At 37.0% G+C, this 57,191-nt stretch overlaps 4 protein-coding genes and 1 long non-coding RNA gene across 5 annotated transcripts; 2 read left to right on the top strand and 3 right to left on the bottom strand.

The window, feature by feature from the left end:
• Window positions 1-2,530: 2,530 nt before the first annotated feature.
• LOC111608409 lies at window positions 2,531-8,014 on the bottom strand. The gene is made up of 5 exons (XR_002752642.1): window positions 7,975-8,014; window positions 6,743-6,859; window positions 6,510-6,662; window positions 3,081-3,182; window positions 2,531-2,977 (listed from the first exon to the last, which is right to left on the bottom strand). It is a non-coding gene; the product is annotated as an uncharacterized LOC111608409 (long non-coding RNA).
• A 17,459-nt stretch (window positions 8,015-25,473) lies between these two features.
• LOC111608401 (phospholipase A2 inhibitor and Ly6/PLAUR domain-containing protein-like) lies at window positions 25,474-27,823 on the bottom strand. Its single transcript, XM_023332369.1, has 6 exons — window positions 27,744-27,823; window positions 27,246-27,378; window positions 26,844-26,960; window positions 26,611-26,763; window positions 26,267-26,368; window positions 25,474-26,163 (listed from the first exon to the last, which is right to left on the bottom strand). The coding sequence occupies exons 2-6, from the start codon at window positions 27,289-27,291 to the stop codon at window positions 25,913-25,915; spliced, it is 669 nt and encodes a 222-aa protein (XP_023188137.1). The 5' UTR covers window positions 27,292-27,378; window positions 27,744-27,823; the 3' UTR covers window positions 25,474-25,912.
• Window positions 27,824-32,272: 4,449 nt separating this feature from the next.
• On the bottom strand, window positions 32,273-33,837 carry LOC111608405 (phospholipase A2 inhibitor and Ly6/PLAUR domain-containing protein-like). The gene is made up of 5 exons (XM_023332374.1): window positions 33,792-33,837; window positions 33,381-33,497; window positions 33,145-33,300; window positions 32,799-32,900; window positions 32,273-32,695 (listed from the first exon to the last, which is right to left on the bottom strand). Exons 1-5 carry the CDS (start codon window positions 33,835-33,837, stop codon window positions 32,463-32,465), a joined length of 654 nt encoding a protein of 217 aa, XP_023188142.1. The 3' UTR covers window positions 32,273-32,462.
• Window positions 33,838-48,711: 14,874 nt separating this feature from the next.
• On the top strand, window positions 48,712-51,130 carry LOC106700227 (cationic trypsin-like). The gene is made up of 7 exons (XM_023332337.1): window positions 48,712-48,742; window positions 48,955-49,147; window positions 49,230-49,406; window positions 49,718-49,779; window positions 49,881-50,014; window positions 50,179-50,303; window positions 51,013-51,130. The coding sequence occupies exons 1-7, from the start codon at window positions 48,712-48,714 to the stop codon at window positions 51,128-51,130; spliced, it is 840 nt and encodes a 279-aa protein (XP_023188105.1).
• A 2,726-nt stretch (window positions 51,131-53,856) lies between these two features.
• On the top strand, window positions 53,857-55,629 carry LOC102225405 (anionic trypsin-like). Its single transcript, XM_005815825.2, has 6 exons — window positions 53,857-53,893; window positions 54,124-54,316; window positions 54,399-54,584; window positions 54,896-54,957; window positions 55,059-55,186; window positions 55,279-55,629. The coding sequence occupies exons 1-6, from the start codon at window positions 53,857-53,859 to the stop codon at window positions 55,426-55,428; spliced, it is 756 nt and encodes a 251-aa protein (XP_005815882.1). The 3' UTR covers window positions 55,429-55,629.
• The last annotated feature ends 1,562 nt before the right edge of the window (window positions 55,630-57,191 follow it).

Genomic DNA, 57,191 nt, shown 5'->3' with positions numbered 1-57,191 from the left:
GCACATTCCTCTGTTATCAGTTCCATATGTAACTGATTAGTTGTGGTCAGCCATGCCCTTATAAGGGCATGCCCACAGAAGGTTCCAGAGCACCCTGTAGAAAAAGGTCATTGGTCAAATTCTTGAATGCAGCAGGAGATGGATCTATTAGATGCAGAACAGTTTAGCTGTTGCCAGGACGACTACTGCAACAGGACCAGCAGTGCCAGTACGCCCCCTGCTGGTCCTGTTGCTGTCACTGTTATTTTCTGTCTCATGTTCGTAGCTTATAGAAACAACAGCATTGCTGCCATGTTTTCTTTTTAAGCATATTTCATTTAATAAGTCTGCTCTTTTTCTATGAGCTGATTCTCTATAAATTTAGTAAACAAAGACCAAAATATATATAAAAAAATCTGATTCTAAATGTTTATTAGCAAAAATATATTTTGTGAAAGATAACATTGAAGCAACATGTGTCAGAGGTATGAATAAACGCAGAAGTTTTTGATCCGTGCCGAATTTATAAAGTGTGAAAATGTGGAGTTAAAGAGTTGTTAGTGCCCCCTGATGGTGGCTACATCTTAAAGCACCTGGTATTACTATATCAGGTGCTTTTGTCACCACCAGGGGGCACTAAAGACTTTTGGATTTTCACACTCTTTAACTCACCACTGACCACTTCTACATGTATTCTTACCTCTGCTGTGATACATTTTTGCTTTAGTATCATCTTTCACATTTTAGCGAAAGAGCCAGTAAAAGCTTCCAGCACCTGGTATTCCCAGGCAGTCTCCCATTCAAGTATTAACCAGGCCCGACCCAGACGAGATCGGCGTAGATGGGAAGGAGGCGCATGATGCGGTGATTGACTGAGCAGATGAAAAGAAAAGCATCTTCCAGTTTGAATTTACACCAAGGTTCATCACAGTGCATTTTATGCTTTATGCTTTAATTTTAAAGACTGATGATTACAGCTCACAGATTTTTAAATGAACATGATTCATTGTTGGTCCTTTAGTCTTGCAGAAGAGGAAATCTTGTGTCCAGTGAAACCAGTTTCCAGCACTTTGCTGCAGTTAGAGAATAAAGCAGAGGTGTGAGCCAAGAGCCATTTCAAGACATTTGTGACTTTAAGCACAAATAATCTGTTTGATCCCCAAAAAAACAAAACGATCTGATTTTACAGGAAAAACTGATATAGTTTGAATATTTATTAGCAGAGTTCCATGATTACATCTTGCCATGTAGTCTGGTTGTTTATAACAAACTACTAACCTTGATAGCTCAAACTACTAACCTTGCCAGCTCAAGGTTAGTAGTTTGAACCTTGAATTAACCAAAACGTATAGAAACAGCAAGTTATTCAATATTCTGTTTAATTAAAGAGATCAAACAGAAAATGATAATAGTTTTTACACATTTTAACATAAAATGCTTCAAAATTAAATAAATGTGCATCATCAGAAGCTTTGGACCAATAAGCTGAGGACAAAGCCAGATAGTGTGGATCAACTTGCCTGGAGAATGTTGGCCTCTATCACAGGCAGGAGAAACGTTGGTGTAAAACTTGGCCAGACGTGTTTATATAATAAGTGCAATAAACAAGTTTGCATTGAATTAGATTATGTCTGGCACAAATAGAGGACTTATGCACTAATGACAGGATTAGTGTCCAAAGATCCTCTGAACATTTGGATAAGACATATTTGATAAATTAATCTATTTAAATTGAGTAAATGCAAAACATTATGTATTTGAAAGTGGTGAGAGTTTTAGATTGTAAAAGGTTAAAGCTGGACGATATTCCCCAAATATTTTCCTGTTGGTATGAAACTCATACCTTTAGCTCAGAGAACAGGTGATTATGCAGAAAAAGCTATTTCACTCTTAACTCTTTATTTCTTCATGTTTGAGGAGGGATGCATTTTTTGACAAAGCAAATTATTCATGTGGCAACAGCCATTCAGTTATCTTAAAAAAATCCTTCACTCACACCTAATTTTATTCCCTCTCTCCTTTTACCCCCAGCCTTTCAGTTCATGTTTTTAAATCATTTCAGTCAATCTTCCTCAGTTGCATCAGATTAAAAAATAAACATTTAGAATCAGAAAAGTACACAGAATTATTTATTAATGCATTTATTCAGCAAAATTTGTTTTTAGAGAACAACAGCAGTGAAGTATTGAGGATGTTTACAGAATTTTGCTTGGTCTTATCTTAGTGAATTTATAGAGAATCAATGAAAAGAAAAAACAGATTTATTAAATGAATTATGCATAAAAAGAAAACCTGGTAGCAATGCAATTATTTCTATCAGCTAAGAAAGTAAGACAACTACTTTCTCTCTGAGTCTCTCCAGGTTGAATTTTACATTCATGTTGGTTAGTTTTCCATTCAAACTCTACAATCTTGGGCTCTGAAAGCTTTTAACTTTGATTAAAACAAGTTTTAATATTAAATCAAAGAAAATGAAACATGTTTATTCCACATCTATAACTTCAAGTCAATTTATTTTTTCAAAACTAAACATTTAGAATCAGATCGGTACTGGACCCAGAATAAAAAAAAAATTGTGTTTACTGAGGAAGATTATTTTAGTATAGAACAACAAAGTATAGAGGATGTTGTTGATTATAAAATGTTGCTTAGGTAACCAAGCTATAGAATCAAATAAAAAGAACAGGTTTATAAAATGAATTGTGATTAAAAAGAAAACATGGCAGCAATTCAGTAGCTTCTGTGAGCTAAGAAAATAAGTTAGAAAACAACAGAGGCACCAACAGGAGCAGCAGGGTGGGACTGGTGCTGCTGGCGCTGCTTTTGCTTCCTGGGCTGATGGTGCTGCTAGCGCTGTTGCAGTAGTTGCCCCGGCAGCAGCTAATCTTTGCTCCAGGGTGCTGTGAAGTTAACTGACTCATCACTGAAGAAAAATGATCTGAGCACACCGACTTAGAGGCACATCCCTTCATCATGAAACTTACTCCTACTGCATGTCCTGTGAAAATGAAAATAGTTATGATACAAGTAACACATTTGGATCTGGTCTTAATGTTCTTGTGATGATAAATATGAAGCATGCAAACATGTTGGCCTCTTACCTTTTACATCAATGCAGTAGTTTTCATCCCCTACACATTTAACGGTTTTCATGCAGTTTTCTTCATCACAGCTGAAGCACATTTTTCTATTTGGAGTGGAGACTAAAATACAGAGATAGTTATTCAGTTTAAAAGAAATTAAGAATTATTATAATTTTTTCTTAAAAGCTTTAATTTTTTGTCACCAACTTGTTTCTTCTAAAACATGTATATGAAGCTGGAATTACAAAACTAAGTGTATTCTGTTTTTTACTAGAACTACCAAAGATTCCCAAAATGGGAATCTTCATCCAGGTACCAGAGAGGGGCCAGTTTGGCCCTCCAAGAGAGGGTGTGAAGAGGCGCCTTTGTTATGTAAATAAGGCCATTACTACCCTGTTCCAAGGACAATCAGCGTGAAAGTTGATGTAGTGAGTTTGGCTCTCCTCCCCCCTGCTCACCAAATGCAGTATATTTCAAGTCCCATGCATAGTTTCTCTTTGCATGGTAATTCTTACAACAAATCCTGATGTTGTTTTCTAAGTTTTGTCCCTCTAGTATCTTGTCTTGACTCTCAATTTTCTTTTTTAAACAACATGTTAACCAGTTTAATAGCAGATGCGCTCTAAAACTTTGTATATTTTGCGTCCTTTGTTTACGGCTTTTTTTTTGTGCAAACTTTACAACAAAATTAAATGTCTTTTCTTAGTGGTTAAATTATCAGCTAATAAACTGTTCATGATCTACTGCATACGTTTTGTTAGGTCAGTTGTTAACCTAACAAGCAACAACAACTGCACCATTTAATTGATTTTAAATGTGTACTATAGGCAGAAATGTCTGACCACTAGCCTATATTAATTATTTAGTAATAAGCTGTTGTAGTGACTGGTGGATGGTTATGGTCTTTTCTATAATTTCTTCTCTGAAATTGCAATAGAGGACTGGGGTTTCACAGCACACTATGGTGAAAAGTCAATTTAATGATGTCGATGAAAGGATGTTAGCTGCCATCTTCCAGGTGTGTTCAGTTGGAATCAGAGAGTAATTAGCAGGAAAACTAAGAGTACTTGTTCCATGCAGGTCATCTACATCCTTTCAACAATTGTCAACGTCTAAGCCTATCACACTGCATGCATCCTCACCCCCGTCTGTTGACTGCCTCTTCTGCTGTTGGTTTTGTAGGTTTAAATACTCAACAAGCTGTCGATCTTTTACACAGCATCAATGTTATTCTTATCTCTATAAAAAACACAGAAATAACCCCCGGCATTTATGACATGGAACCATAAAGAAATCGAAAAGCAAACTCTGGTCTACCTAATAACCAGGGTTATTAGGTGTGGTTTGAATGCATAAGTATGTGCCAAGCAAAGTGAATACCATTCCAAAAGCAAAACGTGAATTGTAGGTCAAAGCATTCTGGATAAATAAACCAAAGCAAATGTGCATGTCTTGCGCTAGCGGGAGGAATTGCTGGTAGTCTTTTGCCAAAGATAAAAATGAAGTCATACAACTGCTAAAATCTGACGTGACTCTGTTTTTGTTTACATGTCATGATAATCATTACATTCAAAATTGTAACATCTGTTACATTTTAAGTTGATAAGATATGCTTTCACACTGCATTGTGTTAAACAAATGAAACCCCATTAGCAACTTGTTTATCCTCTTGCCTGTGAAAATGCTGCACTAAGAATCACTGAAGGAAATGACAGAACAAAATCTGAACAAGACAGTAAGCACAACTTGATTCTTAAAAATGTAAGCAAAAGTGGGGTGGCCTCAGATTTTAGCTGTTGTTGGATGTTTATTTTGTCTTTGGGTAAATGTGAAAAAACAAACACTGTTCAACAAAATCTGCTCAGCATGAGTCGGGGATGAGGCATCAAACTATGGAGAATGTTGTTTTTCACACAAGTACCCTCTGCTGTAGTGCGTTTCCTGCTTTTGGAGCGGTCTCAGGACCACTTGGCATTCACGTATACATTCAAACCGCACTACAGTTCACTTCAGCTGAACCGAGACCTAGGCTTTTAGGAGGACCAGAGTTCACTTCTTTGGTCCGCATTAGAGTTTGAGTACACATTCACACCTCCCTAAATCAACCAAATTTTCTAGGCAAATGAAAAAGAGTATTAACGTGGGCTAAAGAGGGCTGGTGTGAATTTACCCCAATTCTCCTGAAACTTTGGGAACCTGTGGCAGATGTGTGCAAATCCACTCTCAATATCTTGTACATCACATGCCAATGTGTTATAAGTGGGAAAGGAAATGCAATTTTTTTCAACTTGTGGAGAAGATGAGCTATCTTATGCTGAAGATTGCTGTGTATTTTATCCAATTCACTTGTGAAAAAAAAAATCACAAATGCATTGAACAAAGATACATTTCAAACATTTTTCATGTACAATATCAATAAATACAAAGTTACACAGAAGCAGCACAGCGGTGTGGTAATTACCAATGTCTCCTTGGAAAAAAAGATCTCCAGTTTGAATCGTAGCCTTGGATTTATTCTGTAGAGTTTGCGTTCTCTCGTGCCCTAGTGTTTGGACTTCCTCTAGCAGTGCTAAAGCATAAATATTAATAATATTCAAAATACCTTGTTTTAGTACATCTAAGTAGCCATCTTGGTGTGTTTCTGTGTTAGCCCTGTGTTGAACTTTAAATTCTCCCTAAGATACATTCTGCCTATCATCGACAGATAACTGTATCCAGTTTTTGGGCCTGAATAAGATGTAAGCTGGTACAGTAAAAATGTCAGAAGAACATTTCTGAATTGCTTGGGTAAAGGTATTGGTCTCTGTAACTCAATTCCATTAGGGTTGATAAAAATGTAAATGCAATAAAGAACCTTGGATTTGATGAAAATGTTTACATTAAACACTTTGGTGAGCACACTTGAGTCTATGAAACACAAAATTCTGCCTTTTTCACATGCAAATGGTAAAAATTGAGTAAAAAATCTTAAAAATAAATTATCTTCTATTCCATTTACATAATTATCCACTGAAATGTTTTAAAATTAAGAGAAACAGTGCAACTGCACGTCTGTTTGCAGTCATTTTTATATGTATAAAATGTGAGCATACGCCTAAATGTTGAATTGGGGAGTGGGGAGAAGGTGACTTTAACTGCTGTGTTTTGAGCGTGAAAGTTGATGTAGTGAGTTTGGCTCTCCTCCCCCCTGCTCATCTACAGGGATGCTAATTAGACCATTCAGAGTCGTCAGTTTGGCCACATTTGGATGCTAATAACCCAGTTTGGCCCCTCTCGGTAGCTCTAGGAAGATACCCAATCTGGCCCCTCTTGGTAGAGATAGGAATTTCTCAAAATCCTGGTAGTCCTAGTGTTAATCCAAATCTATAGTTAGTTAAAAAAAGTTAGTGAGCACTGCAAATTCAAATTGTGCAAAGTATTGAAAAACATAATCAATGAATTAATTACCAAGTTTTGTGTAGTTAATCTGGGCGTTGCAGAGATCTTCACTGCAGCACTTGCTGTTTTGTACAATTCTGTAAGCTCCATAGTTGACAGAGAAGCTAATACACAGTTCAGACGTAATGCAACCTTTGGAGTTCCGCTCAGACTTTGCACCACCTGTAATTAAAGAACACAAATTTTAAAATGATGAGTTCCCAAACTAAGAATCATCAACAGGAAACCTCACAAATACGTACCTAAATAATAGCCTTTTGTTGTTACTGAACAACTATAGTTCTTTGAGGAACATTCAGTTGTTTCCTTAGCGCAAGTTCCATATTGGTCAGGTTCACATTTACATTTCAGGTTGTCAGCTAATTAAAACAAGAAGAAAATGAACATTTATTGTCAACAAAAGTATGAAGGAAACTATTATATACAATTATTTCTAAATGCCAAAATCCTTTTCTTAACCAAGACAAAATGGCTGAATCACATCAGCACAAAATAGAGAGAGGAAAGAAAAAGTTTGAAAGGTTTAACAAGAAAAGTAGAAAAGAGATTATTATTGTAATTTTTAATGGGAGAAAATCTAAATATAATGAAATCACACTAAATAATGCAATGTTAGAATAATATTAATCGTAATCAGTGTTGTATAAAGTACTGAAATCTCAGAGTCAAGTAAAAGTACAAGTACCTCTCCAAAATATGACTTTGGTAAAAGTCCAAGTCACTGACTGAAATGTTACTTGAGTTAAAGTCTTAAAGTATCTGAAACTTCTTGTACTTAAGTATGGAAATTACTGTAAAAATGGATGTACTCAAGTAATGTAATGAAAAGTACAAGTAAAAAGTAAAACAAAGCAAATGCAGTTTGAATGACATTTTTTATATTTTGGTAAACTTGTCAAATACACTTAAAATAATGTACCCAACCAAGTGCAGGCAAAATTAAACCTGCTAATAGATATACCTGCAGGCATCATTTAGTTAAGAAAATTAGGTGCTTTACCTATAGCACAAGGTTAACTTAACCTGCTTTACAACTGAACCAGCTTCTTACTCCAGGACAGAAAATACAAAGTTTTTGTAAGCCTTAAGTTTTCCCTTCAAGTAAGGTCAGTGCTGAAAATGAGAAAAAAAAATAGTACAGAAAATGCGGCCAACATGAAGAAAAAGAGCTGTTACGATTACTCTACTTCACAAATCAGTGAATCAGTCAGTAGGTGGTGCACACAACTGGTCATTATGCAAAAGAAAAAAAACCCAGAAAACTTTGGAGCGGGGGGAGTGCTGCCCGCACTGACGCGGCTCAGGGATTACGTGACACGCAGCGCCGTGCGTAGTGCCCTATAATGCACTGTAAGCTATGTAATGTGTTTTGAGGCAATTGACCAAAATCCCGGACAATTTTTAAATTCCCCCCGGACATCTTTTTGGGTCTGAAAAGTAGGACATGTCCGGGAAAAAGAGGACGTCTGGTCACCCTATCACCAGCTGGTGGTTCCCCTGGAGCCGTGTCCGACGTAGTTGCAGTCGTTGTGGTCTCCGTCTCCTGCTCCATGTGGCTGTTCCTGATTGCGAGACTTGCTTTGTGTTTAATGGGAGAAGCGAAACAGGTGTATCCTATTGGTGGTGATGAACAAGCCCAGGCAAGCAGGCTACGGACTTTGTTCGGTAGCCTGCTTGCTACTTGCTAATCAGTAGGTGGGGTCAAAACACTTGCGTTTCTCTCTCTCGCTTTTTTGTAACGAGTAACTAAACCACACATTGAAAATGTATCGGAGTAAAAGTACGCAATTAAGTTCGGAAATATAGTGAAGTAAAAGTGAAAGTCATCAAAAATTTTCATACTCAAGGAAAGTATGAAGTACTCCAAAATATACTTAAGTAAAGTAGTGAAGTATTTTTACTTCGTTACTATACAACACTGATCGTAATCAAAAACTTGCCTTCCGGTAGAAACAGCACCACCAGCACCAAAGTGAAGAGGAACATTTTGCTGATGGATCACAGGATTTCCTTGGAGGGGATCTACTCCCAGTTTTACACCTCCCCTAAATAAGCAGATCCTCCTGTTTGTGACTGGCAGATTTGTAGTGGATGCAAAAAGAAGCACAATGAAAAACAGGCCATTTTTTTATCCAATCACAGCGCTCTAATTGAATACAAGGAAAATGCTGTATGATATGAGCTCTTCTGAAAAAATAATTATCTGGTAAAATCCTTGATGTTTGTCTAGATTGTTTTTTATAAGTCTGAGTATTTAATTATTGCAGCAAAAAATATTAAAAGTGCCCAAGCCCGCCTTAACGCGTTAGCTTAGCCAACACAAATGCTAGTTGCTCCGTTAATTAAAACAAAGTAGCTATAAAAGCAGCCCGCCTTTACGCGGTAGCTGCTTCAAACGCCTGTTTAACTGAAGAAATGTTTCTTTCCAAGCACTTACCGAGCACAGCGCAGGCCTGTCCTGGTACTGCGGTCAGCGGCGTCTTCCTAGGATCGGTTAAGCGGAGCCAAGCTAGCCTGAATGTGCTGAGGGAGCTTAGCTGTAGTTCTTCACACGGGAAGAAACGATAATGAGTTGAGATGTTTTCTCAAGAACAGCCTGCAGACGTTGAACACAAAAACCACATGTGCCGCTCACAGATAAAGAGCTGTTTAGGTGCTAAAAGTCATATTTTATGTATATGTGAGCTTGATGGCTTTCTATAAACTTGGATGCTTTGAACACGTTCATTCTGGACTTCAACGTTAGGAAACTGTGAACTTTATTGAGTTTTTGAAGACAGTTTGTTCATATTTAACTGCAGTTAAAACAATCACCTGTTGAAATCCTGAAAACTCCAAGTGAACAACGGTTCTTTGTGTGATTATGTGCATGTGTACATGCAATGATTGCTATTGAGTATAATAGTATAATTCAAAGCAATTATATGTAGATTTTTGCATTCAGGAGGTCAGAAGGTGTGGAGGGTTTGCATAGCGATAGGAACTTGAATTTAAACCCAAAATTCAACTTCCTATTTTTCATATCAAGGAGCTAAGTGAAGCATATTACGCTCATCATAAGCACTGCAGTTTCCACTTCCTGTTTTTTTTTTTTTTTTTTTGCTGTAATGCGACCTATAGCTGATAGTCTGAATACAGGTCGCATTTTTTCGAAAGCGACCCAGGCAACTTGTGTATTTGATTCGTATCCGATCTTTTCAAATATGACCTGAATCTTAAAGGCCGTGTTCATCAGACGTTAACGTCACTGATACTCAACAAATCTCACTAGTCTTCGTAAGCGAGAAGGAAAATAACAACCATGATGGACAATAATGAGGATTAAGTTGTTAATATGCTGCTCCTGTCGGTCAACAACTTCAAAATAACAAGCTATGCTCCACTGTTAGCATCCATGTTTACTTCCACAAACACTGAGCGCTTTTTCTTATTCTTTATGGCGGTTGGCAAAACAATGAGCTCTCTCTCTATGTGTGACCTTATTGCGCCCTCTACTGGGCATACCGGACACTTTCAGGTCTATTGCGTTCACAGTAGATCAGGTCGCATTAATTGGGAAATGTGAAAGGTCTAGGCCTGTCACGATAGCAAATTTTGCTTAAGGATTAATTGTCTCAAAAAATTATTGCGATAAACGATAATATTGTTTGAAGACCTTTTTACACTGATGTAATGGAAATGACGTAATAATCCATGCGATTTCCTGCCAAAGTTAGATACACTTTATTTTCAAAAGAATATTTAACACTGGAACTGATAAACAAAATAAACAAAACAACCAAAAACAAAATGGATTCTCAGTCTCCATTAACAAAAAATGTACTTGATAAAAACTAAACAACATAAAGCCAAAGTGGAAATAAATACTGCATTCAACCAAAAGATTATGAAGTCTGTGTATTATGTTGCCCTTCAGTAATAATTAGATTTAAATGGAAAAGATGGGCACATCGACTACCTGATGCAATAGTTCACACTAACAACAATCTTAGAAAGTTGGTCTTTCTAAGATTGTGTGGTGTGTTATGGTAGATCGTCGTTGCCGCTCCGATCTAAATCAGGGGTTTTTCCCCGACTGGGATCCTTAACGCAGCCTGTTGAATGTGACAGGTAGCCAATCAGAAAGCGCGGATTCTCCTCCTCGCTTTCTGAGGGGAAATTACGTCGGGGAATCCCAAACAGCTGATACGGCGCAACCAAAGTCCAGCGGACATTGGAGATGATATGTGGAAACAACATTAATGTTTATTCAACATGCAAAGAATATAGAAATGACAAGAGGAGGAGTTGGAGCGAAATTGCTACCGCAGTTGATAAACCCGGTAACTTGTCGCTGTTCTTCCTTAACATGACGTAAATAGGTTCTAATGATTTTCATTCAGTCAGGACTTTACGCTGACACTAGCCATATGCATTGCAGGTAGATTGTAGTAAAGCATTGATTAATGCCTGGTTTTAAAATTAGTTCACTAAACTTGTAGCCATTATTTTGTGCCCATTGTTGGACACCACACGGCAGGAACGAACCCGATCGAACCGTTATAGCTAGGATTTCTGTCGGCTGTGTGGTCTCTCAGGTTTTGAAAATGGGCCTACAATCCGCCGACAGCTCTAAGATCGTGTCGTATGCGCTGGGCTTTACACTAAGGAAATGAGGAAGGAAGGAGTCAGTGGAGAACACCGGAGTTGAGCCTTTTTTCATTCGGTGTCATCAACAGAACGAGAAAAGGGCCGGAAGAGACGATAATGCCGATAATTGAAATGACGTCGATAGTTTTAATTTATCGTACGATTAATTGATTTATCGTTTATCGCGACAGGCCTAGAAAGGTCACAGCAAAAAAAAATCTGATTTGACAAAAAATCAGAATTGGGTCACTTCAGACTGCAGTGTGAACACAGCCTATATTTTAGGCAGATGTTAGATGTAGAGAGACGATGACAGTGACCAGCAGAGCAACCATCATGCACTAGTATATGTGATGTACGTATTTAACTTTATAAAGATGGCTTTAACTGATTAATAACTCTAGTTTTGTCTGATTTGTTTCTGTATGAAATGAATATTTAATATGTAACCTATGTTTTATTATTATTTTTTTACCTTGGTCAATTGGCAGTACTGGAAAATGTATAATACACTTAGTGTTGTGATTCTAGTATGAAGTTAAATAGGGGCCATAAAGTTTGTTCAATAGGAGAAAAAGATTTGAACCTGACAGAAATACTCAAAACTACTTTTCAGATTTAAAAGTTTTTTTTTATTCCAGAGATTTATCATTATTTTTTTTACAGATTCAAACACAATGACTGCAGTTGTCCAGCTGTCAGTCATGTGAGTCCATGTCCTTGTCATCCGAGGTCCAGCCACCCAGGCCAAAACAGGGCCAGAAGTTTGAATCCGAAAAAAATTGACATATCTGAAGCTCAAAAATATCTTAAATCTAAAAAGTAGTTTTGAACATTTTCTTAGTTTCAAATGTTATTTTTTAATTTCAAACGTTTTTCCCAGTTTCATTTTTTTTCTTCTGAAGAACCTTTGCGGTCCCAATTTAGCTCCATACCTATGCAGATATTTTGGGTGAAAGGAGCTGGTGACAATAAAAAAAAAGTGAGAGCTTTGAAGAAAAAATTTTTATGATTCTGCAGTTCTTTAGACTAGAAGTTCAACCCAAATGGAAAAAAGTTCTTCAGCTGTGAAGGAGAAAACTGCATGAAATCCCTCAACTGTGAAGGGAATGAAAACTCCTGCATCACAGTATCAGGAAAGAGAATATCATGTTTTTACATAATGAGTATTTATCCTGCTAAGACCAGAAACAAACATGTTACTGACAACATAACTTTATTTTCATCTTCATAGTGAATTCAGCAGGAGATGGATCTATTAGATGCAGAACAGTTTAGCTGTTGCCAGGGCGACTACTGCAACAGGACCAGCAGTGTCAGTACGCCCCCTGCTGGTCCTGTTGCTGTCACTGTTATTTTCTGTCTCATGTTCGTAGCTTATAGAAACAACAGCATTGCTGCCATGTTTTCTTTTTAAGCATATTTCATTTAATAAGTCTGCTCTTTTTCTTTGAGCTGATTCTCTATAAATTTAGTAAACAAAGACCAAAATATATAAAAAATTCTGATTCTAAATGTTTATTAGCAAAAATATATTTTGTGAAAGATAACATTGAAGCAACATGTGTCAGAGGTATGAATAAACGCAGAGGTTTTTGATCCGTGCCGAATTTATAAAGTGTGAAAATGTGGAGTTAAAGAGTTGTTAGTGCCCCCTGGTGGTGGCTACATCTTACCGCACCTGGTATTACTATATCAGGTGCTTTTGTCACCACCAGGGGGCACTAAAGACTTTTGCATTTTCACACTCTTTAACTCACCACTGACCACTTCTACATGTATTCTTACCTCTGCTGTGATACATTTTTGCTTTAGTATCATCTTTCACATTTTAGCGAAAGAGCCAGTAAAAGCTTCCAGCACCTGGTATTCCCAGGCAGTCTCCCATTCAAGTATTAACCAGGCCCGACCCAGACGAGATCGGCGTAGATGGGAAGGAGGCGCATGATGAGGTGATTGACTGAGCAGATGAAAAGAAAAGCATCTTCCAGTTTGAATTTACACCAAGGTTCATCACAGTGCATTTTATGCTTTATGCTTTAATTTTAAAGACTGATGATTACAGCTCACAGATTTTTAAATGAACATGATTCATTGTTGGTCCTTTAGTCTTGCAGAAGAGGAAATCTTGTGTCCAGTGAAACCAGTTTCCAGCACTTTGCTGCAGTTAGAGAATAAAGCAGAGGTGTGAGCCAAGAGCCATTTCAAGACATTTGTGACTTTAAGCACAAATAATCTGTTTGATCCCCAAAATAACAAAACGATCTGATTTTACAGGAAAAACTGATATAGTTTGAATATTTATTAGCAGAGTTCCATGATTACATCTTGCCATGTAGTCTGGTTGTTTATAACAAACTACTAACCTTGATAGCTCAAGGTTAGTAGTTTGAACCTTGAATTAATCAAAACGTATAGAAACAGCAAGTTATTCAATATTCTGTTTAATTAAAGAGATCAAACGGAAAATGATAATAGTTTTTACACATTTTAACATAAAATGCTTCAAAATTAAATAAATGTGCATCATCAGAAGCTTTGGACCAATAAGCTGAGGACAAAGCCAGATAGTGTGGATCAACTTGCCTGGAGAATGTTGGCCTCTATCACAGGCAGGAGAAACGTTGGTGTAAAACTTGGCCAGACGTGTTTATATAATAAGTGCAATAAACAAGTTTGCATTGAATTAGATTATGTCTGGCACAAATAGAGGACTTATGCACTAATGACAGGATTAGTGTCCAAAGATCCTCTGAACATTTGGATAAAACATGTTTGATAAATTAATCTATTTAAATTGAGTAAATGCAAAACATTATGTATTTGAAAGTGGTGAGAGTTTTAGATTGTAAAAGGTTAAAGCTGGACGATATTCCCCAAATATTTTCCTGTTGGTATGAAACTCCTACATTTAGCTCAGAGAACAGGTGATTATGTAGAAAAAGCTATTTCACTCTTAACTCTTTATTTCTTCATGTTTGAGGAGGGACGCATTTTTTGACAAAGCAAATTATTCATGTGGCAACAGCCATTCAGTTATCTTAAAAAAATCCTTCACTCACACCTAATTTTATTCCCTCTCTCCTTTTACCCCCAGCCTTTCAGTTCATGTGTTTAAATCATTTCAGTCAATCTTCCTCAGTTGCATCGGTTTCAAAAATAAACATTTAGAATCAGAAAAGTACACAGAATTATTTTTTAATGCATTTATTCAGCAGGATTTGTTTTTAGAGCACAACAGCAGTGAAGTATTGAGGATGTTTACAGAATTTTGCTTGGTCTTATCTTAGTGAATTTATAGAGAATCAATGAAAAGAAAAAACAGATTTATTAAATGAATTATGCATAAAAAGAAAACCTGGTAGCATTGCAATTATTTCTATCAGCTAAGAAAGTAAGACAGCTACTTTCTCTCTGAGTCTCTCCAGGTTGAATTTTACATTCATGTTGGTTAGTTTTCCATTCAAACTCTACAATCTTGGGCTCTGAAAGCTTTTAACTTTTCTTTGATTAAAACAAGTTTTAATATTAAATCAAAGAAAATGAAACATGTTTATTCCACATCTGTAACTTCAAATCATTTTATCTTTTCAAAACTAAACATTTAGAATCAGATCGGTACTGGACCCAGAATTAAAAAAAAATTGTTTATTGAGGAAGATTATTTTAGTATAGAACAACAAAGTATAGAGGATGTTGTTGATTATAACATGCTGCTTAGCTAACCAAGCTATAGAATCAAATAAAAAGAACAGGTTTAGAAAATGAATTGTGATTAAAAAGAAAACATGGCAGCGATTCAGTAGCTTCTGTGAGCTAAGAAAATAAGATAGAAAACAACAGAGGCACCAACAGGAGCAGCAGGGTGGGACTGGTGCTGCTGGTGCTGCTTGGGCTGCTGGCGCCGTTGCAGTAGTTGCCCCGGCAGCAGCTAATCTTTGTTCCAGGGGGCCGTGAAGTTAACTGACTCATCACTGAAGAAAATTGATCTGAGCACACCAACTTAGAGGCACATCCTTTGGACATCATAGTTACTCCTACTGCATGTCCTGTGAAAATGAAAATAGTTATGATGCAAGTAACACATTTGTATCTGGTCTTAATGTTCTTGTGATGATAAATATGAAGCATGCAAACATGTTGGCCTTTTACCTTTTACATCAATGCAGTAGTTTTCATCCCCTGCACATTTAAGGGTTTTCATGCAGTTTTCTTCATCACAGCTGAAGCACTTTTTTCTATTTGGAGTGGAGACTAAAATACAGAGATAGTTATTCAGTTGAAAAGAAATTAAGAATTATTATAATTTTTTCTTAAAAGCTTTAATTTTTTGTCACCAACTTGTTTCTTCTAAAACATGTATATGAAGCTGGAATTACAAAACTAAGTGTATTCTGTTTTTTAATCCAAATCTATAGTTAGTTAAAAAACATTTGTGAGCACTGCAAATTCAAATTGTGCAAAGTATTGAAAAACATAATCAATGAATTAATTACCAAGTTTTGTGTAGTTAATCTGGGCGTTGCAGAGATCTTCACTGCAGCACTTGCTGTTTTGTACAATTCTGTAAGCTCCATAGCTGACAGAGTAATTAATACACAGTTCAGACGTAATGCAACCTTTGGAGATGTGCTCAGACTTTGCACCACCTGTAATTAAAGAACACAAATTTTAAACTGATGAGTTCCCAAACTAAGAATCATCAACAGGAAACCTCACAAATACGTACCTAAATAATAGCCTTTTGTTGTTACTGAACAACTATCGTTCTTTGAGGAACATATAGTTGTTTCCTCAGAGCAAGTTCCCTCGGGGCCAGATTCACATTTACATTTCAGGTTGTCAGCTAATTAAAACAAAGAGAAAATGAACATTTATTGTCAACAAAAGTATGAAGGAAACTATTATATAGAATTATTTCTAAATGCCAAAATCCTTTTCTTAACCAAGACAAAATGGCTGAATCACATCAGCACAAAATAGAGAGGAAAGAAAAAGTTTGAAAGGTTTAACAAGAAAAGTAGAAAAGAGATTATTATTGTAATTTTTAATGGGAGAAAATCTAAATTTAATGAAATCACACTAAATAATGCAATGTTAGAATAATATTAATCGTAATCAAAAACTTGCCTTCCGGTAGAAACAGCACCACCAGCACCAAAGTGAAGAGGAACATTTTGCTGATGGATCACAGGATTTCCTTGGAGGGGATCTACTCCCAGTTTTACACCTCCCCTAAATAAGCAGATCCTCCTGTTTGTGACTGGCAGATTTGTAGTGGATGCAAAAAGAAGCACAATGAAAAACAGGCCATTTTTTTTATCCAATCACAGCGCTCTAATTGAATACAAGGAAATTGCTGTATGATATGAGCTCTTCTGAAAAAATAATTATCTGGTAAAATCCTTGATGTTTGTCTAGATTGTTTTTATAAGTCTGAGTATTTAATTATTGCAGCAAAAAATATTAAAAGTGCCCAAGCCCGCCTTAACGCGTTAGCTTAGCCAACACAAATGCTAGTTGCTCCGTTAATTAAAACAAAGTAGCTATAAAAGCAGCCCGCCTTTACGCGGTAGCTGCTTCAAACGCCTGTTTAACTGAAGAAATGTTTCTTTCCAAGCACTTACCGAGCACAGCGCAGGCCTGTCCTGGTACTGCGGTCAGCGGCGTCTTCCTAGGATCGGTTAAGCGGAGCCAAGCTAGCCTGAATGTGCTGAGGGAGCTTAGCTGTAGTTCTTCACACGGGAAGAAACGATAATGAGTTGAGATGTTTTCTCAAGAACAGCCTGCAGACGTTGAACACAAAAACCACATGTGCCGCTCACAGATAAAGAGCTGTTTAGGTGCTAAAAGTCATATTTTATGTATATGTGAGCTTGATGGCTTTCTATAAACTTGGATGCTTTGAACACGTTCATTCTGGACTTCAACGTTAGGAAACTGTGAACTTTATTGAGTTTTTGAAGACAGTTTGTTCATATTTAACTGCAGTTAAAACAATCACCGGTTGAAATCCTGAAAACTCCAAGTGAACAACGGTTCTTTGTGTGATTATGTGCATGTGTACATGCAATGATTGCTATTGAGTATAATAGTATAATTCAAAGCAATTATATGTAGATTTTTGCATACAGGAGGTCAGAAGGTGTGGAGGGTTTGCATAGCGATAGGAACTTGAATTTAAACCCAAAATTCAACTTCCTATTTTTCATATCAAGGAGCTAAGTGAAGCATATTACGCTCATCATAAGCACTGCAGTTTCCACTTCCTGTTTTTTTTTTTTTTTTGCTGTAATGCGACCTATATCTGATAGTCTGAATACAGGTCGCATTTTTCCAAATGTGTTAGCAGAGTCACCCTTCAGCACAGCGTTCAACGTGACAACATGAGACTCATACGGGTTGTGGCTTTCGTGTTGAACCTTCTTTGCATCAAGGACACACCCTTTATTGTACACGAGTGTTTTCAATTAGACAGGTCACGTGATGAGACTCACAATAATCCAATAATGATAAATACAACAACAAATGAGAGCACAAAAACATTCATACAGTCAACACCCCCACTTGCTCACATTTGGGTAACTTCCTCTGTCTCTCAATACTTCTACCAAAATACATTCATGTTCCACCAAACATAAACATTTCATACTTCCTCAACTTAATCTTTGTTGCTGGTTTAGTTAGTACCTCTGCAACCATTTCATTAGTTGGACAGTACTCTAGAAAGACTTTTCCTTCATTTACAACTGATCTGACAAAATGATATTTAATATCAATATGTTTACATCTTTGTCTATACACAGGATTTTTGGCTAAGGATATGGTACCCTGATTATCCTCATAAATATTAGCTGAATAATCCTTACCATCCATGTTGAACAACAGTTGTTTCAAGTATAAGCATTCCTGTACAGTAACAGCTAATGCCATGTACTCTGCTTCACATGTAGATAGAGATACTGTAGGCTGTCTTTTGGTCTTCCACGAGACCAACGGACCATCTCTATTTAGACTCATACAGTAACCTGTTGTACTCCTTCGATCTGTTACATCGCCTGCCCAATCGGCATCACTGTATGCATATATAAGGTTATCACAGGCACCCTTTTTAAAACATAGTACTTTATCTTGTGTGCCTCTCAGATACCTAAAAACATGCTTTACAGTATTCCACTGTTCTGTGGTTGGGTCTGCAAAGTACTGTGACAGTTTGCTTTCAACATAGCTTAAATCTGGTCTTGTACATGTTGACAAATAGATTAAGCTCCCTATTGCCTCCCTGTATTTTCTGACATCATTCATTACTTCAGCATTATCAGCATAGTTAAGTTTCTGCTCACAAGGGGTAGTTTGTGGCTTACAGTTCAGCATGTCAAACTTTTCCAGTATTTTCTTTACATACTTCGACTGTGACATTTTAATACTGTCAGCATCTTTCTCAAAGTCAATGCCAAGAAAATGTGTCAAGTTTCCTAAGTCCTTCATCCTAAATTTGGAGTTAAGTTTTTCTTTTATATCTCTAAGGATATTCGTATCACTGGCAGCAATAATCAAATCATCGACCCATATAATGATAAACACAGTTTCAGTATCAGTAATCTTTGTGTAAACACAATGATCAGCAGGGTTTTGAACAAACTTGATTTCACATAGATAGTCATGCAACATTCTGTTCCAGTTTCTGCTCGACTGTTTAAGTCCATAAAGAGATTTTTGCAGTTTATACACCAGTCTTTTATTTTCTTGAGATTCCTTCTTGTAGCCCTCTGGTTGTTCAATATAAAGTTCACATTCAATTGGGGCATGTAAATATGCTGTCTTTACATCCATCTGGTGAACAAACATGTTCTCCTGTACCACCTTTTGCATCAACACTCTGATGCTCGTCATGCTAGCAGTTGGTGAAAAGGTTTCATCATAGTTCATACCTTTCTTTTGACTGAATCCTTTAGCAACATATCTAGCCTTATATTTGTCTGATCCATCACTATTCTTTTTGATTGCATAAACCCATTTACCCCCCACTACAGTTTTACCCTCAGGTAAACTGGTCAGGGAAAAAGTAACATTGTCGTTTAATGATTGGATTTCCTCATCCATTGCTGTAACCCACTCTTTTGCATTCACAGATGTTACAGCTTCTTTGTAGGTTTGAGGTACTCCACTTATCAGTCTATAACAATAATCAATGTTAGCTATCTGTTCTTCATCATCAATGCCACATACATAGTCATCTAAATAACCTGGTTTCTTTCTTTCTCTGACAGGGTATCGCCTCTCAGGTTCTTCATGTCTTGTTGTGTGACTGGTACTCGCCATTGGTTCTTCTTCTGTGCTCAATTTCTGGTCAGAAACATTTACTGGATCAGCCTCTGAAGTTTTGGTTGCTCTGGGACTAATTCTAATCATATCATCATCATCATCCAAATTTACATCAGTCCCATTTTTCTCTCTGGATACAAATTTCACAAGTCTATGTTTCTGGATTTTCCTGCTGTTTGGAAAATAGACCATATAGGCTGGACTATTCTTGTCATACCCTATAAAAATGCCTTTTTCACACCTTGAATCCAGCTTCCCTTTCTCTCGTTTGTAAGTGTAACAAACACATCCAAACTTGTGCATCCTAGAAATGTTAGGCTGTCTGCCCGTCAACATGAAATAAGGCGTTTGGTTTGTGCGATTATTAAACATTTTTCCAAATGCGACCCAGGCAACTTGAGTATTTGATTCGTATCCGATCTTTTCAAATGTGACCTGAATCTTAAAGGCCGTGTTCATCAGACGTTAACGTCACTGATACTCAACAAATCTCACTAGTCTTCGTAAGCGGGAAGGAAAATAACAACCATGATGGACAATAATGAGGATTAAGTTGTTAATATGCTGCTCCTGTCGGTCAACAACTTCAAAATGTAGCGTCCCGGTTGAATAAGATGGTCTCTTAAACTGATGGTTCACAGTCCTTTATTGAACAGCCTTTTATTGTGAACTCACCGTAAGAGCTACAAAATATACAAATAAAATAACATTAGTACTCAAACAGTGTTGTTCTGACCTTAACATATAAATCTTTTACCTTCTATGCTAAAATTATGTTTTACAATAAATGTATTTATTAAAATCCAAAATCCCTGTCACGAAATAAAATGCAACGTATTTCAACTGTTGACGGTTGACCATAGTAAATCAGCACCATCTAGTGGCAAAACACAACCGTCACACCCAATAGAGAAATACACGTTCCGCAGGAAAAATAAACATATATACATGACAACACACTCACCTTGTTCCCTCATCAACCAAGCGCCAACCAACCGATTGTCACCCTGAATCACACCCCAACTATCTCCCCTTCACTCCGACTCGTTCATGTCAACTTTCTCTGCCCGAACGGCCGCGCTACTTCTACCGTTTTGCGTCAGTCACCTTACCGTTCCAAGCCCTTTCAAAATAAAAGCATCGACTATCATGTCAACAAATACATGACATGAGGAGACACAAAATATTAGAAAAGTCATTTACACAAAATAACAAGCTTTGCTCCACTGTTAGCGTCCATGTTTACGTCCACAAACACTGAGCGCTTCTTCTTCTTCTTCTTTATGGCGGTTGGCAAAACAATGAGCTCTCTCTCTATGTGTGACCTTATTGCGCCCTCTATTGGGCATACGGGACACTTTCAGGTCTATTGCGTTCACAGTAGACCAGGTCGCATTAATTGGGAAATGTGAAAGGTCACAGCAAAAAAATCTGATTTGACAAAAAATCAGAATTGGGTCACTTCAGACTGCAGTGTGAACACAGCCTATATTTTAGGCAGATGTTAGATGTAGAGAGACGATGACAGTGACCAGCAGAGCAACCATCATGCACTAGTATATGTGATGTACATATTTGACTTTATAAAGATGGCTTTAACTGATTAATAACTCTAGTTTTGTCTGATTTGTTTCTGTATGAAATTAATATTTAATATGTAACCCATGTTTTATTATTATTTTTTTACCTTGGTTAATTGGCAGTACTGGAAAATGTATAATACACTTAGTGTTGTGATTCTAGTATGAAGTTAAATTGGGGCCATAAAGTTTGTTCAATAGGAGAAAAAGATTTGAACCTGACAGAAATACTCAAAACTACTTTTCAGATTTAAAGGTTTTTTTGATTCCAGAGATTTATCATTATTTTTTTTTACAGATTCAAACACAATGACTGCAGTTGTCCAGCTGTCAGTCATGAGTCCATGTCCTTGTCATCCGAGGTCCAGCCACCCAGGCCAAAACAGGGCCAGAAGTTTGAATCTGAAAAAAATGGACATATCTGAAGCTCAAAAATACCTTAAATCTGAAAAGTAGTTTTGAATATTTTCTTAGTTTCAAATGTTATTTTTTAATTTCAAACATTTTTCCCAGTTTCATTTTTTTTTTTCTGAAGAACCTTTGCGGTCCCAATTTAGCTCCATACCTATGCAGATATTTTGGGTGAAACAAGCTGGTGACAATAAAAAAAGTGAGAGCTTTGAAGAAAAAAATGTTATGATTCTGCAGTTCTTTAGACTAGAAGTTCAACCCAAATGGAAAAAAGTTCTTCAGCTGTGAAGGAGAAAACTGCATGAAATCCCTCAACTGTGAAGGGAATGAAAACTCCTGCATCACAGTATCAGGAAAGAGAATATCATGTTTTTACATAATGAGTATTTATCCTGCTAAGACCAGAAACAAACATGTTACTGACAACATAACTTTATTTTCATCTTCACAGTGAATGCAGCAGGAGATGGATCTATTAGATGCAAAACAGTTTAACTGTTGCCAGGGCGACTACTACAACAGGACCAGCAGTGCCAGTACGCCCCCTGCTGGTCCTGTTGCTGTCACTGTTATTTTCTGTCTCATGTTCGTAGCTTATAGAAACAACAGCATTGCTGCCATGTTTTCTTTTTAAACATATTTCATTTAATAAGTCTGCTCTTTTTCTTTGAGCTGATTCTCTATAAATTTAGTAAACAAAAACCAAAATATATATATAAAAAATCTGATTCTAAATGTTTATTAGCAAAAATATATTTTGTGAAAGATAACATTGAAGCAACATGTGTCAGAGGTATGAATAAACACAGAGGTTTTTGATCTGTGCCGAATTTATAAAGTGTGAAAATGTGGAGTTAAAGAGTTGTTAGTGCCCCCTGGTGGTGGCTACATCTTACCGCACCTGGTATTACTATATCAGGTGCTTTTGTCACCACCAGGGGGCACTAAAGACTTTTGCATTTTCACACTGTTTAACTCACCACTGACCACTTCTACATGTATTCTTACCTCTGCTGTGATACATTTTTGCTTTAGTATCATCTTTCACATTTTAGCGAAAGAGCCAGTAAAAGCTTCCAGCACCTGGTATTCCCAGGCAGTCTCCCATTCAAGTACTAGAATGGCTTGAGTTAGTCCACTTTGACATATACCTATTTCGGCTTAGATAGTCCAACTGGCCTGAAGGATTTTATCTAGCAGGTGCTTTTGTTCAGTAAATAGGGCCATTACCTTATCAGTACCCTGGTAATGGCCTCAACGCATCTCACAGTTGCACAATAGACTTAGACTTCGACTTCGACTTAGACTGACTTTGTTTACATGTTCTGTAAATAAAGCCATTACTGGCGCACCAAAGCACAATGAAATCATTATAACCTCCTGAGACCCAGATCTCTTTTGCTTACACTTTTTTCATGTTTTTTTGAGGTGGATCCACACAATTAATTTGGTTAGTTTATTTCTAAACTGTCATTTTATACCCTCTTCTTTATTTCAAAGAGAAACATTACTAATTTCCTTTAGAAAAACCTTTGCACATTTCTTGAAACAGATTGTATGTTTTGCAAACTCTATGTACATTTGGCAAAATGACCTGGATAATGCAGCATGGATCAGCTGCAAAAGGTCACATCTCTCCAAAAACACTTCATGTATGCTTCAAAACTGGACTATTCACATTCCTACCTTCTGGCCTGACGGTCAACGGCCACATTTACAATTGAAGAAGGGATGCTAATTTGAGCCATCAGAGTCGTCAGGGTGGACTCCGGCCTTTTGGCCCTGTTGAGCCGATATGGGAAGGACTCGAAAACCGAGTTTTAAAGAGGGGTCACAATCTTAAGCCTCCCTGGCAAGGTCTATTCAGGGCTCCTGGAGAGGAGGGTCCGTCGGATAGTCGAACCTCGGATCCAGGAAGAGCAGTGTGGTTTTCGTCCTGGGCGTGGAACACTGGACCAGCTCTACACCCTCGGCAGGGTCCTGGAGGGTGCATGGGAGTTCGCCCAACCAGTCTACATGTGTTTTGTGGACTTGGAGAAGGCGTTCGACCGTGTCCCTCGGGGAGCCCTGTGGGGGGTTCTCCGGGAGTATGGGGTACTTGGCCCTTTGATACGGGCTGTCAGGTCCCTGTATGACCGGTGTCAGAGTCTGGTCCGCATTGCCGGCAGTAAGTCGGGCTCGTTTCCGGTGAGAGTTGGACTCCGCCAGGGCTGCCCTTTGTCACCGATTCTGTTCATTACTTTCATGGACAGAATTTCTAGGCGCAGCCAAGGTGTTGAGGGGACCGATTTGGTGGCCTTAGGATCTCGTCTCTGCTTTTTGCAGACGATGTGGTCCTACTGGCCTCATCAGGTCATGATCTGCAGCTCTCGCTGGAGCGGTTCGCAGCCGAGTGTGAAGCGGCCGGGATGGGGATCAGTGCCTCCAAATCCGAGGCCATGGTCTTGAGCCGGTAAAGGGTAGAGTGCCTTCTCCGGGTCAAGGGGGGTGTCCTGCCCCAGGTGGAGGAGTTCAAGTATCTCGGGATCTTGTTCACGAATAAGGGAAGAAGGGAGCGGGAGATCGACAGGCAGATTGGCGCAGCGTCTGCTGTCAAGCGGGCGCTGTACCGGTCCGTCGTGGTGAAGAGAGAGCTGAGCCAAAAGGCGAAGCTCTCGATTTACCGGTCGATCTACGTTCCCACCCTCATCTATGGTCATGAGCTTTGGGTCATGACCGAAAGAACGAGATCGCGGATACAAGCGGCCGAAACGGGTTTTCTCCGTAGGGTGGCTGAGCTCTCCCTTAGAGATAGGGTGAGAAGCTCAGTCATCCGGGAGGGACTCAGAGTAGAGCCTCTGCTCCTTCACATCGAGAGGAGCCAGTTGAGGTGGGTCGGGCATCTGGCCAGGATGCCTCCTGGACGCCTCCCTGGTGAGGTGTTCCGGGCACGTCCCACCGGGAGGAGACCCCGGGGAAGACCCAGGACACGCTGGAGGGACTATGTCTCTCGGCTGGCCTGGGAACGCCTCGGGATTTCCCCGGAAGAGCTGGAAGAAGTGGCTGGGGAGAGGGAAGTCTGGGCCTCCCTTCTGAAGCTGCTACCCCCGCGACCCGACCTCGGATAAGCGGAAGAAGATGGATGGATGGATGGATGGATGGATGGATGGATGGATGGATGGATGGATGGATGGATGGCATCATCAGAAACTTTGGACCAATAAGCTGAGGACAAAGCCAGATAGTGTGGATCAACTTGCCTGGAGAATGTTGGCCTCTATCACAGGCAGGAGAAACGTTGGTGTAAAACTTGGCCAGACGTGTTTATATAATAAGTGCAATAAACAAGTTTGCATTGAATTAGATTATGTCTGGCACAAATAGAGGACTTATGCACTAATGACAGGATTAGTGTCCAAAGATCCTCTGAACATTTGGATAAAACATGTTTGATAAATTAATCTATTTAAATTGAGTAAATGTAAAACATTATGTATTTGAAAGTGGTGAGAATTTTAGATTGTAAAAGGTTAAAGCTGGACGATATTCCCCAAATATTTTCCTGTTGGTATGAAACTCATACCTTTAGGTCAGAGAACAGGTGATTATGCAGAAAAAGCTATTTCACTCTTAACTCTTTATTTCTTCATGTTTGAGGAGGGACGCATTTTTTGACAAAGCAAATTATTCATGTGGCAACAGCCATTCAGTTATCTTAAAAAAATCCTTCACTCACACCTAATTTTATTCCCTCTCTCCTTTTACCCCCAGCCTTTCAGTTCATGTTTTTAAATCATTTCAGTCAATCTTCCTCAGTTGCATCAGTTTCAAAAATAAACATTTAGAATCAGAAAAGTACACAGAATTATTTTTTAATGCATTTATTCAGCAGGATTTGTTTTTAGAGAACAACAGCAGTGAAGTATTGAGGATGTTTACAGAATTGTGCTTGGTCTTATCTTAGTGAATTTATAGAGAATCAATGAAAAGAAAAAAACAGATTTATTAAATGAATTATGCATAAAAACAAAAACCTGGTAGCAATGCAATTATTTCTACCAGCTAAGAAAGTAAGACAGCTACTTTCTCTCTGAGTCTCTCCAGGTTGAATTTTACATTCATGTTGGTTAGTTTTCCATTCAAACTCTACAATCTTGGGCTCTGAAAGCTTTTAACTTTGATTAAAACAAGTTTTAATATTAAATCAAAGAAAATGAAACATGTTTATTCCACATCTGTAACTTCAAATCATTTTGTTTTTTCAAAACTAAACATTTAGAATCAGATCGGTACTGGACCCAGAATTAAAAAAAATTGTGTTTATTGAGGAAGATTATTTTAGTATAGAACAACAAAGTATAGAGGATGTTGTTGATTATAAAATGTTGCTTAGCTAACCAAGCTACAGAATCAAATAAAAAGAACAGGTTTATAAAATGAATTGTGATTAAAAGGAAAACATGGCAGCGATTCAGTAGCTTCTGTGAGCTAAGAAAATAAGTTAGAAAACAACAGAGGCACCAACAGGAGCAGCAGGGTGGGACTGGTGCTGCTGGCGCTGCTTTTGCTTCCTGGGCTGATGGTGCTGCTAGCGCTGTTGCAGTAGTTGCCCCGGCAGCAGCTAATCTTTGCTCCAGGGTGCTGTGAAGTTAACTGACTCATCACTGAAGAAAAATGATCTGAGCACACCGACTTAGAGGCACATCCCTTCATCATGAAACTTACTCCTTGTGTATATCCTGTGAAAATGAAAATAGTTATGATGCAAGTAACACATTTGGATCTGGTCTTAATGTTCTTGTGATGATAAATATGAAGCATGCAAAAATGTTGGCCTCTTACCTTTTACATCAACGCAGTAGTTTTCATCCCCTGCACATTTAAGGGTTTTCATGCAGTTTTCTTCATCACAGCTGAAGCACTTTTTTCTATTTGGAGGGGAGACTAAAATACAGAGATAGTTATTCAGTTTAAAAGAAATTAAGAATTATTATAATTTTTTCTTAAAAGCTTTAATTTTTTGTCACCAACTTGTTTCTCCTAAAACATGTATATGAAGCTGGAATTACAAAACTAAGTGTATTCTGTTTTTTAATCCAAATCTATAGTTAGTTAAAAAACGTTTGTGAGCACTGCAAATTCAAATTGTGCAAAGTATTGAAAAACATAATCAATGAATTAATTACCAAGTTTTGTGTAGTTAATCTGGGTGTTGCAGAGATCTTCACTGCAGCACTTGCTGTTTTGTACAACTCTGTAAGCTCCATAGTTGACAGAGAAGCTAATACACAGATCAGACGTAATGCAACCTTTGGAATTGTGCTCAGACTTTGCACCACCTGTAATTAAAGAACACAAATTTTAAACTGATGAGTTCCCAAACTAAGAATCATCAACAGGAAACCTCACAAATACGTACCTAAATAATAGACTTGTGTTGTTACTGAACAACTATAGTTCTTTGAGGGACATTCAGTTGTTTCCTTAGCGCAAGCTCCATATTGGTCAGATTCACATTTACATTTCAGGTTGTCAGCTAATTAAAACAAAGAGAAAATGAACATTTATTGTCAACAAAAGTATGAAGGAAACTATTATATAAAATTATTTCTAAATGCCAAAATCCTTTTCTTAACCAAGACAAAATGGCTGAATCACATCAGCACAAAATAGAGAGGGGAAAGAAAAAGTTTGAAAGTTTAACAAGAAAAGTAGAAAAGAGATTATTATTGTAATTTTTAATGGGAGAAAATCTAAATATAATGAAATCACACTAAATAATGCAATGTTAGAATAATATTAATCGTAATCAAAAACTTGCCTTCCGGTAGAAACAGCACCACCAGCACCAAAGTGAAGAGGAACATTTTGCTGGTGGATCACAGGATTTCCTTGGAGGGGATCTACTCCCAGTTTTACACCTCCCCTAAATAAGCAGATCCTCCTGTTTGTGACTGGCAGATTTGTAGTGGATGCAAAAAGAAGCACAATGAAAAACAGGCCATTTTTTTTATCCAATCACAGCGCTCTAATTGAATACAAGGAAAATGCTGTATGATATGAGCTCTTCTCAAAAAATAATTATCTGGTAAAATCCTTGATGTTTGTCTAGATTGTTTTTTATAAGTCTGAGTATTTAATTATTGCAGCAAAAAATATTAAAAGTGCCCAAGCCCGCCTTAACGCGTTAGCTTAGCCAACACAAATGCTAGTTGCTCCGTTAATTAAAACAAAGTAGCTATAAAAGCAGCCCGCCTTTACGCGGTAGCTGCTTCAAACGCCTGTTTAACTGAAGAAATGTTTCTTTCCAAGCACTTACCGAGCACAGCGCAGGCCTGTCCTGGTACTGCGGTCAGCGGCGTCTTCCTAGGATCGGTTAAGCGGAGCCAAGCTAGCCTGAATTTGCTGAGGGAGCTTAGCTGTAGTTCTTCACACGGGAAGAAACGATAATGAGTTGAGATGTTTTCTCAAGAACAGCCTGCAGACGTTGAACACAAAAACCACATGTGCCGCTCACAGATAAAGAGCTGTTTAGGTGCTAAAAGTCATATTTTATGTATATGTGAGCTTGATGGCTTTCTATAAACTTGGATGCTTTGAACACGTTCATTCTGGACTTCAACGTTAGGAAACTGTGAACTTTATTGAGTTTTTGAAGACAGTTTGTTCATATTTAACTGCAGTTAAAACAATCACCGGTTGAAATCCTGAAAACTCCAAGTGAACAACGGTTCTTTGTGTGATTATGTGCATGTGTACATGCAATGATTGCTATTGAGTATAATAGTGTAATTCAAAGCAATTATATGTAGATTTTTGCATACAGGAGGTCAGAAGATGTGGAGGGTTTGCATAGCGATAGGAACTTGAATTTAAACCCAAAATTCAACTTCCTATTTTTCATATCAAGGAGCTAAGTGAAGCATATTACGCTTATCATAAGCACTGCAGTTTCCGCTTCCTGTTTTTTTTTTTTGCTGTAATGCGACCTATAGCTGATAGTCTGAATACAGGTCGCATTTTTTCGAAAGCGACCCAGGCAACTTGTGTATTTGATTCGTATCCGATCTTTTCAAATGTGACCTGAATCTTAAAGGCCGTGTTCATCAGACGTTAACGTCACTGATACTCAACAAATCTCACTAGTCTTCGTAAGCGAGAAGGAAAATAACAACCATGATGGACAATAATGAGGATTAAGTTGTTAATATGCTGCTCCTGTCGGTCAACAACTTCAAAATAACAAGCTTTGCTCCACTGTTAGCATCCATGTTTACTTCCACAAACACTGAGCGCTTCTTCTTCTTCTTCTTTATGGCGGTTGGCAAAACAATGAGCTCTCTCTCTATGTGTGACCTTATTGCGCCCTCTACTGGGCACACGGGACACTTTCAGGTCTATTGCGTTCACAGGAGATCAGGTCGCAATAATTTGGAAATGTGAAAGGTCACAGCAAAAAAATCTGATTTGACAAAAAATCAGAATTGGGTCACTTCCGACTGCAGTGTGAACACAGCCTATATTTTAGGCAGATGTTAGATGTAGAGAGACGATGACAGTGACCAGCACAGCAACCATCATGCACTAGTATATGTGATGTACATATTTAACTTTATAAAGATGGCTTTAACTGATTAATAACTCTAGTTTTGTCTGATTTGTTTCTGTATGAAATGAATATTTAATATGTAACCCATGTTTTATTATTATTTTTTTACCTTGGTCAATTGGCAGTACTGGAAAATGTATAATACACTTAGTGTTGTGATTCTAGTATGAAGTTAAATTGGGGCCATAAAGTTTGTTCAATAGGAGAAAAAGATTTGAACCTGACAGAAATACTCAAAACTACTTTTCAGATTTAAAAGTTTTTTTTTATTCCAGAAATTTATTATTATTATTTTTTACAGATTCAAACACAATGACTGCAGTTGTCCAGCTGTCAGTCATGAGTCCATGTCCTTGTCATCCGAGGTCCAGCCACCCAGGCCAAAACAGGGCCAGAAGTTTGAATCTGAAAAAAATGGACATATCTGAAGCTCAAAAATATCTTAAATCTAAAAAGTAGTTTTGAACATTTTCTTAGTTTCAAATGTTATTTTTTAATTTCAAACGTTTTTCCCAGTTTCATTTTTTTTCTTCTGAAGAACCTTTGCGGTCCCAATTTAGCTCCATACCTATGCAGATATTTTGGGTGAAAGGAGCTGGTGACAATAAAAAAAGTGAGAGCTTTGAAGAAAAAAATGTTATGATTCTGCAGTTCTTTAGACTAGAAGTTCAACCCAAATGGAAAAAAGTTCTTCAGCTGTGAAGGAGAAAACTGCATGAAATCCCTCAACTGTGAAGGGAATGAAAACTCCTGCATCACAGTATCAGGAAAGAGAATATCATGTTTTTACATAATGAGTATTTATCCTGCTAAGACCAGAAACAAACATGTTACTGACAACATAACTTTATTTTCATCTTCACAGTGAATTCAGCAGGAGATGGATCTATTAGATGCAGAACAGTTTAGCTGTTGCCAGGGCGACTACTACAACAGGACCAGCAGTGCCAGTACGCCCCCTGCTGGTCCTGTTGCTGTCACTGTTATTTTCTGTCTCATGTTCGTAGCTTATAGAAACAACAGCATTGCTGCCATGTTTTCTGTTTAAGCAAATTTCATTTAATAAGTCTGCTCTTTTTCTTTGAGCTGATTCTCTATAAATTTAGTAAACAAAGACCAAAATATATATAAAAAATTCTGATTCTAAATGTTTATTAGCAAAAATATATTTTGTGAAAGATAACATTGAAGCAACATGTGTCAGAGGTATGAATAAACGCAGAGGTTTTTGATCTGTGCCGAATTTATAAAGTGTGAAAATGTGGAGTTAAAGAGTTGTTAGTGCCCCCTGGTGGTGACTACATCTTACCGCACCTGGTATTACTATATCAGGTGCTTTTGTCACCACCAGGGGGCACTAAAGACTTTTGCATTTTCACACTCTTTAACTCACCACTGACCACTTCTACATGTATTCTTACCTCTGCTGTGATACATTTTTGCTTTAGTATCATCTTTCACATTTTAGCGAAAGAGCCAGTAAAAGCTTCCAGCACCTGGTATTCCCAGGCAGTCTCCCATTCAAGTATTAACCAGGCCCGACCCAGACGAGATCAGCGTAGATGGGAAGGAGGCGCATGATGAGGTGATTGACTGAGCAGATGAAAAGAAAAGCATCTTCCAGTTTGAATTTACACCAAGGTTCATCACAGTGCATTTTATGCTTTATGCTTTAATTTTAAAGACTGATGATTACAGCTCACAGATTTTTAAATGAACATGATTCATTGTTGGTCCTTTAGTCTTGCAGAAGAGGAAATCTTGTGTCCAGTGAAACCAGTTTCCAGCACTTTGCTGCAGTTAGAGAATAAAGCAGAGGTGTGAGCCAAGAGCCATTTCAAGACATTTGTGACTTTAAGCACAAATAATCTGTTTGATCCCCAAAATAACAAAACGATCTGATTTTACAGGAAAAACTGATATAGTTTGAATATTTATTAGCACAGTTCCATGATTACATCTTGCCATGTAGTCTGGTTGTTTATAACAAACTACTAACCTTGATAGCTCAAGGTTAGTAGTTTGAACCTTGAATTAACCAAAACGTATAGAAACAGCAAGTTATTCAATATTCTGTTTAATTAAAGAGATCAAACAGAAAATGATAATAGTTTTTACACATTTTAACATAAAATGCTTCAAAATTAAATAAATGTGCATCATCAGAAGCTTTGGACCAATAAGCTGAGGACAAAGCCAGATAGTGTGGATCAACTTGCCTGGAGAATGTTGGCCTCTATCACAGGCAGGAGAAACGTTGGTGTAAAACTTGGCCAGACGTGTTTATATAATAAGTGCAATAAACAAGTTTGCATTGAATTAGATTATGTCTGGCACAAATAGAGGACTTATGCACTAATGACAGGATTAGTGTCCAAAGATCCTCTGAACTTTTGGATAAAACATATTTAAATTGAGTAAATGCAAAACATTATGTATTTGAAAGTGGTGAGAGTTTTAGATTGTAAAAGGTTAAAGCTGGACGATATTCCCCAAATATTGTCCTGTTGGTATGAAACTCATACCTTTAGCTCAGAGAACAGGTGATTACGTAGAAAAAGCTATTTCACTCTTAACTCTTTATTTCTTCATGTTTGAGGAGGGACGCATTTTTTGACAAAGCAAATTATTCATGTGGCAACAGCCATTCAGTTATCTTAAAAAAATCCTTCACTCACACCTAATTTTATTCCCTCTCTCCTTTTACCCCCAGCCTTTCAGTTCATGTTTTTTAATCATTTCAGTCAATCTTCCTCAGTTGCATCAGTTTCAAAAATAAACATTTAGAATCAGAAAAGTACACAGAATTATTTTTTAATGCATTTATTCAGTAGGATTTGTTTTTAGAGAACAACAGCAGTGAAGTATTGAGGATGTTTACAGAATTTTGCTTGGTCTTATCTTAGTGAATTTATAGAGAATCAATGAAAAGAAAAAAACAGATTTATTAAATGAATTATGCATAAAAAGAAAACCTGGTAGCAATGCAATTATTTCTACCAGCTAAGAAAGTAAGACAGCTACTTTCTCTCTGAGTCTCTCCAGGTTGAATTTTACATTCATGTTGGTTAGTTTTCCATTCAAACTCTACAATCTTGGGCTCTGAAAGCTTTTAACTTTGATTAAAACAAGTTTTAATATTAAATCAAAGAAAATGAAACATGTTTATTCCACATCTGTAACTTCAAGTCATTTTATTTTTTCAAAACTAAACATTTAGAATCAGATCGGTACTGGACCCAGAATTAAAAAAAATTGTGTTTATTGAGGAAGATTATTTTAGTATAGAACAACAAAGTATAGAGGATGTTGTTGATTATAAAATGTTGCTTAGCTAACCAAGCTATAGAATCAAATAAAAAGAACAGGTTTATAAAATGAATTGTGATTAAAAAGAAAACATGGCAGCAATTCAGTAGCTTCTGTGAGCTAAGAAAATAAGTTAGAAAACAACAGAGGCACCAACAGGAGCAGCAGGGTGGGACTGGTGCTGCTGGTGCTGATGGTGCTGCTAGCGCCGTTGCAGTAGTTGCCCTGGCAGCAGCTAACCTTTGCTCCAGGGGGCCGTAAAGTGAACTGATTCAACACTGAAGAAAAATTATCTGAGCACACCGACTCAGAGGCACATCCCTTCATCATGAAACTTATTCCTTCTGCATGTCCTGTGAAAATGAAAATAGTTATGATGTCATAAACACATTTGTATCTGGTCTTAATGTTCTTGTGATGATAAATATGAAGCATGCAAACATGTTGGTGTCTTACCTGTTAATTTAGCGCAGTAGTTTTCATCCCCTGCACAGTTAATGGTTTTCATGCAGTTTTCTTCATCACAGCTGTAGCACTTTTTTCCATTTATAGTGGAATCTAAGATACAAAGATAGGTATTGAGTTTTAAAAAAAAAGAAGAATTATTATAAGTTTTTTCTTAAAAGCTTTAATTTTTTGTCACCAACTTGTTTCTTCTAAAACATGTATATGAAGCTGGAATTACAAAACTAAGTGTATTCTGTTTTTTAATCCAAATCTATAGTTAGTTAAAAAACGTTTGTGAGCACTGCAAATTCAAATTGTACAAAGTATTGAAAAACATAATCAATGAATTAATTACCAAGTTTTGTGTAGTTAATCTGGGCGTTGCAGAGATCTTCACTGCAGCACTTGCTGTTTTGTACAATTCTGTAAGCTCCATAGTTGACAGAGTAATTAAGACACAGTTCAGACGGAATGCAACCTTTGGAGTTGTGCTCTGTAACATTTGCACCACCTGTAATTAAAGAACACAAATTTTAAAGTGATGAGTTCACAAACTAAATGTCATCAACAGGAAACCTCACAAATACGTACCTTGACTTGTGACGTGTGTTGCTACTGAACAACTATAGTTCTTTGAGGGACATTCAGTTGTTTCTGCATAGCAATTTACATAGCGGCCAGATTCACATCTACATTTCAGGTTGTCAGCTAATTAAAACAAAGAGAAAATGAACATTTATTGTCAACAACAGTAAGAAGGAAATCGTGATATTAAATTTTTTCAAAATGCCAAAATTCTCTTCCTAACCAAGACAAAATGGCTGAATCACATCAACACAAAATAGAGAGAGGAAAGAAAAAGTTTAAAAGGTTTAACAAGAAAAGTAGAAAAGAGATTATTATTGTAAGTTTTAATGGGAGAAAAGGAGAACAGCAAAGTTTAATGAAATCACACTAAATATTAAAATGTTAGAATAATATTAATCATAATCAAAAACTTGCCTTCCGGTAGAAACAGCACCACCAGCACCAAAGTGAAGAGGAACATTTTGCTGATGGATCACAAAGTGAGTGATAATTTTCTCAGTTGAAAATATATATTGAAAGATTTTCTGGGAGGGGATCTACTCTCAGTTTTACACCTCCTCTAACTAAGCAGATCCTCCTGCTTGTTATTGGCAGATTCATAATGTATGTAAAAAGAAGCACACTACTAGCCAATCAGAAACAGGCCTTACTGTTATCACAGTACTCTAATCTAAGGAAATTGTTATATGACACGATTCTCAGAAATGAATTGTTTCATGTTTATTCAGATTTTTTTTATAAGTGTGATGAAAATAAACTACGGTATTTATTTACGTATTGTAAAATAAAATGTTAAATTTGTCTGTTTGGTTCCACAGACCAAGATCCAGCATCTCTTACAGTTTAAGAAATGTTTATAAGAAATCTACAATAACTATCTGTCAAACACTTACAAACTACAATTAGGTGTTCATAACCAGAGAGACCAACCTTTACCTGACACTACAATGCTGTGAAAATTCCTATGTATCTAATTTCTATAAAATAAATGAAAATAAAAAAGGGAATTGAACCACATTTACTGATTTTACATATTTGTCAATCAATTTTATATGATTTAGTCCCTTTGGGTTTAACAGTAATTTCAACATGGACACACACACACACACACACACAGTGAGAGAGAATGAGAGAGAGAGAGAGAGAGAGGTATTAGAAAGTTTGATTGATAAGTGAAAGTCTTTGGCGCTCGGACCCAGGAGAAAGACATTGCGCTGGTAACCGCTGTCAGAGAAAATGAGCCGTTTTGTAAGAAGATTAAAGACGTCTTCCTCCCTTGGGCCCTGACACTGGTGGAGGAGAGGATGCTGAAGACTGAATGGACATTGAAGAAACCATGAGCTGAAGGCGGAGGAGGGGTGGAGGAAGGTTGAAGCTCAGCCAACGAGCAGAAGCCGATGAACAGCTGGACCTTATCAAGGGAGCGACGCCTGATGATTGGAGGAGGAGACCATCACCGCTAGGTTGGAATCGAGGCGCATGACGACATTCTTGGCTGAGCAGGTGAGATGAACAGAGTCTTCCAGGTTGAATTTATGCCTAGGTTTCATTTCAGGCAGTAATTGCATTTCATTAGGCAGAAAATGGGCCTCAATCACTTTCTGACAGGAGAAAAAACATATTTTTGGCATTTTAATGGCATGACAGAACACATTAAACAGTGCATGTACATTGCATAAAACTACCTGTGGTTCAAATTTCCAAATTTATCTAAATTAATAGAACCCTACAGCTAAAAAACAATCAGCAAAAATCTTTCATTATTATATATGGAGTTAAATTCATCATAGGACAGTGGTTCTAAATCCGAGAAAGCTTAGTGCAGGTAACCCGAAAAGAGCATTTTAACACGTGATGTCACTCTTTAAAACTCGCCCCGCCATGATGGACATTAAAACAACCAACGTGCTCCTGTAAAGCCTGTCAAAATCCGCACATTCAATAATATCTCTTCTATTTAGTTGATTTTTCAGTGAAAATGGTCATAGGATGCTGTGTGGTCGGCTGCACAAATAGATAAGGGGGAAAACCCAAACTTGCTCTTGTCCTTGTCCTTATTGTAACTTTCAACGAGATAAAATATGGTGACGATGGATAGCAGCCGTCATTCAAAATGACTGTCAGTCATTTTTTTGCAATATCTTTGTAATAAAAAGTTTTCATTATTTCATATTCCTTAATAAACATGTTATTTAATTGGGGTGATGGCGAAGCCGCTGGCAGGAGTTCACCCCACTCCTCTTCTGCTGTTGTTGTGTTCTTGGGCCACTTAACTTCATGTTTTGGTCCATCTGATAACAATGTAATTCTTAAATGTAGAGAATGAGACTCCTGGTTCACCCATTTTCCCTTCTTTGCACCACCCAGGTCTGGTCACCAGGACCCGACCAAAACCTCTCAGTGTCATTACCTTCAGAAATAATGAGATTTGGTTAAGAATAAAACAAGCTTTAACGTTTTATTGTGTCTTCTTTCACCGTCACCAACATGTTTCTCATCACTAGAGCTAACATTAAGCTGCAGTCTGTTTATGCCTTTTGGTTCGTCTTTCACCAAATTTACAAACTTCATCTTGGCGTTCCCACATCACAGTGACGGTCCAATCCATGTCAGAAATACATTTTATGTTTGACGTCTTTTATTAAGCAAAACAGCAACAGGATATTCATATTGTTTAATATGAAATAAGATTTCTTTATGAATAACTTGCTGTTTCTATAACTTTTGGATAATTCAAGTTTCAAACTATTGCAAAGATAAACAACATGGCGAGGATGATGAAGGTACAGAACATTGTAATAAATCCTGTATGCTTTTAAAAACAACATGAACCTGAAAAGAATTAGACCACAGAATACTTACTTACACTTATCTAGCCTGAACTGGAGTATCTAGTTTGTATACTTTGGTTTAACATTATTAAATTATTTTTCTTCTTTTTCTCTTTCCTTTGGTTTGTTATTTTGTTTGCATTTTCTTTTAATTCATGTAAAAGACTTTGAATTGCCTTGTTGCTGAAAATGTTACATATAAATAAAATTACCTTACCTTACCTCTTTCATAATTTGAAAGTAATTTAGACTTTGACCAGCAAAGGTCCCATTTGTTACAAATTAAACTGACTTTTTTTGTTAGATATCAGGCCCTGAGACATTTGTCCACAGGTGACATTAACTTTTTAATGACCTTTACAGCTTTCCAAAGACTGCCAGGATTTGAATGAGTCTTCAGTCGTCTTCAACGTTATGATGGTTCAACGTTCCCATAATAAATATACCTGCATAATGATGAACTTGGCTCTTTCAAGTATCAGTTAATTGTTCCCATGGATGAACCAGACTTATGCAGCTGCACATTTCTCTTCCTGATACTTTGACTGATTTCTTCTGAGCTTCTCATCGTGTCAAACTAGAAATCAGTGTGTTTTAGATGTAGCCTTAAATTAACAGGTGCGACTCCAATTAACTGAAATGTGTCAGTGAATCAATCTGAGGTTTGTGGAAGGAAACCCACAACGTTTTTACCCAAGTCAGAGACAGTTATCTGTGATACTGACTAAATGTATGTAAACTTTTGAATAGGAGGAAAGTTACAAAACAATTTCTAAAAAATGTTTTCGCCACGTTTTCTGGCATTTTACAAATAGAAATAACTTCAGTAATTCTGACATAAAACAAGAGAGTTTTAGTCTGATTTAACTTCAGATGTGATAAAAAATATATGTTGGTGTATGTAAATATCTGGTTGTAACTTTACGTGTTAAATTATTCAAAATTTAAAACCTTTTCCTCCATGTGGAACATAATTTCCTCTATATGGAAATAGTTTTCTACATGGAGGAAATAAGGTTAAAACCACATGTCTACAAATGTCTCTGTGCCTAATATCTACCAGGAAACCTCAGTTTAGTTTGTCACACGCAAATTTGTTACAGTAAACAAATAAGCTCTTGTTTATTTTATGAGTTTTTTATGCAAATTTAAGAAGCAAAAAAAACAAACTTGAAATGAGTATTTGTATGTGCTGGATCAAAATGCAAAATCATTCTTATTGCAACTATTCACTTCCTTTTAGTCCCAAAAACAAAATACTATTAGAAAAAACATGTGGAAACAGGTGGATTTTTAATGTTCTTCTGATTTGATTTTTAAATAATACATGCCATTCATTTTGTTGTAAATTGATAAAGATGGCTAATATATTCCAGAAATATACTGAAACAAATCTCACACCTTGAAATTCACCATTATAACAAGTTTTCTAATGGACTCAGGCTCTAGAGGCCGCGTCCTCCCTAAACGTCTCTTTGGTCTCTTGAACATTGAGACAAATGTATCAACATTTATCAGCATATTTTCAAGACTGTGTTGAGGATTTTTACCCATCATGTTGCTTGTGAATATTGTAGACAAGGAAATTACAATTTTAATAAACGTTGATGAGGCGAAGCAGCCAGGATACATCGTTACACTGATACACAGAATCAGAGGAGTTTCTGATGGTGCAAAACATTTGTTTGATTTGTGAAGCATTTTATGTTGAAATATCTAAAAACTGTTGTTATTTGATCTCGTCTATTAAACAAAACAAGATATTCATGCTGTTCAACATGAAATAAGATTTTTCTTTATGAATAACTTGCTGTTTCTATAACTTTTGGATAATTCAAGTTTCAAACTATTGCAAAGACAAACAACCAGACAACATGGCGAGGATGATGAAGGTACAGAACATTGTAATAAATCCTGTATGCTCTTGGGAAACAACATGAACCTCTTTCGGGATTTTAAATTAATTTAGGCTTAGACCAGCAAGGGTCCCATTTGTTACAAATTAAACTGACTTGTCTTGTCAGATATTAGGCACTGAGTGAGGTTTTGTTTTTTTCTGTGTTTATTTAGGTTTCTGTGTGAGGTTTTGTCTCCATGTTGTCCTGTCTACCCCTTGATTGTTCCCAGTTGTCTTTCTGATCAGCCTAGTTATGTGTTTAATCCCACCTGTGTTCCTTGTTCCTTGCTGGGTCCTTGTCTCAGCTCTCGTTTGTCGTGTCTTATGTCTTTGTCCAGTTGCTACCAGTGTGAGAATCTTTGCTACTGCTCGTCTGTGCTGCCTGGATTGTATATTGTGTGATTCTTCATGAAAACATCATCATTCTCTCTCTTCAACCTGGGTCTACTGCATTTACCTCACCACCTACTGCAGCTCATGACACACTGAGACATTTGTCCACAGGTGACATTAACTTTTTAATGACCTTTACAGCTTTCCAAAGACTGCCAGGATTTGAATGAGTCTTCAGTCGTCTTCAACGTTATGATGGTTCAACGTTCCCATAATAAATATACCTGCATAATGATGAACTTGGCTCTTTCAAGTACCAGTTAATTGTTCCCATGGATGAACCAGACTTATGCAGCTGCACATTTCTCTTCCTGATACTTTGACTGATTTCTTCTGAGCTTCTCATCGTGTCAAACTAGAAATCAGTGTGTTTTAGATGTAGCCTTAAATTCACAGGTGTGACTCCAATTAACTGAAATGTGTCAGTCGATCAATCTGAGGTTTGTGGAAGGAAACCCAAAACGTTTTTACCCAAGTAAAAGACAGTTATCTGTGATACTGACTAAATGTATGTACATTTTTCAATATAAGGAAAGTTACAAAACAATTTCTAAACAATATTTTTGCCAAATTCACTGGCATTTTGCAAATAGAAATAACTTCAGTAATTCTGACATAAAACAAAAGTTTTTGTCTGATTTAACTTCAGATGTGATAAAAAATTTTTTTGTTGTTGTTGTATGTAAATATCCGGTTGTAACTTTATGTATTATGTTATTCAAAATTTAAAACCATTTCCTTGATGTGGAACATATTTTCCTCTATATGGAAATAGTTTTCCACATGGAGGAAATAAGGTTAAAACCACATTTGTACAAAAATCTCTGTGCCTAATATTTACCAGGAAACCTCAGTTTAGTTTGTCACACGCAAATTTGTTATAGTAAACAAATAAGCTCTTGTTTACTATTTTATGAGTTTTTTATGCAAAATTAACAAGCAAAAAAAAACCCTGTTGAAATGAGTATTTTTAATGTGCTGGATCAAAATGTAAAAATTATTCTTATTGCAACTATTCACTTCCTTTTAGTCCCAAAAACAAAATACTATTAGAAAAAACATGTGGAAACAGGTAGATTTTGAATGTTCTTCTGATTTGATTTTTAAATAATAAATGCCATTTACTTCTTGTAAATTGATGTTGAAATATTTAAAAACTGTTATGATTTTCTTCTTGATCTCTTTAATTAAGCAAAATAAAATAATATTATTTTATGAATAACTTGCTGTTTCTATACATTTGGGATAATTCAAGGTTCAAACTAAATCTGCAAAGGTAAACAGCCAGACTATATGGCAAGATGTAATCACGGAACTGTGCTAATAAATTCTCAAAACTATATTTATTTTTCCTGTAAAGTCAGATCTTTTTGTTATTTTGTGGATCAAACAGAGTATTTGTGCTTAAAGCTCACAAATGTCTTGAAATGGCTCTTGGCTCACACCTCTGTTTTACTCTCTAACTGCAGCAAAGTGCAGGAAACTGGTTTCACTGGACATAAGATTTCCTCTTCTGCAAGACTAAATGACCAACAATGAATCATGTTCATTTAAAAATCTGTGAGCTGTAAAATTAAAACTTTAAAATTAAAACAAAGTATAAATTGCACTGTGATGAACTTTGGTGTAAATTCAAACTGGAAGATGCTTTTCTTTTCATCTGCTCAGTTAATCACCTCATTATTAATCTCAAAAACATGATTAAATCAATTACCATGTGCATTTTAGTAGCCTATCCAATGCCTTCCTAAACTGTAATTTTAAAAAAAAATCTGTAAAATTTACGATAAAAAATTGTAAAATGCTTACAGTTACAGAATCCAAAGCATTACGTTACTGTAAAAAAACATTTAATTATCATAAATTTCAAGTCAGTTTTACTTTTATGAAATGGTGAAACCACAAAAATTCACTGTGGAAATATTAGAAGTTGTAAAATTCAGAGAAAGTACTGTAATATTGCCAGCAGGTTCTTACCCTAAAAAATTAGCTAAAATTAAAACATTTAGTTGATTTTTGCATATTCAACGTAAAACCGTTAAAGCAAGACAGTAGAGCCCAGGTTTGATAATTTGGTTTCATTATTTTATTTAGTTTTCAATTTAATTCATGACATCCTTCATGTTTTGTCTGCAACACACCTGCAGCCTGGAGAAAGAAAATGTCAGGAAACCAGCAAACGGCTTTTATCCGTGTCTGTCTTATTTTCTTTGCTCATAGAAACAATTGCATTGCTGCCATGTTTTCTTTTTAACCATATTTCATTTCAGAAATCTGCTCTTTTTCTTTGAGCTTTTTCTCTATAAACTGTAAAAACCTAAAACCAAGCAAACGTTTTGTAATTAACAAGATCCACAATGTTACATTATTGTTGACAAATATAGAAACCAGTACCTTTCTAATACTAAATGTTTATTTTTTGAAACAACAAAATTAGAAAAAATCTATTTGGTATTGTGATAGAACTAAACCAACAGGTGTCAGATGTATGAATACATTTAGTTTTAATCCGTGCTGAGTTACAAAGTAAAAATATGTTGAGGTCCAGAGTTGTTAGTGCCCCCTGGCGGTGGAACCTGGTGCTATACCAGGTGCTTTAATCCTTCACCACCGCCAGAGGGCACCAAAGACTCTTGCATTTTCACACTATTTAACTCAAACAAACCCTCTCTACATTTCTTCATATCTCTGCTCTGGTACATTTTTACTACAGCATCATCCTTCACACATATATTTTAGTAAAAGAGCCAGCAAAAGCTTACAGCACCTGCCGACCAATCATTGAACGCTGTTCAGCAAGCTTCTTGCTTAAGTGTCCAATGAGATGGCTGCACCGGTTAGCATAATGAGCTGGTCAAATAATTTCCCACTTAGTTTGTTGAGAAGACGGACAGAGTTCATTATGATGATTTTAAGTTCTCTGATTTATGATTTAAATGTTTTTTTTCTTTATTTATGGATACCCTGGTGTAAAATATACTTACAATGTATTTTAAGTATATTGGCATTACATATTTTATATATTAGTAGTGTGATTACAGTATGCTACAATTACACTTTAGGTTTATTATAATTGTTAATGAAGTAGTACTTTTTAATAACTTAATTTCTTATTATTCTGCTTTGCCACTTTGTACATTACATGCTTCATACACACTACAGTACTGCAAACACATCAGGCTACTGAGGCCCTCTACTTTTAAGGCGATATTATGCGAGTAAAAATTAATAATATGAACATCATATCTTATCTTCTCTTATCACTAGGGAGCCTTTTTGAATCAGGGGGAGGCAGCATCATCCTGCAGGAGGAGGAAGAGGAGAGAGCAGCAACTCTGATAGTTTCCACTTTAAGTCTTATCTGTATCAACCAGACTATAATGTTTATAACCTTTTATATATTTTAGAACAATATGTCAATGGTTGTGCTTGAGCATAAATGCTTAATGCCGGTCCCTTACAATATTGTTTTCTCTTCATATTTTTGTTGTTGGAAGGCAAGTGCAGCATGTGTGGCAGGTAGTGATGACCAAATGAAGCCTGGTGAAGCAATGAAGCTTCCCAGCCCATTGCTTTGCCCAAAGGTTCATTACTTGGTGCTTCATTCATTTCTCACTAGTGACATCTGCTGTTGAAACTGTGGCAGTCTTGTCACTCAGATAAACATACTTAAAAAAATTAGTAAATACAATATTGTCACAAAGATTTTGTCAAACTTATGTTTAGTAACAGGAGAGTCAATTAAATCCTATTTAACTCATCTTTTTTAGTTATTAAAATGATTTGTAGCAAATCCTGATATATGTTGACTGTGGCTGTTTTCTTTTGTCATCGACTGATTTGACAATAGACATTTGAATTTCGTTGTCCTTGTGACAATGACAATAAAGATTTATCTTATCTTATTTTTATTATTTGTTTTAGTGTATTCGGAGTGCAGTGCTTGTTGGGGGCAGACAGTATTGTTTGAGATTTGATTTGCCTCCTAAAAACTAAAATTCTTCAAAAATTCTCTTTTTCTTGGATTCCTAGTTTCATTCTCTGATCTGATCCTTTATATTTTTACTCATCAGGCCAGAATTTCAATCTTCCAACAGCTTTAAGTTTGTTTCTGCAAGACTGATATATCTTTGCAGAACAAAGAAATAGTAGAAATTTCATGAAGGCGAGACTTGTAGAGGTGAAGAGGTTAATTATTTTTATCTAAGAATCTTGTGAGCGATAATCTCAATGTATTCGCAGATGTCAGACTTTTTCTTCTCGCTGGCTCCATTTCAATCAAGTTTATTTGTGTAGCACATTTCAGCAACAATGCAGTTTCAAAAGTGTTTTACATAATAAAAAACACACAATATAAATTCACAAAATATACCATAATCAACAATTGAGAAAACCGGAAACAAACATTACATTTTGATGAGTGCCATCATCAAAATCGTTAAAACACATGAACTATAAAAGGTTCCTTTTATTTCGGCCACTGCTGAAGACAAATACTCTCTGCTGATTCGCGATCAAATTCAAAAACCCAATAATACAGGAAGTGGAAGCGTCGGCTTTGTTCCTTTTTCAGCTGGCGAACGACGCCGACCGTCACCTGGTGCAGGTGTTATGCCGAGAAACGCACGCCCTGTTGCGGGAGCGCCAGTATTGCCAAATATTGGCAGGCTCAGAAATTAAAACGCATCCCCCCTACATTAATAGACTAGACAGTTAAGGATGATATAAAATGTTCTACATAACGGGATTCTGCTTTGTAATACTTTAAACCATTATTGTGTTAAAAGAAAAACCGGGGAATTTCAAACCATCTGCGGAGAACATTTTCATCAGACACTGAATGAAAAACGTTCGACTCATATGTTTCAATAAAGGTATGAAAACCGTATTTATTTAAATTAGTCTGAGAAATAAAACCCACCGTTTTATGGTTTACATGGTTAAGAAACGTGATAATGTTACGAATATGTGGATACCAGCTCATAAAGATATAGAAGAAAATGAAATGGCAGATCATTTAGCTAAGGTGTCCTTAAAACAAAGTATAATTATGGACATAACGTATTGTAAGTCTGAGATAAAATCAATTATTAAGAGCAAAATTGAATCTGAATGGCAACAATTGTGGGAAGAAGGAACTAAAGGTCGTCATTTATTTCATATACAAAAGAATGTAGGGAATATGGAAATAATAGGAGAAAATCGAAAAGAGCAAATAGTAATGACAAGATCGCGCCTTGGACATACTGGATTAAATAAAACTTTACATTTGATGGGTAAACATCCAACAGGTAGATGTGAGTGTGGTATGGATATGGAAACAGTAGAACATGTAATAATTCATTGTGGAAAATATACAGCAAGTAGAGAGAAGCTAAAACAAGAAATTAGGAAATATGATACAGAGACATTAAAACTTAATAAGATATTAATTAAACATAACATAAATAAAGCGGTTATTAAATTTTTGAAGGTAACAGGATTATATGTAAGAATTTAGATTGGGGGAGATGCTCCGGTCCACAGTAGATGGCGATAATACAGCTTAACGTTAGATGTCACCCGCCACTAAAAATCACAAAGAAGAAGAAGAAGAAGAAGAAGAAGAAGAAGAAGAAGAAGAAGAAGAAGAAGAAGAAGAAGAAGAAGAAGAAGAAGAAGAAGAAGAAGAAGAAGAAGAGAAGAAGAAGAAGAAGAAGAAGAGAAGAAGAAGAAGAAGAAGAAAGAAGAAAAGAAGAAGAAGAAGAAGAAGAAGAAGAAAGAAGAAGAAGAAGAAGAAGAAGAAGAAGAAGAAGAAGAAGAGAAGAAGAAGAAGAAGAAGAGAAGAAGAAGAAAAGAAGAAGAAGAAGAAGAAGAAGAAGAAGAAGAAGAGAAGAAGAGAAGAAGAAGAAAGAAGAAGAAGAAGAAGAAGAAGAAGAAGAAGAAGAAGAAGAAGAAGAAGAAGAAGAAGAAGAAGAAGAAGAAGATAGGCGGAAGTGGGTCTGATGGCGGTGATCTGGGAGAGACGTTCAGGCAACGGATCGAGTCCACGATGGGACAAGAGCAGGAAGAGCCGAACAGCGTCGGTGGAGCCGCGGCAGCCGACGATGGTGAGCCGGAGCGGGGAACCGGGCGGATATCGGAGGACGCCTGCGACACGAATGAGGGAAAGACGGGAAAATTCCAGCTTTGCCGCCGCCGATGGAGGCCGAAGGGAGGCGTGATGGGGGCGGTTAGATCGGTGAGGAGCAGCTGGAAGTCAACGCATTAAAGTGATAGAGCACATAACACCAGTTTTAAAGTCCCTCCACTGGCTCCCTGTAGCTCAAAGAATAGACTTTAAAATACTGTTGTTAGTTTATAAATCACTGAACGGCTTAGCACCACAATACATTAAAGATATGCTTTTATTGTATCAACCTTCCAGACCTCTCAGGTCTTCCGGTTCTGGTCTGCTCTGCATCCCCAGAACCAGAACCAAACGAGGAGAAGCAGCTTTCAGCATCTATGCACCACGAATGTGGAACAAACTTCCAGAAAACTGTAAAACAGCTGAAACACTGAGTTCTTTTAAATCTCAACTAAAAACCCACCTGTTTAGAATTGTATTTGAAATGTAATTAATTACAAATTTATTGATGTAACTTGACTTAACCTCCTGAGACCCGGGCTTTTGTTTGATGTGCATTTTTTATGTCTCCTTACTATTTGGGATTAGTATGACCTAATTTTAGTTGAAATTAAATTTTAGCTTTCTATGTGCTCTTGAACTATGTCAAAACCAATGCCCTCATATGAGGACAATGGGTCTGTTTTTGCATATACATTTTTTCCTTGTCATTTGGGATCATAAGGACCCAATTAGCCTAAAAATGAAATTTCAGCTTTCTACAATAAGTGGTTATCTCAAAACCCAATGTCCTCAGACGATGACATTGGGTCTATCTGTGTGACGGTAAGGCCATTCAATCAATGTTATTATTTACATCTGTGTTTCACAGTATGTACATTTACGCTGCTTTCTGTCCAGACTTTCACAATGAAGACACCATTGGTTAACAAAGTACAAAACTTTATTTTATACTGTCAACAAACATAAAAGTGCAGATAAAAGTGTGCAGCTTTTGCATGGAAAAGTGCAAACTTTATGAACTTCATTATGAACATGTCATAGCGAACTCAGTCATTAATTCAAGTATTCCTGCTTGCCTATGTGAAAGGCTTTGCATGGAAAAGTGCAACGTTTATGAGCATCATTATGAACGTGTCATAGCAAACTCAAACAATAATGTAATGATAAAAATGCACAATCTATTTCCTTGTAATAGGAAATAAAAACTTGCTCCACTGGCAAATTATTCTACTTATTTTTTAGTGAAAGTTCGCTTAAAACAAGTGGTGATTGTCTAAAAACAAGTTACTTTTTACAGGAGGAGTCTTATTTTAAGTGTAATATGACTTATTTTGACTAGAAATGAGACATTTTGACTAGAAATAAACACAAATGCTCTTGGAAAAATTTTACGTTTTTGCACTGAAGGTAGACCTGATGTCCTTAAAGAAGTACGTCATGTTTACAGACGTTGTAGCTTGCTAATATTACTCAAATATATCAAATAAGCATGCCACGTGAAGCTACAGACATTATTGTGCATAAATAAACTAGTTTCAATCATAAAATTTGATTAGGATTTTTACCTTGTCCATGTTTCTGTCGGGAGCTGCCGTAGAAGACGTTCGCTGTCATCCCCGCCATGTTGTTTTTTTTCAAATGAGTGTAATTTCATTATGAGACCACTAGGTGGTGCAGGCAGGGCCCCCAGATGAGGGCAATTGGTCAAAATTCTTACAAATTAAGTATCATGGTGCAGAACAGCAAAAATGTAATGTCCTCATATGAGGATGCAGGGTCTCAGGAGGTTAATGATTGATTCTATATTGCATTGTGATTCTGTGTTTGTTATGATGTAAAGCACTTTGAAATGCCTTGCTGCTGAAATGTGCTATACAAATAAAATTTGATTGATTGATTGAACGGGAGCGCAGCCGGCAGGCGAGGGACATTTCCTGGACTTGGGCCTTGAAAGAGGAGAAAGACGATCGGAGGAGGGGAGGCAACTGAAACCAGCTGACTGAATGACGGAGCGGTAGGAGAAGCAAACACGTAGATTCGAGCGCGGCTGATGAGCAGGTAGACCCAAGGTGGCCTGTCCTTTTGGAGGAATCCTTGAGCGGCGATTGGCTGGAGCGGCGCGGCGATGCGCGGCGCGGCGCTCCGGTCCTGGTTGGCAGCGGCGGGGCGGTGAGTGGATGATGAGGATAAGCTGGGTAGAGTCTCCCAGCTTGAATTTTCGCCTAGACTCCATTTGTTACATTTAAATGTACTTGGCTTGACTTTGTTTGAACAAAAACAGTTCTATTTGTGCATTAAAGTGATGGACAACATATTTAGTATTTGTTCTTATTTCACAGAATATTCCAAAAAAAAGTTTTTTAGTCTTGAGAAGCAAAAAAAGAGTGCAGTAAATTAAATAACTAACTTACACAGACTATAAGCTGTGACTAATATAAAGACAAAATAAATACGAACACCATGTGGTGGTGGTAGGAGCATCCACCTCAGTATTGCCCCCCAAATAAACCGATGCCCCCCCTGTTAAACTCGTCTGGAGCTGGGGCTTGTAGGGGGTCAAGTAGGTTTTAAACACCTTTGGCTGTGATCTTTCCTTTTGATTTTTTTCACTAGAGATCAGAGACCAGGATAGGGATTTTGGGGGGTCATAAAGTTTTTAGAAAGTATGAAAATGCAGAGTTCAAGTCGAGTTCTGCTTTATTTTCTCCTCATTCTGCTCTCTCTCTAAGGTGTTTTCTGCCTTCATCAGTTTTTGTTTATGTGTGACTGTGATCAGTCTTAACTGTTATAGTTGTGTCAGCGTGCAGCCGTGTGCATGTGAGCAGATAAAACAGAGAAAAGACAAAGAGTCCTTTTGTCCATAACAGAGTGTTCATTATGAATTTATTGTAACATTTCTTGTCTATAAAATTACAAGATTAGTTTCTTTTACAAAGGACATTTTAGTTACATTTGTCTTTTTGTTTTTCCCAATGTAGCATCAGGGCTTTTTTTGTATTTTTTGTATTCATGTTTGTCCTTAACTTGATCTTTGTTAGCGCATCAGCTCCACTAGTTAGTTTGGTAAGCAAACTAACTTTTAACCACATAAAACAGATGTATTTTCTTCGATTAGCATATGAATATGTAATCATGTCTTTTATTAGTAAAAACACAAACTGTTACTCGCCGGTTTGTCTTGTTTCTCCACACCACTGCTCCTCATCCCTTCTCTCTGGTTTCCTCATGGTCTCTTCATGTCTCTGGTTTGGGTTTATTTTTATTCCTTGGACTTTGTTTTTATTTTGTAAGTTTGATTTTTAATTAAATCTACAACAGAACTTTTATGTCTCCTGCCTGCTGCATTCGGGTCCACACTTCAGCCACACATCATGACAGACAGTTGTAATGCATTGGACTTTAAAGACGTCATGGTCAGTTTGTCATAAATATACGTAATGTAAACATTTAAATATAAATAAAAATATATTTTTTAAAACCACAATAAAGCCTAACTTTGTTACAAAACAAAATGGCAACAATGGACTTTTTTTTCTTAAATGTTGAAGTTAAGAATCAAAATATAAGGATGTTTTTATAGCCAAAATATTTGCTGGAAATGGTACATGTTGTATATCTATAGTCAGACTAATGATGTCAGTAAATACCTGTCAAAATATTGCCACTGATGCATGAAGTCCACTTTAGTGGACAGTTGATCATTTGTAATTTCTCCAAATACAAAGTTGTTATTTGGAAACTACATCAGTATTATTAATCTTTAGGGGTTGCTTCATGTCACAATATATTTTTCACCTGCAAGTAGAAGGAGGGACTGGATATTCCTGAGTTGTTCTGCATGCTTTTTCATCTGTCGGCCATATTGGATTCAACTAAATTTTCTTCAGAAAATTAGCTTTATTTCATCAAGTTTACAATCAAGAACTCAACGTTTTTCAAGTTTCTTTAGAACAATGAGATGTTAAAGTTTCTCTGTATACAGATGACAGCACAGATCAGTGTCTGTTCTGTGATTAGTGGCTTTCTTTCCAGCAGGAAGTTGTGAAAAGAGTTTAAAATCTGCTGCAGGACTGCAGACATTCACAGGAAGCTGGACAAGCAATGGCTCTGCTGAAGGTTCTGCTGCTGCTGGGTGAGTCGGACACACTGGAGACACTTAAACTGGTTCCAGTGAGGCTGCTGCTCTCTGTGACTCTCAAACTTCCCTCTGATTCTGTTTCAGGCTGAAACATCTTTGCATATAAACTGTGATGCTTTTTAATCTTTAACTGTTTATCCTTTTTCTGTTCTTGTTGCCATGTTTGCACCTCATTTCTGAGTAAAGTCCTCCTTTTTCTTCTTCAGGTGTTTCAGTGAACTCAGATATTTCTCTGCAGAAGAGAATCATTGGAGGTTATAACTGTCATCACACGGAGCGTCTTTATCATGTTCGGCTGGAGAACAGCAATGGTAATAATAAATACCGCTGTAGAGGATCTCTGATCCACCCTGAGTGGATCCTGACTGCAGCTCACTGCTGGAAGTCGGAGGATGGATGGTAGGAAAGAGACATGAAGACAGTTTTATCTGCAGATAATCAGGTTTTCTGTCTGTTCATTATAATCTAATATTTTATGCAGGACTAACAGAGCAACTTTAAAAGTTCATCCACGGACTGCTGGGCAGCAGAATCGGGTAATCCAACAAGATCCTGTGATTTACGACCAGCACCATGACATCATGTTGCTGAAGCTTCAGACACCAGTAACAGATGTTCCACTTGCTCAGCTTCCAGACTGCAGGCGTCGTCTTCAAGTGCGAGTCTTTCTCTGATCAAAAACATGACTTCAGGTTTTCTGTCTCCACTCCTCCAGTCCTGCTGCCTCTGCTTCAGCACACCTGAGTCAGGTAATCAGGCCACCAGCAGAACCAGAACCCATTTAGCTCAGGTGTGTTGGACCAGAGACACATGTAAAGGACACAGGACACACTGAGGACTGGAGGTGGACACTCCTGTGTCAGTGGATGAAGTTCAGATTTATTTTCTGTACTTTCATTGTTCTGCATAATAATTAATTTTCTACATTGTTATCTTGTATTTTTACGTTTTATTCTTATTGTGTTTTAGAGGCGATGTTGTTCAACTGGCAGGAGAGGGAGCAACAACAGCCGGCCCCAATAATGATCGATGTGAGAGAAATATTGAAGTTATGAGAATAAAATCTTTGTTTCTGTCTCTACAGAGAAGGTTGAGTGAAGAACATGATTATGATTTTCATGTTTCTCTACAGTAATCGGTGCTGCTATTCCATCACATCTGCAGTGTGTCGACATGAGAGTTGTTGGTGCTTCCGTCTCCCTGTGGTCAACTGGGTACATATTCCTTGCTTCAGCACCGAACAGGGATATACAGTACAGACCAAAAGTTTGGACACACCTTCTCATTGAATTCCATGGGAAAGTGTGTCCAAACTTTTGGTCTGTACTGTATGTCGTGTGAGTTTGCGTCTTCAATATCTTCCTACAGTGATTAGAAGACTTTTCTGTTTAAAAACATAAATAAATATATTGATATAAATTTTTCTACAGGGCGACACTGGTGGAGCGGCGGTGCACAACGACATGATTTATGGTGTGATTTCTTTTAGTGGAGGATATGCATGTCAGATTCCAGTTGTAATCTTGGATATGTGTGAATACCTGTGGTGGATAAACGCACTACCTGAGCTTCAATAAAACATAAACTATCATGAAATAAAAATCTCATCAAATTTACTCTCCCATATAATTTTATAATTGTATCTTCATCAGTTTGATCCACATGTTTGTAGAATTACAATAAATCAGTAGTTAAGTTTTTTCTCACCCGATCTTGACAGACTTCACACATCATGACAGACGGTGTTAATGCATTGGACTTTAAAGGCACTCCGTCCATCATGGTCAGTTGGAATGAGCATATGTAATGTGTTGCAGTGTATTGTATGATGCACTGGTGACCAGTTTAGCGGTTTGTGTTCATTTACAAAATAAAAACCCATATAAACACAAGAAAATGGCTTTTGGATAGCTGTGGATTGTCTGCAATGCATGAAATTAGTTATATATATATAATGCATGGTCTGAAATGCTAACAGGGTTTCTGTTTCTGGTGTTTCTCAGTCATGAAATATATTTGGAGCCTCAGTTGTGCAGAAGTTTGTGAAGTCAATATCCTACCTGTGAGACACAGAGTGAACTTAGTTCCTGTGAGTTTTGTTGTCAAACAAAATGTGTAAGTTCATTTGAAATATGTAACGAAAAATGATTTCATGTGGCATATAGTAATGAATCCTACAGCAAGGCTGCAGACAGTAAAACAAATAAAATGTTTTTATACACTCTATGTTTAAGTCACATTCATGCAGCAGCCCACTGCAGGTCAAGGACTATCAAACATGTTCAAGATTATTTCAATACAGCAGTGGTACCAAGTCAGGGTTTTCCAAGTCTCAAGTCTTTATCCTTAAACCCCGAGTCAAGTCTCAAGTCGGAAACATAGAATTTCAAGTCTTTTGAGTCTTTTTTTAAAAACCCTGTTGCAATTATATGTTAAATGGAAATTATAGATCATGTTCTTTTTTAAATTTGTATTTATCTCATATCTTGATAAAACAGGCAGTTGAACACAAAGTATAAAGGTATCAATTATTGGTATCAATAAAGACAAGTTGTGGGAATAAAGTTTGTAAGAATCATTAACCAGGATGTGCTGTGGTGACGCATGGGTTAAGCACAACCCACATAAGGAGGCCTTAGTCCTCGACGTGGCTGTTGCAGGTTCGATTCCTGGCCTGACAACCTTTGCCGCATTTCTTCCCCCTTCTCTCATTACCCACTTTCCTGTCAATTAACTATCAAATAAAGGCCACTAGAGCCAATAAAAACCTTTAAATAAAAGAAACATTAACCAAGACACAAGTTGTTGTAGTTCACTCATTTTCCCCTCTGTGCACCACCAAGGTCGGTTTACCAGTTTAAGAGTTTACCAGTTTACCAGTTTAAGACCCGATTAAAATCCTAGTATCTTTACCTTGAGGAATAATGAGCTTTGGTTAAATATAAAACAGGGTTTAATGCAGAAAATGTTCAGATGTTTCACATCATCCAATTGGAACAGATACAGAGTGACTTTCACCGTCCAGCGCTGGGCTCCACTCAGCTCACCTTAGAATAAACACCAAGTGAAGCAAAGATTGTAGAGCGAGTTCTGCTTTATTTTCTCCTCATTCTGCTCCCTCTCTAAGGTTTTCCTGCCTTAATCAGTTTTTGTTTATGTGTGACTGTCGTCACTCTTAAATGTTATGGTTGTGTCAGCGTGCAGCTGAGTGCATGTGAGCAGATAAAACAGAGAAAAGACAAACAGTCCTTTTGTCCATAACAGAGTGTTCCTTATGAATTTATTGCAACATTTCTTGTCTATAAATTCACAAGATTCATAGTTTCTTTTACGAAGGACATTTGGTTCCATTAGTCTTTTTGTTTTTTACATTGTGACATCAGGGCTTTTTAAAATATTTTTTTGTATTTTTGTTTGTCCTTAACTTGATCTTTGTTAGGGCATTAACTTCACTTTACACCAAACTAACTTTTAGCCACATAAAACAGATGGTTTTTTTCGCGATTAGTAGATGAATATCTAATCACGTCTCTAATTAGTCAAATCGCAGACTGTTACTCGCTGGTTTGTCAGACAAGTGTGTAAGTTCAGGAAGGTTTGGTTTACATTTACAGTATTTTTTTTCACAGTAAATGTGACTGGAGTGTGATCCAGTCAAAATCTGGATCACAGTATTTCTAATTCTGGACCCATTTCATTTCCAGGACAATTTGGCAAAACCTGTGTCAACAGTTTTTGCATTTAGATAACTTCAACAAGCCTGATTCTAGGATGGAAACTAGCACAGATGCTAGCTTGGAGACTAACATTGAAGCTAGCATGGAGCCTAGCATGTAACTAGCATGGAAGCTATAATTGAGGCTACCATGGAGACTAGAAAGGAGGTTAGCATGGAGCCTAGCATGTAACTAGCATGGAAGCTATAATTGAGGCTACCATGGAGACTAGAAATTAGGTTAGCATGGAGCCTAGCATGGAAGCTAGATCTCCCACATTTTGAAAACCTCTGGGCTTCACTGAAGATCAAGTTTTGTATTTTGTCGTTTATTATGTAATGATTGATTGGAACATGTCATGTTTATTTCAAGGCTGAGTGAGAGTAACATTTGCTTTTGTTTAATATTTTAAATGTTGTGGCACAGTTTGAGCCTTTTGCTAACAAAATGTGTCACTTTGACTTTAAGTGCTGCTGTTCAGCCTCTTGTGTTCACAAATGTATCAAAGCAATCAAGAAAAACAGTAAAAGCAAAGAATCATGGGTGATGTAAGAGGGCTGTGTCCTTAATAAAGAGAATAACTTAAGTTAAAATTTTACCATAGGTTTCTTTTAAATGTGTTTTAAAAATCTGAATTGTTTTCATTTAATTGGGTGAATTTCTGTTAGTTTTAATCTTTTGTTGTAATTTTGCATTTACAACAAATGCAAATGCTCTTCACCACCCAACATTGTAATATTGTTAATTTTCAAAATAAAATAATCTGTTTATAGAGGATCATTTTCACAGCTCATCAGTAAACAAAATGATTCTAGTTTCGGGAGCAAAGGCAGATGTGAATTCTTGTAGATTGGAAACCAAACAGTTTTTTCTTAAAAACAAAAACTGAAAACAAGGACGAGTCGATCTTTCTTCAGAAAATCAGTTTTATTTCATCAAGTTTACAATCAGGTTTTCCCTTGAGCAAAACTCACTGCAATCTTGTGCACTGCAAAAACCAAAACTTACCAATCAATTTTAGTCTATTTTCTAGTTCAAATCTCTCAGTTCACTTGAGATAAAGCAAAACTAATTTACAAGTAAGTTTGAGGCAAAATATAGGAGCTGCTTGTTTTGAGTCAATTACTTAATATTGATGAAAATGTTTTGTTTCATTGATTATTCAGCCAGTAGAGGGAGAAATGTTTTGGTAGTGAAATAATATGTCAATGCAACAAGAACTTTATTCAAGTTTCTTTAGAACGATGAGATGTTAAAATTTCTCTGTATACAGATGACAGCACAGATCGTTGTCTGGTCTGTGATTGGTGGCTTTCTTTCCAACAGGAAGTTGTGAACAAAGTTTAAAAGCTGCTGCAGGACTGCAGACATTCAGAGGAAGCTGGACAAGCAATGGCTCTGCTGAAGGTTCTGCTGCTGCTGGGGCTGGGTGAGTCGGAAACACTGGACACACTGGAAACACTGGAAACACTTCCACTGGTTCCAGTGAGGCTGCTGCTCTCTGTGACTCTCAAACTTCCCTCTGATTCTGTTTTAGACTGAAACGTTTTTGCATTTAAACTGTGATGCTTTTTAATCTTTAACTGTTTATCCTTTTTCTGTTCTTGTTGCCATGTTTGCACCTGATTTCTGAGTAAAGTCCTTCTTTTTCTTCTTCAGGTGTTTCAGTGAACTCAGATGTTTTTCTGCAGAAGAGAATCATTGGAGGTCAAAACTGCCATGACACGGAGCGTCTTTATCATGTTCGGCTGGAGAGCAGCAATGGTATTCATACGACCCTCTGTGGAGGATCTCTGATCCACCCTGAGTGGATCCTGACTGCAGCTCACTGCTGGAAGTCGGAGGATGGATGGTAGGAAAAAGACATGAAGACAGTTTTATCTGCAGATGATCAGGTTTTCTGTCTGTTCATTATAATCTAATATTTTGTGCAGGACTAATGTAGCAACTTTAAAAGTTCATCCACAGACTGCTGGGGAGCAGAGACTGGTAATCCTACAAGCTCCTAAGATTTATACGCATTTCGGCCAGCACCATGACATCATGTTGCTGAAGCTTGAGACACCAGTAACAGATGTCCCACTTGCTCGGCTACCACACCGCAGGTATCGTCTTAGAAGGTAAGTCTTTCTCTGATCAAATACATGACTTCAGGTTTTCTGTCTCCACTCCTCCAGTCCTGCTGCCTCTGCTTCAGCACACCTGAGTCAGGTAATCAGGCCACCAGCAGAACCAGAACCCGTTTAGCTCAGGTGTGTTGGACCAGAGACACATGTAAAGGACAGAGGGCACACTGAGGACTGGAGGTGGACACTCCTGTGTCAGTGGATGAAGTCCAGATTTATTTTCTGTTCTTTCATTGTTCTTCATAACAATTAATTTTCTACATTGTTATCTAGAATTGTTACATTTTATTCTTATTGTGTTTTAGAGGCGATGTTGTTCAGCTGGCAGGAGAGGGAGAAACGACACTCAGCCCCAATAATCAGCGATGTGAGAGAAATATTGAATTCATGAGAATAAAATCTTTGTTTCTGTCTCTACAGAGAAGGTCGAGTGAAGAACATGTTTATAATTCTCATGTTTCCCTACAGTGCCCCCTGATGCTCCTATTCCAGCACATCTTCAGTGTGTCAACATGAAAGTTGATCAGGTTTCCGTTGTCATGCCGACGTTTGGCATTTTATTCTATGTTAAAACACCGAACAAGGATGTATGCTATGTAAGTTTGTTTCTTCAATATCTCTTTACAGCGATTAGAAGACTTTTCTGTTTTACAACATACATAAATATATCAATAAAATTTTTCTACAGGGCGACGATGGTGGAGCAGTGGTGTACGACGGCATGATTTATGGTGTGATTTCTTTTGGTGGACCATACTACACATGTCAGAGTCACGCTGCAGTCGTGGATGTGTGTGAATATCTGGGGTGGATAAAATTTACAGTTGGGCTTATTTAAACATAAACTATCATGAAATAAAATTCTCATCAAATTTCCTCTCACATATAATTTTATAATTGTATCTTCATCTTTTTGATGCACATGTTTGTAGAATTAGAATAAATTGTTTTGTTTTATTTTTCTCACCTGATCTTGACCTCCCTAATGGAGCTTTCTCTGCCTCAGAAAGTCAAAATAAATCAATAAATGCATGAAGAAGAAATATTTCCTGGCTGATCATCTTTACATTCATGGTTCAGTTTGTTCAGTTGATATTTTCCCTGAACTGAGTCTAAAAATGTGTCGAGTTTTAAATCACATCAAGAGGAACACCAGAAGTAATTTATTTATTCAGTTTTTTTCTCCTCACTGGCAAGAACTTTATATATGTGTCACATGCAGATGAAGTAAAGATGAACACAATGAGATGATGATTATTCTGGACTCTTTTACCAGGGGAACCAAGACAAAATGACAAAAATATAAATTGAATTAGACAGAGTATTTATAAAATGCAGTAGCTTCTGTGAGCTAAGAAAATAAGTTAGAAAACAACAGAGACACCAACAGGAGCAGCAGGGTGGGACTGGTGCTGCTGCAATAGTTGCCTGGCAGAAGCTAATCTTCGCTTCAGTGAACTGATTCACCCGTGAAGAGAAATGATCTGAGCACACCAACTCAGAGGCACATCCCTTCAGCGTCAGACTTGTTCCATCTACATTTTCTGTGAAAATGAGAATAAAGTTATGATGTCATAAACACATTTGGGTCTGGTCTTAATGTTCTTGTGATGATTAATATGAAGCATGCAAACATGTTGGCCTCTTACCTGTTACTTTAATGCAGTAGTTTTCATCCCCTGCACAGTTAAGGGTTTTCATGCAGTTTTCTCCGTCACAGCTGAAGCACTTTTTTCCATTTGTAGTGGAATTGTACTCTAAGATACAGAGATAGTTATTCTACTGAAAAGATATGCAGAATTATTATAATTTTCTTTAAAAAGAAAATTTTTTTCTTTTTAAAAAATTTTAAAAAGAAAAAATTGTTTCTTGTTTCTCCTAATACATGTATATGAATATGGAATCACCAAACTAAGTGTATTCTGTTTTTTATCCAAATCTCTAATGGGTTAAAAAGGTTTGTGAGCACTGTAAATTCAAATTGTGCAAAGTATTGAAAAACATAATCAGGGAATTAATTACCAAGTTTTGTGTAGTTAATCTGGGTGTTGCAGAGATCTTCACTGCAGCACTTGGTGTTTTGTACAATTCTGTAAGCTCCATAGTTGACAGAGTAGTTAAGACACAGTTCAGACATAAAGCAACCTTTGTAGTTCTGCTCAGTAATGTTTGCACCATCTGTAATTAAAGAACATAAATTTTAAAGTGATGAGTTCATGAACATTATTACATTTCTCTAAATAACAAAATCCTCGTCTTAACCAAGACAAAATGGTTGAATCACATCAGCACAAAATACAGAGAGGGAAGAAAAAGTTTAAAAGGTTTAACAAGACAAACAGAACTTGGATTACTATTGCAGTTTTTAATGGGAGAAAATCTAAGTTTAATGAAATCATACTAAATATTAAAATGTTAGAATAATATTAATCGTAATCAAAAACTTGCCTTCCGGTAGAAACAGCACCACGAGCACCAAAGTGAAGAGGAACATTTTGCTGATGGATCACAAAGTGAGTGATAATTTTCTCAATTAAAAATATATATTGAAAGATTTTCTGGGAGGGGATCTACTCTCAGTTTTACACCTCCTCTAACTAA

Source organism: Xiphophorus maculatus, chromosome 4, assembly GCF_002775205.1.
Source record: "Xiphophorus maculatus strain JP 163 A chromosome 4, X_maculatus-5.0-male, whole genome shotgun sequence".
In the NCBI taxonomy this organism is placed as follows: domain Eukaryota; kingdom Metazoa; phylum Chordata; class Actinopteri; order Cyprinodontiformes; family Poeciliidae; genus Xiphophorus; species Xiphophorus maculatus.
The sequence above is the reverse complement of the archived record's forward strand: the minus strand, read 5'-3'. Positions and strand labels throughout refer to the sequence as shown.

Excerpts from the sequence above, each read along its gene's own strand:
- LOC111608401 (XM_023332369.1), bottom strand. The coding sequence starts at position 27,291 with ATGTTCCTCTTCACTTTGGTGCTGGTGGTGCTGTTTCTACCGGAAG. Across the intron at positions 26,369-26,610 it reads GATTAACTACACAAAACTTG|TCTCCCCTCCAAATAGAAAA; the intron begins GTAATTAATTCA and ends TCTGTATTTTAG. Across the intron at positions 26,164-26,266 it reads CTACTGCGTTGATGTAAAAG|GATATACACAAGGAGTAAGT; the intron begins GTAAGAGGCCAA and ends TCATTTTCACAG.
- LOC111608405 (XM_023332374.1), bottom strand. The coding sequence starts at position 33,837 with ATGTTCCTCTTCACTTTGGTGCTGGTGGTGCTGTTTCTACCGGAAG. Across the intron at positions 33,301-33,380 it reads AACACACGTCACAAGTCAAG|GTGGTGCAAATGTTACAGAG; the intron begins GTACGTATTTGT and ends CTTTAATTACAG. Across the intron at positions 32,901-33,144 it reads GATTAACTACACAAAACTTG|ATTCCACTATAAATGGAAAA; the intron begins GTAATTAATTCA and ends TTTGTATCTTAG.
- LOC102225405 (XM_005815825.2), top strand. The coding sequence starts at position 53,857 with ATGGCTCTGCTGAAGGTTCTGCTGCTGCTGGGGCTGG. Across the intron at positions 53,894-54,123 it reads TCTGCTGCTGCTGGGGCTGG|GTGTTTCAGTGAACTCAGAT; the intron begins GTGAGTCGGAAA and ends TTTCTTCTTCAG. Across the intron at positions 54,958-55,058 it reads CAGCCCCAATAATCAGCGAT|TGCCCCCTGATGCTCCTATT; the intron begins GTGAGAGAAATA and ends GTTTCCCTACAG.
- LOC106700227 (XM_023332337.1), top strand. The coding sequence starts at position 48,712 with ATGGCTCTGCTGAAGGTTCTGCTGCTGCTGG. Across the intron at positions 49,407-49,717 it reads TGCAGGCGTCGTCTTCAAGT|AGGCGATGTTGTTCAACTGG; the intron begins GCGAGTCTTTCT and ends ATTGTGTTTTAG. Across the intron at positions 50,304-51,012 it reads GAATACCTGTGGTGGATAAA|AAGGACTATCAAACATGTTC; the intron begins CGCACTACCTGA and ends CCACTGCAGGTC.